The sequence below is a fragment of the Tenrec ecaudatus genome, chromosome 1, assembly GCF_050624435.1.
Source record: "Tenrec ecaudatus isolate mTenEca1 chromosome 1, mTenEca1.hap1, whole genome shotgun sequence".
NCBI lineage: Eukaryota > Metazoa > Chordata > Mammalia > Afrosoricida > Tenrecidae > Tenrec > Tenrec ecaudatus.
In genome coordinates this window covers 266,596,723-266,668,811 of record NC_134530.1, presented here as the reverse complement: position 1 = coordinate 266,668,811, position 72,089 = coordinate 266,596,723, and the positions used below count along the sequence as shown (strand labels likewise).

Genomic DNA, 72,089 nt, shown 5'->3' with positions numbered 1-72,089 from the left:
ATCAGGAAGGCATCCCAGTCCAGTTCAACGCAAATCTGTAAGTCTGATGCTAGTCCATCAAACCCTCTTCAGACTCACAGCACAGCCTGGGTGACATAGAAAGCTGAGCCCGGAAGCAGGAAGATCTCAGGATGCAGAGATATGTAGCTCTAAGGTCAGGGGAAACATGGCAGGGCTCCGACAGTTCTCAGGATCAGAGGCCCACACAGGGTTGTCATTAGAGGCAGGCAGGGTTCCAGCAGGCAGGAAGGTGGAGGGATAAAGAGTGAGATTCCCAGCTTTCCTTCCCTGTAAGAAGGTCACACCCCTAAGAAGACATCAGCAGCCTGAGACATGATTGATTCTACCCCTACACTTTCATAAAAATTCAAGTTCAATTAAAAATAATCTTACTACCCCAATTCTATCTTACAAATCTGGCTAGACCAGAGGACGTACATAGGTACAGATAGCATCTGGAAATACAGGGAATCCAGGACAGATGATCCCTTCACTCCTTCAGGTAAGAGTGGCGATGCCTGGAGGGTGGAGAGAATGTGGGGTAGAAAGGGGGAACTGATTACAAGAATCTATTTATAGCCTACTCCCTGGGGCATGGACAACAGAGAAGAAGGCTGGGGGAGACGTCGGACAGTGTAACATATGACAAAATAATAATTTAGCAATTATGAAGGGTTCATTAGGTAGGGAGGAGTGAGGAGGGAGGGGGGAAATGAGCAGCAGATATTAAGGGCTCAAGTAGAAGGCAAATGTTTTGAGAATGATGATGGCAACAAATGTACATGTTCTTGACACAAGGGATGTATGTATGGATTGTGATAAGAATTGTACGAGCCCCCGATAAAATGATTAAATAAATAAATAAATAATCTAACTACCACATATACCCTGAGCATAAGGAGCCTCGGTGGCACAATGAGTTAAGTATTAGGCTACTAAGCCTAATATTCACAGCCACAAGCCACTCCACTGGAGAAATATAATGCTTTCTGCTCCTATAAATAATTACTGGCTCGGGAACCTTAGAGAGTATTCTCCTAAGCCCTATCCAGTCACTATCTGAGTATAGCTGCATCATGGCACTTGCATCTGCCTAGGGAGCTCTGGTCAGCCCTTCCATGGGCCACAACTAGAGGAGGTAGCTTTGATGGGGGGGCAAAACCAAGGCCGCAGCATCAGCCAAAGATCCACTAGAAAATGTTAGTGACTCAAGGGTTCCAGAGCCCCTTTTCTCATGTTCAGGAAGATGTGACTGACCCAGCTGACAAACATCTGCCCATCTTCACTGGCCCTCAGACTCTTGCTTTCTTCTAATTACATCCAAGAGCAAGAAAGCAGTCAAGATTCTCCCCCACCAAAATGGCCTGGAAGAGAAAGGTGGAGCTGGGTGTTCTTACAGAAGTTCTTTAACATATTGTGCATTAAAATCATTTGCAGATGGATGGCCCCAATTCAGAGTTTTTGATTCAGTAGGTCGGTTAGCCTGAAAGTCCCTGAGTGGTACAAGCAGTAAACATGATGAATCAGCTGTGGACCAAAAGTTTGGTGGTTTAAACATTTGGGGGAAAAGATCCGGTGACCTGCTTCTGAGAAATCGGCCGTTTAAAACCCTATGGAGCAGTGTTGACACACATGGGTTGTCATGACTCATAAACACCTTGACCAACACCCTATCTTGAGGTGGTTCAGAGAAAGTACATTTCTCAGATGCTGATACCGTTGGTCCCAGGGCCTATACTTGGAGAACAAATGTTTTTAAATTACTTTAGGTAAATGATGTAAAAGTGTGTTAGGCAGGGTTCTCTAGAAAAACAAAACAGAACACTTATGATTATAGATAGATGATAGATTTATATAGTGAGAAGGAATACAACATCTAATTAGTCCACACAGCAGTACAGAGGACTCAGTACAACTCATTTACATGGGAATTACACAAGGGGACCTAAAAAAAAAAAACGGAATTGCACTGGGCAGAACAAAGTTTTCGTAGTATATATTTTTCCCACTATGTGAGCACTAAGCAACTTATTCTGAGCTAGTGCACACAGTGGCATCACCTGGAAAGGTTCTTTCTGGTCACAGTACATTTTTTTGTGAAAGCAGTTTTACTTGAACCTGGCTTTTTGTGATGGCTGATTTTAGAGAACAGTGTGGGGCTGTGAAATTTTGTTTCCGGCTCAGGAAAAAAATGCCACAGATTACAAGAACATCACTATGAGTAAAATTCAAGTATATGAGTGGTTTTCTCATTTCAAAAAAAGGTGAAATGTCTATTGATGACAAGCCTCCTTCTGAAAGTCTGTCAACTTGTAATGCATTTGGAGTTTGTTCCACCAGGTCAGACTGTTAATCAAGCTTTCTATTTAAAGGTTCTGAAAAGATATCTTAACAGTGTGTGACAAAAAAGGCCTGATTTGTGGTAGATGGGGAATTGGTTTTGTCACTAGACAATGCACCTACTCACACAGCCATATTAGTGCACCAATTTTGGGAAAATAACATGCTTCTCTTGCCTCTCACACCTTATTCGCCTGATCTTGTTCCATGTGACTTCTTTTTGTTTCCATGAATAAAGAGGGACATGAAAGGACAGTGATTTGATGATGTAGAAGAGGTGAAGAAAAAAACAAGGGAGGTGCTGTGGCCATCCAAACAGATGAGTTTGAAAAATATTTCCAAGAATAGAATTGCAGATTTGACAAATGTATTAAATGTAATGGAGAGTACTTTGAAGGTGATAAGGTTGTTTTGTAAAAAAAAAAAAAACATTAAATGAATAGCTTTGAAAAAATTCCATTGGGGGGGAGGGGGTGTCCCCTCATATACTGAAGGTCATTCCTACTCACACCTGTTACTGGTCCAAGGTCAAGGAAGCAGACAGCGAAGTGGCTGGTGGAAGGTGTCCAGTCTGCTCGCAAACACATTGAGCAGAGTCAGCCAGAAGGCAGCAGACGTGGCAAGGTGGGGGCAGCAACAGCAGGAAGATGAGATGTCAAGACATAGCAGAGGCCAGAAGTACAGCAGCAGTGTAGTGAAGCAGGTTGTGATGGCGCTTCAAGCATGGTGACACAATCCACTACGATCCACGGGTTTGCTCAGCCACAGGTAGCGCAGCACAAGGTTGAGGCAGAGAGGCTAACTCAGGCAGCATCACACTGGTCTGATCACCAAGGAAAGAGATAGAAGATGGCTTCAGAGTACCATTTATCTTGGTCACCTTTCAATCAAGTCTGTCAATCCACCTGATTGTTACTAATTGTTACTGATTGTCAATCCACCCACATGTTCCTATGAAGCCATGTTAGCACCAAAAAAATCACAAAAGTTATAAGAGTATAGCTTTGCATAAAAAGAATGTAATTATCAAATGCCCCCCATCATGTGCCAGATATTTCAAAACCACTGATATTCACAACACTTCCAAGTAGGAATTTGTATTCCCATTTGCAGACTTGAGTACTAGAACTTGAGAATTTGAGTAACTTGCCTAATGCTGCACTAGTTGCTGGCAGAGTTGATATTGTAGCTGAGGATGTGGTCATCTTCTTCCCAGCTCCTGTCCAGTGGATCCTGGTGTGGATACTGTGGTAGGTGTATAGGAGGAGATACAGAGGAGGATGCCGGCACAATAGAGGTACCTTGCAAGATGGCATGCAGGAAAGCATGCCAAGCAAGCTGCTCAAGGCCGGCTGCCCCTCTGGGGACTTGTGAGGGTCATGGGCACTTCAGGTCACTGAGCCCTAACAGATTCTGATCTGGCCTAGAAGCAAGAGAACCAGGTGACAGGTGGACACAAATTACACCTGTCCTCAAGGAGATATACTGCCTTCCATTTGAATTCCACTGCAGTGACGACCCTTACCACCTAGTAGGGGGAGATAGAGACTTGGGCCTGGCATAAACAAGAAATGTACTTGACAGGCAGAGGGTTTGTGTGGTCTTGGGCTAGGAGAGGGAGAGAAAGTGATCACTATTCAGTCTGCTTTTACTGAGAGTCAGACTATGCCATTGACCTAAGGGACAAGTGATTGAGGTTCAGAAAAGTTAAGCCACTTTCTCCAGGCTGCACAACACATAAGGAGCTGGGGTTTGAACTCAGATTTTCTGGAACACAAATTTTACACCCACCCTCTGACTGACCTTATAGAATCTCTGGTTCAAAATAAAAACCTACCAGTACAACTTTCCCATTAGACACTCGACTCATCCTCATTGCCTCTGTCCAGTGATAGCCTGTCTAAACACGATGCCCTGTGTATAATAGAAAAAAAACCATCTGTGGAAATTCAGATCTGAAAGTCCATCTTTGCCTCCTCTCTCAAAGCGTCATCTCTTCACATCCAAGAATACTTAGTAACAACCAAGAACTTTCCCGCCAATGTGAGGTTCATGAGGACAATCCTATTACTTGACCCAAACTATTTTCAGGTGATGTGATGAGTCTGTAGACAAAGGCTCATCCATCCACCCATCTCCCCTGCTTTCCTGACTGTGTGACTGCATTTCAGTCTAGGAAAGGGCCATCCAAAGGCCGGTGGGCCCTGTGTAACCTGAGCTGGCGCCTCTGCTGGGTCTGTGGACCCTGTAAGAGAACAGAGAATGTCTGTAGACAGAGTAACCATGAAAGCAGTTACACGCCTATCCTGACACCCAACACCTCTGTGCCTTGGTGCCTGTTTCTTGCTTTGCCAAGAGCCCTTTGGAAGCAAGAAGTCCCACACTTCTGGGTCTCCCTCCACGTGGGCCTCTTTGATTAACTGTCTTAGCTGCACCCGATCAGAGGTGGGTCTCGGGAGCTGCCCCAGATTTTGACTTAGTAGGCCAATCCACTGCAAGAGTCATAACAAAAGAAGCGTGCAAGAATAATCTCTTCAGGTGGAGCCCTGGTGGCGGAAGTTATGCTTTGTTAATGACAAGGTCTGCAGTTTGGAATCACCAGTGGCTCCGCAGGAGAAAGACCCAGCTTTCTACTTACATAGAGTAACAGTCACGAGAACTCGCAGGGAAAGTTCTGCCCTGATCTATCGGGTGTCTGTCAGTCAGCATCGACTCAATGGCAGTGAGTTTTATTTGAGTGAGTAATCTATCCAGACAGCAGAATTCCAAATAATTTTCTGCTCTTACATTCTGAAACAGCCTGTCACTCTGTGACACATAGCACCATCTGTCCCCCAAGTGACATTATTGTCTCATTTTTGCCAGACTAAATACTGGGGGTGAGGAATTGGGAAGATGCTGGTGCTCCCTGTGGATACCATTTCCTGCCACTAAGTTTTGTTTCTTGTCGTGTTTGATAGCAAGATGCTCTGCACTTCAATGTAAATACCATCCAAGGCAGCATATGGCTTGCAAAGCTTGCTTGCATTGAGGACTGAGGAGCTTGCACCGGCACATAGAGCATTTAGCACGTGTCACAGGAACCAAAGCCTCCCCTCTGTGGAGGGAAGAAAAGCAACTGCCATGTGCAGTGTTGCTGTATTTGTGAGCTCGTCACAGTTAGAGAAGGTCAAGGAGTTCCTGAGTAGAAAGCAGAGAACCCAAGCTATGTGAGGGTTAGGGAAGTTCCCTGTGAGCAAGTGTTCCCCACAGCATACGCTATACAAATGTACAAATTAACCTGGGAGCATTTAGCACCTTCAAAGGTGATTTTCATCACTTAATGAAATAGGTCATAGCACTTTCCTCTTTTCTGCACACAGTAGATTCCTATCTTCCAAGCAATCAGGCATGCTTTGGCCTATGCCTCTGAGGCCTGTGCTGCTTGACCTTTTTCACAAAATGGTACACAGAAAAGATTATATTGACATAAATGGGAGGCTCTGGCTGTACCAGACCCTGTCTGGTCACTGAGGAACTAAGGGGAAGGGCACAATATTTGTGCACAAATATGGAAGCTATCAGACCCTAAGTTGCTAAAAGAGGCTCCGCCACTAGATCCCTAGAGAGTACCTAGAGAGAGGTCCTTTATAATTCTAGGATACAAGAGCAGTCAAGTGAACGCAGGACACTCATCCAGAAGTGGTACTGCTTTCCGGTACCAGTGTATGGCCCAGTCACATGCCTGTTGGCCCTGCCCACTTGGAGTGTAGCAGTATCAACCTTAGGAAAGATGAGAGAGGACTGCAGAGTCTCTGTTCCTGGCCTCCTCCTCTTGCACTGAAATGGAGCCCTCTGCGCTGCCTTGGGTTCCCAAATCTCTCTCCCACAGCAAAGTGAGCCCTTCATGTCGTCCTCACCCCACAATGATACACCTCCGCTCCTTTGACTGGGTTTCTGTCTCCCTGGGCATGTACAGGAATGTTTAACCTTTCCACTCCAGGATGGATGGGTTTCTTGTAGGAGCCACAGTACCGGTGTGCAAGGGTTTTTTGCTGTTACTGTGATCAAGTGATGGGAATTAAGAGATTAGTAAGAACAGTAACGACTCAAAGCCTTCTTCAGTGGTCCCAAAGATAACCAAGTGAGTCTTTGTTGAGCGTCTAAGTGGTAGGAAAAGGGAACGAGCTGAAGTACAGCAGGAAGCATAACCCTGCAAGGGCTCAGCTGAGCCTGGGTGGGTGATCCTAGATAATGGGAGGAGAAGAGCCAGGCTCACCTATTACAGGCTACTCTCCTGACCGGACACAGGACACTGGTCCCCGTCTTTTGTCCAATTATGTCCCATGCCATTCCCCAAACACAAACTTTTCCCTTTCCCTCTAGTCCGACTTCCTTTCTGAGACATAGTTTAAGTTTTCAGGGAGGCAGGGAACCAATGGCTCCAAGCATAGGCTCGCCAGCTACACGGGCCGGACCCGCCTCTGTTCACCACTGACCTACTGTGGCAGTGTGTTGCCCTCTCCAAGCAACTTTCAGGGGGATAACATTAAAATCACGCCAGCGCACACTGTTTACGAGATGCCAGAGGACCTGATCATTCACCACCCTTCCTGCCTCCTGAACAACAAAAACCAGTTGCCATTGAGTCAGATCCATGTGTGCAGAGAAGAACACTCCTTCAGGTACTAAATGCTGAGAGTTTTCTGAAACAGAACCTATATTCCAAGATATTCCAGATTAACTGAACCCCCAACTTTTCAGCTAGTAATCAAGCATTTACCCAACAGCACCACTAAACTGTGTGCATGGCTATGCCTACACATACATACACACAAATCATACTCTAAATCCCAAACTATCAAGAGACTGTTACCCTATCATTTACAGGTAATTGAAAACCCAGGGCTAGAAAGGCCACATAGGAAAGATCCATAAACCAAGAGGCCCAGGGATTCGGATTCATGTCATTTTAATGTAATACACAGGAATTACCATTTATTTCTTTATGCACTCTTCAGCTTTAGAAATAGACAAATGACATATACAAAGAAAAATAAATGTCTATGTTAAAGATATTGTTTGAATTTCTAATATATAACCTTTTTTTCAAATTTACTGAAGTGGAAAAATAGTTCCGGTACAAACTAAAATTTGCACTTCCCAAACAGAAAAGTTTCTCTTCATAATTGACCCTGTGTTTCATTGCATTAAATTTTCAGCGTAAAATTTCCAAGCAGTTACATTGAATGACAGAACTGTAGTCATTTAGGTTTATAGCTTTGACTTGACAGTAACTGTACTATCATTCTTTCTTTTGAATTTATGGTTGAAATTTATATTGGATCATAGGGTCTGGAGGCATGAACTGCACCCTACGGGAACTTAAGGGATTCCAAATCACTAAGAAATTACTTTCAAAATGAACTATGTAGCTGGGTACACATGTATGAGGAGGCCATCCAGATCACGGGGAGTTCTCTCCAAATGAATTTCCTCAAATAATACATTTACTAAAGGGTAAGTAATAAAAATGTACTATGGAACTTGCATATATTTGGTTAAAACAACAGTAATTGCAGCAATTATTTATAACTTTGAACCAACAAGATTTTGGGTAAAGTAGGAAAAGTATTTTAGGACTGATATTGTTACAAATTGCTGCATATCGTGATCATAAAGAGTAGTTTTGGTTGACTTCATTCCTGTTTTCCAATGCTCTAGAGGTGATGCACCCTATTATTGCCCTGGCGGACATCTCTCACTGCTGCTAAATGTCATAACTCTATGATGAAGTCTCTTTATTGTCTAAAATCCTAGCGTTAGCACTGTCCAGCCAATTTCTTACTGTGAAACAAGGGAATCAAAATGAGAGGTAGAAGGTTTTCCTTTCACCAACAAATCCTAGCCTAGACTTCCTCTGGGAGTCCCCAGGTACCATAAATGCATAAGCACTCTACCACCCCCAGAAGGGCGGGCCTCAGAAGACAGGCCAGGGGATCTGCTTTCAGAAGGTCACCGCCTTTGAAAGGCTGTGGAGAAGTTCCATTTGGCTCACCTCAGGGTGAGCCATGAGGAGGAATTGACGCCATGACAACTAACACCCACTTCACTTCCAACCAATTAGCATAAAGGTTGTATACTCCTGAAGGCCAAGGGGAAAAAACATTATCCAGCACTTACGCGCCTGCTGGGTGTCTGCCACGGTTGTATGCTAATTATTTCACTTATTCCTACGACCCCTAGGAGGAGGTATAATAATTGTTGTCATTGTAAATTGCCCTCCTATCAGTTCCAATTCACGGGGAGCCCATTTACAACGTGACAAATGTTGCCTAGCCCCTTACCATCTTCATGATGGCTGGCATATGCGCCAGCCCATTGTTGTAGCCCCTGTGTGTTTTGAATACATTCCAAACCAGGGGGCACATCATCTTTGGGGAACGTATTCTGTTGTGTTCCATATGGTTTTCATTAACTGATCCTGGGAAGGCGATGGCTAACCCTTTCTTCCTACTTTGTCTTAGTCTGGACGTGCCACGGAAACCTGCCCACCAGAGTAGCCCTACTCGCATTTGAGATACCAACTGGTGACATAAAAGCAACACCAAAGATACTATAGTAAGACAAACTGACAGAGAGGTGGCAGATAGCATCCCGGTTTCTAGGTACAATAATTGAGTTACAAAGAATGTAAGTGCATTGCCATTGGCCTCACAACTGACAAGAGATAGAAGCCCAATTGATACCTGGCTGGTTTAGTTCCAGAGACTAGGCTCCAAACTCCAGTCCAGATAACTCCTGGGAGAAAACGAAGCATTAAAACCCCAACACATTAGAGTGGATGTACTAATCAACTGTACTGAAGTCCCCCCTTACTTGAAAGAGCCTATCTTTAACACAGTCCTACGAGCCTGGCAAGAAAGGCACACTTTCAGTTCTGCAATATGAAGATAGAAAGATGAAGTCGAGACTGATGGAAAGTACTCATTCATTCCTTTTACAGTGTCAAGTACCAGGCCAGGTGCCAGAGCTGAGAAGTTTCTCCTCCCATTCAAGATAGGGCCACGCAAGGAAAACTTCACCACGGGGAAATATTTGCTCAAATGTGGCTCGGGCTGGGTATTAAAGATCAGCATTCTGTGTGGGAAAATGTGTGGCTGTTCCTAAAAGTCAGGGAGACAGAATGGAATTTCATTCAGTTACACAGTCTCCCTGAAGAATTGCAGTTTTTCGTGAAGGCTACAGGTTGGCTATGGGGTTGGCCAGCCTCTTGTTCACAAAGCTGGCATGGTGACGGTGCAGCAGGGTGTCGGTTCTGGCCCAGCCTTTTATTTTCTCAGCTGCTCTCTCTCACCCAAAAGCACAGCCACTTCCAGAACGACTGGCAGATTCCCAAATACAAAGTCATGTGTTTCTAAAACTCTCTGGTAGACCAGTCACTCAAATTTTCCAGGCAGATCGGCAATGTAACCACGGGTTCCATTGTCCCTGGACACCCATACAATCTTCCGATTGGAACATCAGAAATCTGGGACATCAGAACTCCAAAAATCAATTCCAAAGTGGCCTGTAGCCTAGCCTCCTTCCACGGTGCTGATATTGGCAGAAACTGTCCAAGTTCTTTACAGACAAAGCCATGGATGGAAAGTTCAGTGGAAAACTGCAGCCACTGCTTGGATAAATATAGGCCAAGAAAACATCTGAAATTCCAGACAACTGAGACCAAAAAGAGTTCTTGAGAACTACTTTTTACTTCCCCCAGAACGGTCCTGTTTCTCCCCTTTGGATCCAGCTGCTGAGGTATTTTATCCTCCATCTACTTAGAATTCTTCACAGTTTCCAGAAAATCATGGAGTGGCTTTCGGGAGGAAGAAGCAAGGCAGTGGCCTATTCAATCATCGCCCTCTTGCTGCTACATGGCAGCCAGCCACTCCTCATTTGACCATTGAGGCCCTTTCTGCAAAACCAAGCCCGTCCTCGGTCCAACCCCTGGGATAGATCCCATTTGTTACTTCAGTGATCCAAGAAAAAGAAAATCCTTGCCTTGGTTAATTATGAGACCCACGCGTTTATCAGTGGCCTGAGAACTCGTAAAAGATCGTCCACTGAGCTTCTCCTTATCATGTCGCTGGGATGTGCTCCTTCAATAGTTTTCTTTTGTTTGTTTGTGATGAACTGGCTTGTCACTGAAGATTCAAGTCCAGAGGGAGCCTTGAAAGATGGCCACCAGATAGCAAGTACTGCCAGTCCCAGAGAGGACTCCACAGGAAGGGATCCCTGCTTTAGGAAATCAGACGTGAGACCTGAAATCTAGGTGTTCTGATTATAAATAAATATATATATTACTTCATTATATGTTTGCTTTTTTTGAGCCCCACCCCACCCCCAGGAGAATCTGAAACTTGGCAGAACAGTTAGCGCCTCCCTGGCTCCCCCTCCCTGTGCTCAGCGACTGCCTGTGTGCACTGGGAGAGCCAAGCTCCCCTCCTCCTGATCAGAATCCCCATCCCAGAGATCTGACCCCCTACTTCTCTGACCCCCAGGACCCAGCTTGTCGGGGAATCCCCTCACAGGAGAACCAGTCTAACTTCCCCCGTGTTTGGATCCCCAGCACCACTTTTGCCCCTTTCCCTTGGAGACATCCTTTTCCCTCCCCCCTCAAGCTCTCACTGCTCCTACACCAGATAGACCTGATCTCAGCTCCTTGGAAGCTGGGGAGGTGACAGACACCAAGCGAGGGACACATTGTTTTAATCACATGTCTTTTTGGTTACTGTGTTCTCTCTCCTTTTAGATCCATCAGGACTCTCATCTTGAGATAGCAGGAGCCCTTGCTGCTTGTTGTGCAGCGTTCCGGGCAGACCTAGCCCACCCAAGGCAGACTCCAGTCTTTGGGTCGGAATCCCTAAGTATTCGCACAGCTACCACTGGGAAACCAGGAGTCCTCAAAGTCATGGGCAAGCTCTTGACTCCTGTTCTCCATAAACCCATATTTCTCAGTAGGGTGATCTGTGTCCCACTCCAGACCATAGACCTCCTACACATAGAACATGGATGAGACCCTCTCTCTTCTCTCAGCTAGGAGGAGGCGGGCCACACACTCTGATCACATTCTTTTCGCCTAGGGCACAAGGCATCAAGCACTGCTCCCGAGGGAAGAAATCCAAGGGCAGACTGAGAGAGTAGCCCTTGAACAAGGAGATAAGGATTTTTAGCTCTCAGACAACTATCACCAGACAATTATCAACTAGACAACTATCTTTGATTCTTCCCTCCCCCCGCCCCCCAAAGCCTGGGCACACTTCTTACATGCTGTCATAGGCCGATCGCTGCCCTCTTTAACCTCGTGCCTCTCACCATAAACCCACAGCTGACCTTATCTCCCAAATGGAAATATGTGGGACAGACCTGAACACCACATTCCTTTCTCCAAGAGCATGACAGGGCACTATGCCCTGCTTTTGAGTGAAGAAAGCCAAAGGGAAGCAGAAAGAATGGCTTTCAGTCAAGGGGCTTAGTATTTTTAGCTCTAAGAACACACTCACTGCCATTGAGTCAATCTGTCTCACGGAAGCCCTGTAGAACAGGGCAGAACTGCATCTGTGGGTTTCCGAGACTGTAACTCTTTCCAGGGGTAGAAAGCCTTTCTTTCTCCCATAGAGAGCCTGGTGGTTTCAATATGCAGACCTTATGGATCTCAGCCCAACATGGAACCACAACGGCACCAGGGCTCCTGCTCTAAGAAATAATAACCAAGACAACACATGTCTCTATCTCTTTTGTCACTCTGTCTGGTCATATGTCATTAACTTTACCCTAGGCTGATCTGTGTATAGCTTACATTTTCTGCCTACCCAGCCCACCCCTACCTCAACACCCCACTCTCCCTTTCCAAGTGAAACATACTTCCATATTAACTAATGAGTACTAGCACACCTCTAAAAATCCCCTTTGCCAATGTATGAAAAATTGTTATATTTACCAAGAAGACCACTTATATTACTACCATCACTTGTACCCTAATCTCATGCTCGAACCCCCACTTATGCTACATACACGTCTTTGACTTCTTCCTCATCTACACACAATATGATTTCCAGCTCCGCCTAGAGCTTTCTATTGTGACCCAAAGGGCCAAACCCCCTATACAACCCATAAGACTACACACCACTTACAGCTGGACAACTGTGTGGCACAAACAACAATCAACAGCAGTAACCACACAAAAAATCAAGAAAAACAAAATCTAACAACTGAAGACCATCCAACCCAATTAAATACACTGAAAAAGAAACCTTGGATGATCAGAAAGAAACTATAGGAGAATGGTGTTTAGGATCACACAAGATATGTGGGGATCAATCCTGAAAACAAGGAAGAAAGTGGGATACTAAAAACCTCATACCCTAAAGAAACCCGAAAGCTAAATAATGGCATAACAGGAATAAAAATCATGGTACAAGCACTGAAGAATAGGATGGATGAAGAGGAAAATCAAATCAGTGAATGTAAAGACAACCATGCAGGCTACAACTGATAAGAGAACCAAACAAAAAGAAAAAAAGAAAATGAATCAGAAGAATATCTAAGGATGATGTGGGGCACCATCAAGAGGAACAACCTATGTCTCACTGGAATTTTGGGACAGGAAGAAACAAACCTACAGATAAAATAGTAAAAGAATCCATGGAGGAAAAGTTCCCCAATATCACAAAAAAGATGATGCCTACACAGGAAGCAGGGAGAACCCCAAATAGGTTAAGCCTCAGAAAGAAAAACATCAAGACATATAGCAGTCAGGGAGGAGGGGGAAGATGGCCGACAGGGACACCCGCATACTCTGAGAGCTCCTCCAAACAAAGCGGGATTGGCGACCAGGTAGCTGAATAGTAAGAGTCTGGTGAGTGAAATATCCCCCTGGGTCAGCACCCCAGTCCTACCCCACGTATTTGTCCGGAGCAGGGGTCTAGGTGAAAGAGGACCGGACTAGTGGGACATCTCTGGCCACTAAGCTGCCATGAGCTCACTGGCGACCGGCTTAGGCTCCATCCCCAAACCCGGCGCCAGCCCAGAGCCGCTTGCCTGCCCTGCCTACTCCAGCGGCCCACTCCCCACTCCCTATCGCGGATCCCCACTGGGAGAGAAGCTTTCCTCTCCCGCAGTTCCCCTCTCCCCACAGGGCAGCGATCTGCCCTCGGGCCCACGTCCCTCCCTCCATTCATCCAAGCTCAGGGGAGCGGACCCGCGGGTTGTCTGGCGACCCCCACGGGGGACCATCCACCCGCACCGCTGCCGCGGACCTCTCCACCTGCCCTCAGTGCGCTGGCCTCCCACCCCCGCCCGCCCCCGCCAGCCCCTGGCAGCCTAGCGCCAGCTCCACTCCTGGCGGGGACCCTGCGCTGAGCACTTCCCGCCAACGGGAGCCATAGCCCAACCCGCGCCTGTCCCGGACCCTGAGCTTCCGCGGAGCACCGCGCTGCTGAGTCTGCCCACCAAGGGCCCCCCCCCCTGCGCAAGGCACAAGAGTAGGTGCCCTCCCCAGGGTGCTGCGGGGACCCCGGCGGCCGCGACTCTGAGCCTGAGCAGAGGAAGGGCGCCATTGCCCCCTGCGGTTTCGCGCCAAGCCTCCTTTGCGGGCGCCATTACCCCCTGCGGTTTCGCGCCAAAAGGGCGGAGAGTGAACACCATTGTTCCCTGCAGTGTCCCGCAGCTGCCTGCACAGCTATCCAAGGGGCCCGCTCACAGCCCGGGCAGATCAAACACTCCACCTGCAGTCTCGGCTTTGCAGTCCCTGAGGAGCCGTCAGTGAGCTCCAGCCAGCTCTCACCACCTGGGGCCCTGTTGGGTCCCCAGTGCCAGCCCTAAGCCTGCCGCAGCCCGCCCCAGCCACCCCAGGAGACGGCACAGTGGCCTGAGCCTCCACACAATAAGGTTACTCCTGTCTCCCAGAAGCATGGGGCCTATTAAAGGATCAAGGAAAAATCAACAGACCACATCACTCCCAACAAAAAAATCAGAAAAACGAGGCACTTTAACAGACCTAACGTCACTCATAGAAGAAACAGATATAGATCAGCCACAAAAGGAAATCTTCAGAACTCTGCTTGCAGTAATACAGGGGCTAAGAGAAGCAAACCAAAATAAGGATGCAACGATAGAAGGGATGAAATGCACAATAGAGGGGATGAAGTCCACAATAGAGGGGATGAATACTATCCACCAAAAGGAACTGCAGAAACTAACAGAGGAGGTAGCAGAGGCCACACAAAAGGTCACAGAAGCTATATCTAGGCTTGAGGAGGCTGAGAACCGTATCAGTGAACTCGAGGACGCTCAAACCAAACGAAGCAAGCGAGAAAAACAATCAGATAGGAAAATTAAAGAAACAGAAGACAGCCTGAGATCAATGACAGATGCTATGAAGAGGAATAATATTCGAATAATCGGTCTACCGGAACACAACATAACACACAAATCGACCGCCAAGATAACAAAGGAATTCCTGGAAGAAAATTTCCCCAACCTAACAAAGGAGAATCCGACTCTCATACAGGAAGCAGAGAGGACGCCGGCTAAGCTAAACACCAAGAAGAACACGCCAAGGCATATAATTGTAAAATTATCCAACTTAGAGGAAAAAGAGAAAATTCTACGAGCATCAAGAGAAAGGAAGACAGTCACATACAAAGGAGCGCAGGTAAGGGTATGCTCAGACTTATCAGCTGAAACCATGAAGAGGAGGAGAGAATGGAGCAGCATCTTCCAAATTCTGAAAGATAAAAATGCCTCCCCCAGAATCCTATACCCTGCCAAGTTATCCATTAAGATAGAGGGTAAGATAAGGGTCTTCCAGGACAAGGAAGAACTCAAAAAATATACTGCAAGTCACCCGACCCTGCAGAACATACTGGCTGACTCACTATGGCCAGAAGATCAAGCTCCAACTAGAACCTCCAGGAGACCACCATATAGCCCATCTCCATCTAGAAGCCAACATGCCAGCAACACGTACCAGGACAACACGGTCTCAGATGGAAAAGAGGACAGGATAGAAACCCTCCACTCAAATGCAGTACACTGATATGAAGGAAGATAGGCAAAGACCCAAAACACAAAACAGAATATGGCAACCATGAAGCCAGAGATTGTAATAATCACTTTGAATACAAATGGGCTCAATTCATATGTTAAAAGAAAGAGGCTGGAGGATTGGATTAGAAAACATAACCCATCAATCTGCTGCCTGCAAGAGACACACCTTAAGCAAGCAGACAAGCATATGCTGAGAATAAAGGGCTGGCAGAAAGTTTACCAAGCAAATGGTAACTCCAAGAAGGCAGGAGTGGCTATCTTAATCTCCGACAAAATGGATCTCAAGATCCAAAACATAAAAAGAGACAAAGAGGGACATTACATAATGCTCAAAGGCTCAGTAAACCAGGAAGCAATAAGCATACTGAATATTTACGCACCTAATAATGGTGCGGCAAATTTCGTCAAACAAACTATTAAAAAAAATGACAGAAGAAATCACAGAAACAACAATAATAGTGGGGGACTTCAACACTCCACTATCAGAGAAAGACAGGTCACAGGGAAAGAAGCTCAGCAAAGAGGCCAGAGAGCTAAACAATGTAATTAGGCAACAGGGCCTGATAGACATCTATAGAGCCTTTCATCCAAAAGCAAAAGGTTTCACATTCTTCTCCAATCCACACGGATCTTTCTCAAGAATAGATCACATGCTGGGGCACAAGGCCAGCCTGAGTAAATTCAAACACATAGATATTATCCAGACATCTTTCTCAGACCACCATGCCATAAAGCTGGAGATTAATAGAAGGGCACCCAGAAAAGCAAGGGCCACCAATTGGAGAATAAACAACGATCTCCTGCGACATGAATGGGTTAAGGTCCAGATCAGAGAGGATATCAGGAAATTTCTAGAAACTAATGAGAACGAGCATACAACATATCAAAACTTATGGGACACTGCAAAGGCAGTTATCAGAGGTAGCTTGATATCACTGAATGCATACATGAAAAAAGAAGAAAGGCGTATGACAGATATGTTAACACAAAACCTCCAACAACTAGAACAGAGTCAACAGAACTACCCCTCCAATAGCAAGAGAAAAGAAATAATAAAAATCAGGGCGGAGTTAAACCAGTGGGAAGACAAAAGAACAATGCAAAGGATTAACGCAACTAGAAGCTGGTTTTATGAACGAATTAATAAAATTGACACTCCCCTGGCAAAGCTTACCAAAGATAGAAAGGAACAATCATCAATAGCCAGGATGAGGGATGAATCGGGGGCAATAACAACAGACCCCAATGAGATAAAAAGGATAATCACAAAGTACTATGAAGGTTTGTATTCTAATGAATTCAGAAACCTGGAAGACATGGATAAATATTTAGAAAAACAATCTATCCCTAGATTATCTGAGACAGAGATCAAGAACCTCAACAAACCCATAGCGAAGGAAGAAATAGAGAGTGTCATCAAAAACCTACCAAGGAAAAAGGCCCCAGGGCCAGATGGCTACACAGCAGAATTTTACCAAACATTCAGGGAAGAGCTGACACCGATCCTCCACAAAGTATTCCATAACATAGAAAAGAACGGCAAGCTCCCAAACTCATTTTACGAAGCCAGCATTACTTTGATACCCAAACAGGGAAAAGACCCCACAAGCGTAGAGAATTATAGACCAATATCTCTAATGAACATAGATGCAAAAATCCTTAACAAAATATTGGCCAATAGAATACAAAGGAACATCAAACATATCATTCACCACGACCAAGTAGGATTCATCCCAGCGATGCAGGGATGGTTTAACATCCGAAAATCCATCAATATCATTCACCACATCGAGAAGAAAAAGGATAAAAACCATATGATAATATCCATAGATGCAGAAAAAGCATTTGACAACATCCAGCATCCATTCCTAATCAAAACACTCATGAAGATAGGATTGGAAGGTAAGTTCCTCAAGCTCATACAAGCTATCTATGAAAGACCAACAGCCAACATCATAGTCAATGGAGAAAAAACAAGAACAATACCACTGAAAAAGGGTACAAGACAAGGATGCGCCCTGTCCCCTCTTCTATTCAATATCGTTTTGGAGGTTCTGGCTAACAACATAAGACAGCGGAAGGACATCAAAGGGATCCAGTTGGGAGAGGAGGAGGTGAAACTATCGTTATTTGCAGATGACATGATCCTATACATTGAAGACCCCCAAAACTCCACAGTTGGAATACTTACAGCAATAGAGGAATACGGAAGAGTAGCAGGATACAAGATCAATAAACAGAAGTCGGTAGGGTTTCTATACACATCGGACAGGGCCATGGAAGAGGCGATTAAGAGGGAAGTACCCTTCACAGTAGCCAAGAACAAACTGAAATACCTAGGAATATACTTAACAAAAAATACTAAAGACCTATATAAGCATAATTATAAAACCCTATTACAGGAAACCAAAAGTGACCTTCACAAATGGATGAAGCTCCCCTGCTCATGGTTAGGTAGGCTGAACATAGTAAAGATGACAGTTCTTCCTAAAGCACTCTACATGTTCAATGCTATACCAATCCAATTACCATCAACCTTCTTCAAAGAATTGGAAAAACTGACCACCAACTTCATATGGAGAGGGAAGAAACCCAGAATTAGCAGAGAACTCCTCAAGAAGAAGGACACAATTGGAGGACTCGCCCTACCTGATTTTAATGCCTACTACACAGCTACAGTGGTCAAAACAGCATGGTACTGGCACAATGATAGACACTCAGACCAGTGGAAAAGAATAGAAAGCCCAGGAGTAAAATCATCAGCATATAGACAACTGATCTTCGACAAGGGTCCCAAAAACGTCAAGTGGGAAGCAAATGCCCTCTTTAATAAGTGGTGCTGGAAACAATGGATATCCACATGTAGAAAGTTGAAACAAGACGTCTACCTCACCCCATGCACAAGAATACACTCAAGGTGGATCACAGATCTAGAAGTCAAACCCCAAACCATCAGGACCATTAAGGAGGGAATCGGGACTAATCTCAGAGCACTGGCCCAGGGAGCACAGAGGCTCACTGCAACAGGGAAGGGGACACACACAGGTGATCTGGAAATCGACAAATGGGATCTAATAAGAATAAAACACCTGTGCACCTCGAAAGACTTTGCCAAGAGGGTGACAAGGCAACCCACAGACTGGGAGAAGATTTTTAGTAATGACACGTCAGACAAAGGGCTCATTACTAAAATCTACAACACCATCATGACCTGCAAAAAGAGGAAAACAGATAACCCCCTAAGGAAGTGGGCAAAAGAAATGAGAAGAACTTTCACTAGAGAGGAGATCAATATGGCCAATAAATATATGAGAAAGTGCTCGAAGTCCCTTGCCATAAGAGAAATGCAAATCAAAACAACCATGAGATACCACCTAACACCCCTCAGGCTAGCTCAGATCAGTAAATCAGAGAGCAACAAGTGTTGGAGGGGCTGTGGTGAAATAGGAACCCTCCTCCACTGCTGGTGGTCGTGCAGATTTGTACAGACACTGTGGAAAGCAATCTGGCGATACCTAAAGAAAATGGAAATTGATCTACCTTACGACCCAGCCATCCCTCTACTGGGCATATACCCGGTTGAAGCAGCAAATAAAACACGACCAGTCGTATGCGCTCCAATGTTTATTGCGGCACAATTCACAATAGCAAAGACTTGGAAACAGCCTAAGTTTCCATCGATAGACGAGTGGATTAGCAAACTTTGGCACATACACACAATGGAGTATTATGCAGCACTAAAAAGCACCGATGAGCACATGAAACACGTTATTTCATGGGAAGAGCTGGAAGGAATTATGTTAAGCGAGGTAAGCCAGACCCAAAGGGACAGGTACAACATGAGTCCCCTGAGGTAAGTACAATCAGCATGACAGAAATGGGGCATTAATCCACCCAAGGGGAGGGTATGGTTTATATCTCCACAGGGAAAGTGGGACCAGACTTCAACCCAGTGTCGCAAGGTGTGAATGCAATATCCCGGCGTGGAGGACGGAACCGGTGGAGAGGTCTGGGAGGCTGGCCCCAGCACCATAAATTAAGTGGATTCCTGCCCCTCCCCCGAAAAGAACTTGTTCCAAAGGACGACATTGACCCTGCAGCTATGGGAGATGGACATATTTGATCAGAGCACACGGGAGCAGATGTAGGGGCAGGAGGAGAGAGTGGAGCACAGCCTGGCCCACCAGGCCGTGATGATGATGTTCCTGAGTAGAGCAGTCAGTCCACAGAGAGAACAACATGGCTGGCCCTACTATGAGTCATGATGCCCCTCAGTGACTAAGGGCGATACAGGGGACAGCACCGGAGACACAGTGTGGGAATTGCACCTGACCTGATACCACCACACCGAGGCAAATCACTGGGGGAGTGCAGCGGAACAGCAAGGGAATGGAGTGGCAAGGTCCCCAGGGAATGCTGAAAGCGGACTTTGGGGTCAGGGCGTGGTGCCCCAACAGACTGGACTGGAAAACGCTCCTAAGGGCCAGCAAAGATCCCTGAACTAACTACAAGCTTTTCTCTTGTGAACTGTTTTGTTCTGTTCTTTTTCAGTGGTTTGTTTTGGTTGTATTGTTGTCTGGTTGTATACTGTTGCTTTGTGTTCCTCTGTCTAGTTTTCGTGCATGTTAGTGACCCCACAGGTCTGTCTGAATAGGACAGGCTGGATGAACTATCTGGATGAAAAACAACGGGACCGACAGTTCCGGGGGGACTTGGGGTGGGGGGTAGGGGGGGTAAGGAAGTGGTGTTAACAAACCCAGGGACAAGGGAAAAACATGGGACCCCAAAGGGTAGAGAAGGGGGAGTGGCAGGCCTGATGGGAAATGATCAAGGGTAAGGTTGCTTAGAGAAGAGGTATACTCTAGCCCAGGGGGCGATGAAGCATGGTAGTAGGGCAGGAGGAAGGTCAAGGGAGATGGAGGAAAGAGCTAGGAGTCAAAGGGCATTCATGGAGGTCTAGACAAAGACATGTACATGCATATATATATAGGAGGTTGGGGAAATAGATCTTTGTGTCGATATTTATAGGTCAAGTATTAAGGTGGCGGAAGGACCTTGGGCCTCTACTCAAACACTCCCTCTATGCATGAATACCTTCTTTTATTAAATTGGAACTCTATGATGCTCACTCTCCCGACACAACGGCTGGAGCCAAAGTGTGTGAACAAGTAAATGTGGTGAAGAAAGCTGATGGTGCCCGGCTATCAAAAGAGATAGCGACTGGGGTCTTAAAGGCTTGAAGATAAACAAGCGGCCATCTAGCTCAGAAGCAACAAAGTCCACATGGAAGAACACACCAGCCTGTGTGATCGAGTGGTCCCAAAGGGATCAGTTACCAGGCATCAAAGAACAAAAAATCATATCATTGACTGCACACCTCCATGATAGGATCGCTGAAGACAAATGGGTGCACAAGCAAATGTGGTGAAGAAAGCTGATGGTGCCCGGCTATCAAAAGAGATAGTGTCTGGGGTCTTAAAGGCTTGAAGGTGAACAAGCGGCCATCTCGCTCAGAAACAAATAAGCCCACATGGAAGAAGCACACCGGCCAGTGCGATCACGAGGCGCCCAAGGGACCAGATATAAGGCATCATGCAAAAAAAAAAAAAAAAGAAAAAGATATGTGTGTGTATGTATGTGTATATATGTGTATATGTATATATGTATGTGTATATATATATTATATTAAATGAAGGGGGAAGTGCAGAGTGGAGACCCAAGGCCCAAGTGTCGGCCAATGGAGATCCCCTCATAGAGGGGCTTAGGAGAGGAGATGGGTTAACTAGGGTGTGAGGTAGTATTGATGAAGAACACAGCTTTCCCCCAGATCCTGGATGCTTCCTCCCCCCAACTACCATGATCCGAATTCTACCTTGCAGGGCTGGATAGGACAGAGGCTGTACACTGGTACATATGAGGGTCGGAGGTACAGGGAATCCAGGGTGGATGATACCTTCAGGACCAAGGGTGTGAGGGACGATGCTGGGAGAGTGGAGGGTGAGTGGGTTGGAAAGGGGGAACTGATTACAAGGATCCACATGTGACCTCTTCCCTGGGAGAGGGACAGCAGAGAAGGGGGGAAGGGAGACCCCGAATAGGGCAATATATGACAAAATAACGAGGTATGAATTACCAAGGGCATATGAGGGAGGGGGGAAAGGGGAGGAAGGGGCGGGGGGGAAAAGAGGACCTGATGCAAGGGGCTTAAGTGGAGAGCAAATGCCTTGAGAATGATTGGGGCAGGGAATGTATGGATGTGCTTTATACAATTGATGTACGTATATGTATGGATTGTGGTAAGAGTTGTTGGAGTCCCTAATAAAATGTAAAAGAAGAAAAAAAAAAAAAGACATATAGCAGTCAAATTATCTAACTTCAAGGTAAAGAATCTTGAGAGCAGTTGGGGGTGGGGGCGCTTCACTTACAAAGTAAAACCAATAAGGTTAAGCTAAGACCTCATCAGAAACTATGCAGGCAAGAAGATAATGGATCAACATATAGAAAAATTTGAAAGGAAAAAAACTGCCAACCAAGAACACTATATCCAGGAAAGTTATCTATCAAATATGAAGGAGAAATAAAGGTATTTCCAAACAAGGAAAAACTGAAAGAATTCATGAAAACACGACCAGCATTACAAAAATATTAACCAGATCTCTATGTTCAGAAAATCAACAGCCATCATTAGCCGTCGGAGAAATGCAAACTAAAACACCCTAAAGATAGCCCAAAGAAAAATCAGAGAGCAACAATGCTGAAGGGGGTGTGGTGAAATAGGAACTCTCTTCCACTGCTCGTGGTCGTGGAGCTACGTACAGCCTCTGTGAAAAGTGATATGGAGATATTTAAAACAAATGGAAACTGAGTTACCTTAAGACCCAGCAATTCCTCTACTGGGAATATACCCAGAAGAGGTAAGAAATAGGCCATGACCAGTCATCTGTGCTCCAATGTTTATTGCAGTGCAATTTACAATCGCAAAGAATTGGAAACAACCTAAATTTCCATTGATAGACAAGTGGATTAGAAAACTCTGACACATACACACAATGGAGTGCTACAAATCCCTAAAAAGTACTGATGATCGCATGTAGCACATCGTTGTATGGGAAGAGTTGGAGGAAATTATGCTAAATGAAGTTAGCCAATCACAAAAGGACAAGTACAACTTGAGTCCATTGAGGTAAGTATAATCAGTACAATAAGTATAGAAGAAAAACCACTTATCTCACACTGTACAGGTTGAGGTACAGGCAATCAGCCGGGGGACAGACAAACCAAAGGACATACAGCTAGCACTCGCTGTCACAGAGGGATTGTTTGAGCTGAACGTGCACAGATGGATAGAATTAGGTGGGAGGAGGGAAATGATGGCCGGCTAAATAAGCAGCATTAACAAAAACATCACACAGTGTTGACAAGTTTGGGTTGTAGGACAGGTAGTGATTGAGTGAGACAAGGAGGAGATAACTATGGTGGATAATCAGAGTTCTCAATAATTCCCTCAGTAAAGTCAGAAGCAGATTTCATTCCCTAAGTTGTTTCTCAAGATGAATGCCCTATGAAAGTTACAGGAAGATCTTTTACCTGAAGGGGGAGATGCTCAGTAGTTGTGTGACCATAGAGTTCAGTCTGAGAAGTTCAAGGACTGAAGTAGGGGGACATTCAATTGTGAGCACGAGCAAAGCCAACCCAATGAGAAATAAGGTAAGTAGGCATAAAGACCATGGATTTTCTTTGCTTCTGGGTCCTCAAGCAAGACCCAAATTCTGAGTCTCCCTAATGAACCCATGACTGATCATCTGTGCAGGTAATTTATACCCACAAAGACTAGCACACTCTATATATTTATCATCTGTCTCTTTTCAACAGAATGTAACGCACAAAAGCAATTATTGACCACTACATCCCTAACACAACTAACAGTGCCTGTCTCATAGGAGACGCTCAGTAATATTTGTTATATAAATAACACCAACACCTATAAAAAAGCAGTTCTTGTTAATCCCAATATTATGTTTGAAAGTATGAGGGTTTTTGGACACATTTGTTATTGTAAATTAGGTGGAGAATTAAATTTCAGATCATCATTTTTGCCTTCTACAGTGTAAACTACTTACCAAAGCCCCCCAATTAGCTTACCCTACTCCTTCCTTCTTTGATTTCTCTTATCCCTCCCATTGTTTACTATCTTCCCTTTCACCCAAGTTAATATTTGCCACTGTTGGCAATCTCCATTTGATAGTGTGTCTATGCTCCGTACAAAGGTCCTTAAATTTATCCCAATTTTTTAACTGATGGTCTTTATTTCTCTGGGATTTACATTTAGTTCGTTGATCTCTCCTTAGTTCATTTTTCTTTACAGGGTAAAGTGTGGGTCTTCTTTTATACTTCTGCAGATGGAAACAATCCAATACTGCTAGCACCATTTGTTTTCAACATTATAAGTTTGCGTGTGTGTGCACGTGTGTTCCTTTGTGTTGTCCATGGGATAATGAATTTATTTGAGGGTTCTCTATTCTGTTCCATTGTTCTATGTACCTATCATTTTAGCAATATGAGGCTGTCTGAAGTATTTTGAGATTTTACAGTCAGGAAGTGAGAGTCCTTCTGTTTTGTCCTTCTTAAGGAATTCTTTGTTTATTCTGTGTCTAATCCCTCTCCATATAAAGTTAGTGATTAATTTTTTTATCTTTTAAAAGAATAAGGTTGGGATCTGGATTGGAATTGCATTGTATTTATAGATTGCTTTGGGTGGTATTACCATTTTCCAAATGTTAAACCTTTCCATGATAATAGAGTGTTCTTCCAATTATATAGGTCTTTTTTGGTTTCTTGTAGTAGTGTTATGCAATTTTCTTCATATAAATCTTTTGTTTCTCTGATTATGTTTACTTCTAAGTATATAATCTTTTTGTGTGGCTATTGTAAGAGTTCTGTTAGTGTAGTGACCACTCATTGGATTAACTTCAAGGTCAGTAGTTCAAAACTACCAGCTGCTCCATAGGAGAAAGACAAGGATTTTTTCTCCAACAAAGAGTCTTGGAAACTTGTAAGGGCAGTTATACCCTATCTAAAAGGGTCACATTGAATCAGAATTGACTCAATGGTAGTGAGTGTGTGTGTGTGTGTGTGTGTGTGTGTGTTGGCTATTATAAATGGTATTGTTTTCTTGCTTTATTTTTCAAAATATGTCTCATTAGTATACAGATTATATATATATATATATACAGAAATACAACAGCCTAAGACTGACATCTCAGTGAATATTATTGTAAGTTTTCCCTGGCAACCAACTGACATTGTTTGTGTAAATAACATCCAGCCATGGGATCAATAAGGACTTTGGCAGCTTCAGTATACCCTTCACTTACCCCAACTATCATAACCTCTGGAACCTCCAGCTCAGTAACACTCACTCTCCTTTAACTTACCAAGTAAAATCGCATCTCCCATCACCCACTTCCATAACTCATTAAATACTATATTTAATAGGAAGGAGTCCTATGATTAATACCACCACTTAAAACCTACTCCTGAGCACCTGTACTCTCATCCTCCTACTCACCCAACTTAATTTCCAACCAAATCTACTCACAATACTTTTTCCAGCACCTATCTGATCCTCCCCTAATCTAGAGTCGGCCCTCTCCCACACACATCAAAAAGAATACTCACTGCCTTCAGCTCAACCAAGATGCAACACAAACAACAGCCAACAACAGCTGCTACCATAAAAAACAGAGAGAAACAAAAGTCAATTACTGAAGATGACCCAAACCCAACAATTTACACAGAAGAAACAGCCTTTAAATTGCCAGAGAAAGAATACACAAGAAATTAGGTAATACTGAAAACTGATGGGGAAAAAACAGATATTAGAATTCTCAAAACAAGGAATATCAGGAGTTAAGGATGACATAGTAGAAATAAAGAAAAGTGTAAATCCTCTTACTAATAGACTAGAAGAAATGGAAAACTGAATGGCAATCTCAAAGAGAACCAAGCAGAATTCAGCAAATAAGAGAATCAAACAAAAAGAAAAGGAATCTGAATAAAACCGGAGGCTAATGTGGGATTTCATGAAGTGAAAAAAATCTTAGAATTATTGGGGTTTCAGAACAGGAAGAAATAAATAAGCCTACAGTTAAAATAGTATGGGAATTCTTGGAAGAAAATCTCCCCAATATCACAAAGGAGGAGACAATAACTATTCAGGAAGCAGAGAGAACAAAAAAAATTAAAGACATATATCAATCAAATTATCCATTATTAGTGAAAAGGAGAGAATCATGAGAGCAACTAGAGAAAGAAAAAAACAGGCACATATAAAGGTAAACAGAAGAGAATATTCTCAGACCACTCCACAGAGCCCATGTAGGAACAAAGAAATTGGAGCAACATATTGTGAAAGTTGAAAGACAACTATTGCAATCCAAGAATTCTTTATCCAGCAAAGCTTTCCATCATATGTAAAGGAGAAATAAAAGTTTTCTCAAATAAGGAAACATTTAGAGAATTCAAAAAAACAAAACCAGCATTACAAAAAATATTTTCTAGTTATTTATGGGCAGAAAACCAACAACTGCATCACAGACACATGCGGGCATATCACCACCCAGGGAGAAACACACAGAAAACAGTACCCAAAACATTACAAATCCAATGAAGAAACAAAGACAAGAATAAACCCCTTACACACATACCACCTTATAAAAGAAAAGAAAAATATGAAACACAAATAGTACTAGATGACAGCAACTAATCTAAATTTAGATTTAATTACACTTAATGTTAATGGTTTAAACACATCTATTAAAAGACAAAGAGTAGCTGGATTAGACAACAAAATCCATCAATCTACTTCCTTCAAGAGACACATCTCAAACTCACAGACAAAAATAGACTGATAGTTATAGGATGACAAAAATTTTACCAAGCTAATGGCAATAATTAAAAAAATAGGGGTGGCAATTCTAATCTCTGACAAAATATATCTCATGGTACATGATCTAATGAGAGAGAAGAATGAGCATTACATAATGCTCAATGGATCAGTAGACCAAGAACCTATAAATATAACAAACATATATGTACCCAACAAAGGACCCTCAAAAGTCATCAACCAAATCCTCAAAAAGATGACATGAGAAATCAGAGCTGAACAACACTGTTCAACAAATCCACCTCCTAGACATTTTAGAGCTTTCCAACAAACAGCAAAAAAAAATATATATATATATACACATTCTTCTCCAGTGCACATGGCTCATATTAAAATATAGACCAAATGCTGGGACACAGGGCAAACAAGAAAATTCAAACACATAGAGATCATTCAAACCATTTTCTCTGACTATAAAGTTGTAAATCAACAATAGAAAGAAAAAAAAGACAAACATTTGGAGACTCAATAAGACACTTCTCATAAAAGAATGGGTATTATCCCAAATTAGAGAGGAAATTAGGAATTTCCCGGAAACTAATGAGAATGACAATACAACACACCAAAACCTATGGAACACCACAAAGGCAGTTATGAGAGGTAACTTTATTGCATTAAATGCACACATGAAAAAAGAGGAGAGAATTAGGGTCAGCACCTTAACACAGAACCTCCAACAGTTTGAACAGAGTCAATGGCATAATCCCTTCAACAGCAAAAGAAAGGAAATCATAAACATTGAGCAGATATAAATGAACTGGCAAACAGAAGAATAATGGAAAATATCAACAGAACAAATGTTAGTTCTTGGAAAGGATCAGCAAAATCAATAAAGTGCTAGCAAACTTAATGGATAAGAAGGAGCAGATGTCAATACCTAGAATTATGGATGAAACAGGGGAAAGCATAATAGATGCTAATTACATAAAAATACTAATAATGGTGTACTAGGAAAGCCTGCATTCCAACAAATTCAATGATTTGGAGGACATTGACAAACACCTGGAAAATCACTCTCTCCCCAAATTAACGCATATGGACATTGAGAAGTTGAACAGACCCATAGAAAGAAGAAATAGATAAGGTCACAAGAAACTCCAAACTGAAAAATTCCCTCGTCCAGATAGCTTCACAGGAGTATTCAACAAGCATTCAGAGAAAAGCAGACACCAATCATGCACAAACTCTTCCAGATCATAGAAAGGGATAGCAAACTCCCAAACTCATTCTATGAAGCCAGCACAACCTTGATACCAAAACTAGGCAAAGGCCTAATAAGGATAGAGAATTACAGACCAATATCTCTCACGAACATACATACAATCTCAACAAAATCTTGGTCTATAGTACCAAACAACATATCAAAAAATAATAATAATACATCATGGCCAAATGGGATTCATACCAGGGATCCAGGGATGGTTCAACATTCAAAAAGCAATTAACATAATCTACCACATCAACAAGAATATTTGATATGATATGATCATATCAATTGATACAGAAAAAGCATTTGATAACATCCAACACCAATTCCTAATAAAGACTCTCAAGAAGATAGAATTAGAAGGGAAAAGCCATATATGAAAACCAATATCAAAAATAACATTCAGTAGAGAAAAGCTGAAAACATTTCCACTGAATAAGGGAACCCAATAAAGATGTCACTTATTCCTACTTCTATTTATCACTTTGCTGGAATTCCTAGTCAATACCATAAGACAGGGGTATCAAACTCAATTAAAACACAGGTCATTTGGTGCAAAAGGCAATATTCTCATAGGCCACATCACATTTGAAGATTTTGTTAAATTTATATTTTGAAGTGAGGATTCAGGAATATGGATAAGATAATTAAAACACTATATAGCTGCTTGTATTTAAACATTTATTTTAGTTAATGTATTTATAAAACTAAAATTATTCTTTTTTACCCCAAACTTGCCAGTGCTTTCCTCCTATAGTTTTCACTTACCTCTTATGTTGTGATCAGAGAACATAACAAAGCAACCAATAAAAGACACAAAATGTTGGACACCTGAAAACATGACATAGACTCTATAGCGGTTCTCAACCTGTGGGTCACGACTTCAATTCATAACAGTAGCAAAATTACACTTATGAAGTAGCAATGAAAATAACTTTATGGGTGGGGGGGGGGGTCACCACAACATGAAGAACTGTATTAAAGGGTCACAACATTAGGAAGGTTGAGAACCACTGACAGAGAGGGATCTGGAAGACATTATGGGGAGTGAAGTTAGTCAAGTACAAAAGGACAAATACTGTACAAGTCCACTGTTGTAGGACCAAGCAGCAGAATGGGCACAAGCTCAAGCTTATGGGCCATCCAGTCTTCTGGCTGGGACCACACAGCCTGGTCAAGAACCAGACCAGTGCCAATGAACCACACATCATCTGCTTCAGGTAAGTATAATGAAGGTCACTTGGCCAGGGAGCACCTCGCGACAGCTGGGATCAAATGATCAAGAGAGAGGGGGCAAATGCTGTCTGCCGAGGAGTTGCCCTGTGGAACTGGGGTAGGGTCTCTGGTACAAGGAGACGTCTCTGTCAGAGGGATAAGGATGGAGGATACTGATGGAGGATACTGATGGAGGGCAGCAAAGCTGAGGGGAGAGCAAACGGTCACATTTTGGGCAACATAGGTGAATGTCTGTTGGGGGAAGGGAGGGGAAGGATGGCTGTCCTACAGGTGGGGCTAGGAGTGACTGAGGATGCTTTGGGGGACATTAGGTGGGGAGTGTCTTTAGTGGCATACAGCAGGTGAGCAACATTGAAGTAGGGTATCTGGGGGTACCCCAGGACACTGAATCCTGGATCTTCAGGCACACAGCTTGCTCCAGAGGCTGCTTCAGTGAGACCCCATGGGGGAACTCCCCTGAGGGAACGGGACTGTACCTCAAACACACTTGCAGCCTGAGCTCTTAAGTCAGAAGATACATGGTGTCTGAGGAAGCAGAAGACAGCTGTACCAAGAGTGTTGTACTACTGGATGGCGGACAAACAAACAAGGTCTTGCTACATCAATGTCCTATATGCTGTGTTAAGATATGTATTATTCTGGTAATCCTGTGAGAGACATTTTACATATGTTTACATTTACATATGTGTTTTATTTTACATATGTTTGTTTTTATTAGGGTGTATCTCAGTGGTGCATTGCCATTGGGGTCACCCTCTTGAAGTTGTGTTATGTGTTTATTTGTGTGTGTGTTTGTTTTATGGTAAATAAAACCCAGGGATGCTGAGCCTAGAGGGAAAGCAACGAGAACAAGGGTTTCTGGGGGGAGGGGTGATAAAGAGGGGTGGGGAAGATAAAAGGGAGAGGATATCAAGGAGTCCAGGAAGGAAATACATATTTGGAGACTGAATATGAAAGTGATTGTATAATTCTCTTTGACATGATTGAACTATGGAATGATATGACATATGTATCAATTCCCAAGTTACAGCACGTTAAAACAATACAAAAAACCCCAGCATAGATCCAGGAATGGGTTGTGGGCTCACACTAAATCCTAGTTCCATCTTAAGAACAATTAATTTTTACATCATGGCCCTGCTCAATACTCACCCTCAGGAAGGGAACACAGAAGATATGGGTGTTATAGAAAAATGTGGCAAAAATTTAGATGGTGCTTAGTTATCAGATAAAATAACCTCTGGGGTCTTAAAGACTTGTCTCCAAACAAGCTGCCATCCAAGTGAAATGTCAACTAAGTCACAGGGAAGAAGCACACCATCATATGTCCCAGAAGGATTGGAATTCAGATAATACAAAATCAAAGGAGAGATCAGTATCAGAACTTATATTGTGAGAATCCGGTGTGCAGAGGACAATGGATGGCAGCGGGAGCCCAAGATTCATTTGTGGAACTACACAGGAAATAAGCCTTTAGAGAACTCCCTCTATCTAAATTTGAGGGGTGGGAGAAAAGTGGTCATTAAACAGCACTTGGGAGAGATAAGTAGAAGATCAAAGACATAAATCTGACTTGAACAATTAAAACTTTGTCTATAGAAGTCTAAATACAGGCATGTACATATGTAAATATATTTATATAAAATGATGGGGAAATAGATCTATGTGCACATATTTATAGGTTTAGTCTTAAGGTAGCAGATGGACATTGGGCCTCCACTCAAGTACTCCCTCAATGCAAGAATACTTTGTTCTATTAAACTGGCATTCCATGATACTCACCTTCCCGACACGATCGCTGAAGACAAATGTGTGCGTAAGCAAATACAGTGAAGAAAGCTGATGGTGGTGGCTACCAAAAGATATAGCATCTAGAATCTTAAAGGCTTAAAGGTAAATAAGTGGCCATCTAGCTGAGAAGGAGCAAAGCCCATATGGAAGAAGCACGCCAGCCTGTGTGATCACAAGATGTCAAAGGGATCAGTTATCAAACAACAAAAAAAATGTTATCATTGTGAATGAGGGGGAGTGAGGATTGGGGACTGAAAGACCATTTGTAGGAAATTGGATATCCCTTTACATAAGGTTCATGGGGAGATGAGCCAGTCAGGGTGCAGCGTAGAAACGATGAAATATACAACTGTCCTCTAGTTCTTAAATGCTCCCTGCCTGCCCACTATCATGATCCCAATTGTACCTTACAAATCCAGCTGGACTGGAGGATGTACACTGATACAGATAGGAACTGGAAACACAGGGAATGCAGGACAGATGATCCCTTCAAGACCAATGGTGAGAGTGATGATAGGGAAGGTGGGGCAGAAAGGGGGACGGGCAAAAGAGAAGTGGGTAAAGGGAGATGCCAGACAGTGTAAGATATGACAAAATAATAATAATTTATAAATTATCAAGGGTTCACAAAGGATGGAGGAGCAGAGTGGGAGGGGTAAAAATGAGGAGCTGATACCAAGGGCTCAAGTAGAAAGCAAATGTTTTGAGAATGATGAGGGCAACAATGTACAAATGCATGTATGTATGGATTGTGATAAGAGTTGTATGAGCCCCCAATAAAATGATGTAAAAACAAAACCAAAAGACTATTGTCAATAGACTCCCCTATGATACAAGCTGGACCTGATCTGGTTTCCAAATGTTCCTGTGCTTTTGGTTAGTATTGTTTTGTTTCTGTTTGTTCATATTTTAGTGTATCTCAGAGGTGTTGTCAGTGGAAGTCACCCTCTTGAAGCAGTGTTACATGTTTTTCCATTTTTCTGGATATGAAACCCAGTATTGATGAATTTATAGGGACAGCAAGTCGAATAAGAGGTTCAGGGGCAGGGGAGTAAAGTGGGGGTGTATGTAAAGGGGACATGATGTCAAGTAGTCCACATAGAAAAAGAATGTTTGGAAACTGACTGTGGTAGCAATTGTATAATTATACTTGACCTGATTGAAATATGGATGATATGCTATATGTATTAAAGCCCAACTAATAATAGATAGATAGATAGATAGATAGATAGATAGATAGATAGATAGATAGATAGAGTGGCAGTTACATAATTTGTCAATTTAAGGATTAAGAGTGAAGGTGAGTTTAGCCTGTCAACCAGGTCCTCCTTGATGACCTCATTTGGAGGCACTAAGAAGATAAATAGGTCATTGGACACAGACCACACGTTCACTCCTTGAGAGACTCTATTGACAAGACACATGGGGCTATGCTGATGGCAACAAGACCTGGACCTGGAGGAGCCACATGGAGAACCACGCCAGCACTGAAATGCTTACACTGTCACTGGATCCATAGGACTATCCACCCGGTAGCCTGTGATCTTCCTGCATTCAGCATCATTGCATGTGTTTTGTGAGTCTGAAGAGGAATTTATAGATTGGTATCGGACATATGGGCTAATATCAGACTAATGGACTTGATCTGGACTGGGCTGGAATGTTTTCTCAATATTCAATTGCTCTTGTATGTAAAGCCCTTTATTATACACATATGCGTGTTTATGAATTGTTTCTCTGATCTACCCAGTCCAACATAGATAAATGATAGTAGATAGATGATTGATAGATAGATAGATAGATAGATAGATAGATAGATAGATAGATAGATAGATAGATAGATAGAGCAATGGGTTTCAGGCTCATACTAAATGCTACCTCCAATTTACGAACAATTAGTTCTCATGACATGCCCCGCTCAATACACGCCCTCATGAAGGGAACACAGAAGATACAGGTGCTATAGCCAAGTGTGGTGAAGAAATTAGATGGTGCCCAGCTATCAGATAAAATAGTATATGGGGCTTAAAGGCTTGTTTCTGAACAAGCAGCCATGTAAGTGAGCTATCAATCAAATCCACACGGAAGAAGCACACCATCAATGACTGAAGGATTGTAAATCATATAATCCAAAGCCGAAGGAGGGAATTGTAACAGAGCTGAACCTGTGAGATTCTGGTTTGCAGAAGACTATGAATGGCTGTAGGATCCCAAGATATGTTTGTGAGATCTACATAGGAAAAAAATCTCCAGTGAATTCCTTCTATCCATAAAAGAAGGATTAGAGGAAACTGATTACCAAACAGAGAGCATTGAAGAAATTACTATAGAAGATCTAAATTATAAATCTGACTGGAATGGTTAAAACCTTGTCAATTGACCCCCACCTCTGATGCACATTGGACCTGATCTGCTTTTCAACATTTTCTGTATTTGCTTGTATTTTGTTTGTTCACATTGGGGTTTGTCTTAGATGTATTTTGTCATTGGTGGTGACCCTCTTGAGTTTTTGTTGTGTGTCTTTCTGTTTTGCAGCATATGAAACCCAGGCTTGATGAACCAATAGAGTCACCAAGGAGAATGAGGAATTCTGGGGGTACAGTGGGGGGTGAAAGGGAGCTGATGTCAAGGAGTTCAAGAAAGAAGAGAATGTTTTGAAACTGGCTGTGATTACAATTGTACAATCCTGCCTGATGGGCCTGAACTATATCTGTATTAGCTCCTAGTGTTTTCTTTTTTTAAAGTATCAAAATCTTATTGATTTGTTTTTCTTTTTGGTTGTTTTTGGTTGATTTATGTCCATTCTAAGCTTCATGATTTCTTTTCTCCAGGTGATTGAAGGTTTCTTTTATTGCTCTTGCCTTAGTTGTTGAAGATGTTGGGTTAAGGTGTTGACTTTGGTTGTCTTGTTTTTCATGTGTGCATTTACTGTTATAAATTGCCCTTTGAGTACTTAAGTTGCTGCATCCCCAAAGATGTGGTATGTTTTACTTTTATCATTTGTTTCATGGAATTTTAATTTTTCTTTTCTTATTTCATCAAGGACCCAGCAGTGTTTAAGTAGTGTATCATCCAGTTTCCATATATTTTATTGTTTTCCTTGATCATTCCATTTTTTTATTTCTAATTTTATAACATTGTGGTCTGAGAAAATGGATTATAAAAATTCAATATTTTAAAAAGCATTAACATTTATTCTAGAGAATGTTTCAAGTGCTCTGGAAAAGAATTCTGATGGAATCCAAATGAGATGTAAGTTGTTCCTCTGGATAGTGTCCAAAAGTTTTAGATTTTCTTCAGAATCCTGTACCCAATAAAATTATCTATTTTGTTCTTTGTTTCTTTTCACTTTCAACAGTTTTATTGACACATAATTCATCAATCAAACAGTTCGATGGTTTGAATATATGAGAGTTCTGTAATCATCACCACAATCAAATTTAGAACATTTTCTGCATTTTTTTATATGAGCTTCATTGGGAACTCATTATTATTAGCTCCCAATTCTCCCAGCCCCAAACTTCTCTGCCATAACCCCATGAAACTATTATTCTAATAATTGTCTCTATAGATTTACCTGCCCTGAATTTCATAAAAAGAAAATTATACAATCCCCCTAAACAATAAAAATCTAATACATAGAAAAAGTCTCAATCTTAAAAAGAGCAGAAATAATAATAAAAAACTAGAACAAATTTAAAATGAGTGAAGTAGGCAGTGGAATGATAATATGTTGAACTTTAGTGTAAATATATCTGCAGTAATCCACTTTCCAGTGCGCTCTGTCTGGGGCATGGCTATTCACAGCCCTGCCCAATGGCCTGAAGGAATCCAATGGAGGCTCAATCCCCAAGGGGACCCTGCAAATGATTTTTAGGCATTCACTGTATGCATAGCTTCTGCAAACCATTGCTCAGAACTTAAGCTCCAATGCAACTCCTTCCTCGGATCTTAAAGTTTAATCTTTACAATCCTTGGATCATACAAATTGGAATGCTTCTTCCAATGTGGACTTAGTTGACATCTCACGTAGATGGCTGCTTGATTTAAGATACACTTTCAAGATCCAAGATGCTATTTTTTCTGAAAGCCAGCCACCATCTGATCTCTTCTTCACACTTGACTAGAGCACCATATCTTTAGTGACCTTTCATGAGGGTAATATCAACCTTTGCTCTTTTTCTTGATGGACCCTCTCATCAGCAATAGTCAAGAAATTTGTCTTCAAGCTCACTGATTTGGCCTTCCAGTTCTTCAATTCTCTTACTATGCTCTTTTAAAGTGTTATCTAATTCTGTTATCTTAGGGACCATCTACTGGATTTCTTTTTGTTTTCTTTTTTGTTTACATTTTATTAGGGGCTCATACAACTCTTATCACAATCCATACATATACATACATCAATTGTATAAAGCACATCCGTACATTCTTTGCCCTAATCCCTAATCATTTTCAAAGTATTTGCTCTCCACTTAAGCCCTTTGCATCAGGTCCTTTTTTTTCCCCCTCCCTCCCTACTCCCCTCTCCCTCATGAGCCCTCGATAATTTATAGATTGTTATTTTGTCATATCTTGCCCTATCCGGTGTCTCCCTTCCCCCACCCCTTCTCTGCCGTCTGTCTCCCAGGGAGGAGGTCACATGTGGATCCTTGTAATCAGTCCCCCCTTTCCAACCCACTCACCCTCCACTCTCCCAGCCTGGTCCCTCACACCCCTGGTCCTGAAGGTATCGTCCACCCTGGATTCCCTGTGCCTCCAGCTCCCATATGCACCAGTGTACAACCTCTGCCCTATCCAGTCCTGCAAGGTAGAATTCAGATCATGGTAGTTGGGGGAAGGAAGCATCCAGGCTGGATTTCTATTTGTTTTGTTGCTTTAAGGTTTCCAGTTTTCTTATTTTTCTATAATTCTCTCATTTTCTTTCTCCATCCATTGGAAGTAGTTGAATTATTTCTGGTAATTCTAGAGCCTTTTCTTCCTCAGGTCATTCTGTTGTGGTTGGATATTTTTTACTTTTTTATCCCTTGTGTGTGTGTGTGTGTGTGTGTGTGTGTGCAATAATAGTAACTGCTGTTTATGCAACATTGTGATGCACTTGTTATGCATGAGAGGGAAGGAGGGTTATATGGGAGTTCTTGACTCCATAAAGTGGTTAAGGAGAGGATTCCTAGGAACAACAAACCAAAAACTAGAAAAAATTAAAGATTATAGAAAAATTTACTCAAAATATATTAAGAGAAAAAAAGGGGTGCAGTAGGAAGGGGGAAAGAGTGCTATCTTTCCTCAGCTCAGGAGCCTAACAGCTGTTGTAGACACGAACAGCATTTGTGAGCCACCTTGAGAAAGGAGGGAAGTCAGGGTGGGTGCAGGGCATAGCCAGCAGAGTACACCTGCAGGCCTGAGGCAAGCAGGGCAGGTGTGACTGGCCCAGATCCTGGCAGGGTGAGCATGCATGCAGCTGTGGTGGCACCACACGCCGTGGGGGAGGGGGTAGTGATGGTGGTGATGGGGAAGCATGTAGCAGTAGTGGTGCCCCACAGTCAGTGGAGGGCTGTACAGGAGCAGCGGTGCCAAGGGAGGTTCATGGAGGGACGAATACAGTGGCAGTGGCCACAGCTCACGGTGGGGCAATGCACAGTGGTCGATGCTATCATCGGGGGACGAGTGCAAGGTGCCTCGCGGGTGCTTTGCTCCTTCCTCCCCTGGTTCTGCCATAGCTACCATCTCTGGGGTGTGGAGACCTTGGTCCACTGAATTTCAAAGCTGTTCTCCAAGTTGTCAGGGAGCCTGGATGTTCCTTCTTAATCTTCTCCTGCTTGTTGTACAGAGGATCCTCTTGTGTATGTGTTTAGGGAGCCAACTGGAATAACCGTTCTGACAGTATAATGTTCTCATGACAATTTACTATAAGAATTGAGGGAGGGAAGATAATAAGAATCGCTGCTTAAGCATTATTGCCTGTAATGTTCTTCTTTGCTCTTTCCAGCAAACTTCTAAGAAAATCGTTTTTTCTACTTACAAAGGAAAGCACTGGGAGCAAAACCGAATGACTTGCCTAAAGTTACTCGGCTTGGACGAGGTTAATTTTGTCTTCAAAACTAGGCTTTCTAGCTCCACAATTGCTCGACTTCCTTGCATCCCCTGTGGGATCTCAGCCAGTTTTTCAACTGCGGAGAGCCCCATGCCAGGGACTTCCATGTTTTTGACCAGCTTATGTGAACTGTCCCCGTGGGGCATTACATGGCTTTCCTAGCTACTTCCAGACACTAGACTAAGTGATTTCTCCACATGGTCTCCTTTCACCGCTACAGCAGCCCATGAATTTGGGACTATTATCTAACTTCAAGAGCTTAGAATTCTGAAATGACCTGTGCTTTTCTCTGAATGCTGAAGCATTGGACAGGAATCTAGTAGTCCTGGTGTTTGGAACTAGTGAGTGGCTTTACCACAGTCTGTCTGAACAGCTGGAAGAAATGCTAAGAGATGCTTGTCCAGCTAAGAAAAAGACGCTTGTGGTTGATAAATAATGCAGGACATCCATGGTGGTTTTCAAACAGAAAAAAGGGTTATTTAATTTCTCTATATGCATTTTTCTTAATTAAAAATGTTTTCAATCAGCACTTAGGGCAGCAGAACCCTGATCTATGTGTCGTGCTGACATCTGGAAATATTTAGAAGTATTACAAATAAATATATAAGGAGCTTACCCAGACCTGATGCAAGGGGCTTAAGTGGAGAGCAAATGCATTGAGAATGATTGGGGCAGGGAATGTATGGATGTGCTTTATACAATTGATGTATGTATATGTATGGATTGTGGTAAGAGTTGTATGAGTCCCTAATAAAATGTAAAAGAAGAAAAGAGAAAAAAATGATTAGGGCAAAGACTGTACAGATGTGCTTTATACAATTGATGTATGTATATGCATGAACTGTGAAAAGAATTGTATGAGCCCCAATAAATTGTTAAAATTTAAAAAAAGGAGCTTACCCAGATAATCAAATACAAATTTATCTCTAACTCAAATTCTTCATAACACTTATCAAGAGAGAATGAGCATTACGTGACCCCTGTGTAAGAATGACCGGCCCGTGCTTGCTTCGGCGGCACATATACTAAAATTGGAATGATACAGAGAAGATTAGCATGGCCCCTGCGCAAGGATGACACGCAAATTCGTGAAGCATTCCATATTTTAAAAAAAAAATGACTGGCCCAGGTTCCTGAGCCTGGAAAAGGTGGGGGTGTTGAGGCCTTCTGCATGTCCCCACTGGCTGGATCAATGAAATCAAGTGTAAATGTGACCACAGAAGCCCAGAAGGATACCTGGTGAAAGAGGAAGGAGGCCAGACAGGCCGTCAGTAGTTCCACACAGGATTCAAGGTTAATTGTGCTTCAACAGGACAGCAAGAGGAACAACGCAGCAAAGTCCTTGAGGAATCCTGAAAGTAGACTTCTGACTCCGAGTGGTGGTGGGGGGAAACAGGAGGGAGGGGAAGAGGTGAGGGGAAGGGGGCAGGGCTTGGCACTGCACCAGGCCCCATCAGAACACATTCATAAGACACCAGACAGTGTAAGCATGAAAAATAATAATTTATAAATTATCAAGGGTTCGGGAGGGAGGAGAAAAATGAGGAGCTGGTACCAAGGACTCAAATAGAAAGAAAATGTTTTGAGAATGATGATGCCAACAAATGAACAAATGTGCTTTACACAATGGATGGATGTATGGATCGTGATAAGAGTTGTACAAGCCCCCAATAAAAATGATTAATTTTAAAAATGGTCAGCAGACGGATCTGGAAATATTCATAGGCTACTTTTGTTTATGCTTTGTTTTTTTTTTTATGTCTACCTATATAAGATAGGCAGGATAAACAATCCAGAGGAGAAAACAACAGGACTGACAATTCCAGCAGGACAGGGGAGAAGAGGAGGTAGGAGAATGGGAGGGGGGAGGCAACAAATCCAGGGGCAAGAGATCTAAAATCAATGGTAATGATGACATAGAACACCTGGTGGAGTTTGATCAAGTGCAGAGAGCCAAATGAAGGTCAAACATGATGGTGCGACAGGAGGAAAGTAAAAGGAAATAGAGGAAAGAACTAGGAGACAAAAGACACTTATAGAGTTATAAACATAGGCATGCACATATGTAAATATATTAATATATAATGATACGGATATAGGTCTATGTACACCTCCCCACCACTATCATGACCCCAGTTCTACCTTACAAATCTGGCTAGACCAAAGCATGTACACCGGTACAGATAAGAGCTCTTAACACACAGAATTCAGGACAGATAAACCCCTCAGGTATTACCATAAAGAGAATAACAATACCATGAGGGTAGGGGGAATGTAGGGGAAGAATGGGGAGAAATGGGGAGCTGATCACAATGAAGGATGTATAAACACACACATACACGGGAACGAACAACAGAAACATGGGTGAAGGGAGACAGCGGATAGTGTCAAATATGTAAATAAATAATATATAAATTATCAAGGGTTCATAAAGGTGGGACAGTGGGGGGGGAGAGGAACTGATACCAAGGGTTCAAGTAGAAAGAAAATGTTTTGGAAATGATGATGGCATCATGTGTATGAATGTGCTTGACACACTTGATTGCTATAAGAGCTGTAAGAACCCCCAATGAAATGATTTATTAAAATTTTCCAAATTGAATTTTAAAAGGTTAATTGTGCTTGGATTTGCACAGATGGGGGACCTAGTGTGGGAGACAGAGGTGGGACCAGATAAACAGCATCAAGCTGACCACACCATCCACAGGGCCAGCAAAGCTCCTTGACTCGGTAGAGAGGCAGGCTGAGCACAGCCAGACAATCCGGACTCAGCCTGGATTTTCTCACTGGATGCTTTAGAAAAGAAACCTGGACTCCGATCCCAAGTCCTAGCCTTGGAAACCTTACCGAGCTCAGTTCTGCCCTGTCACTCAGTGGAACCTCAGTAGGACTGTCTAGTAAATGTAGGGCTGCTCACCTCAGGACCTGAGTTCAAGCCACCAGCCATGTGGGGGGAGAAAGCTGAGGCTATGTTTTCTCATAAACTTCCCGAAGCTTCCAAAGCCCCGAAGAACATCTGAGTCAGAATCAACTCACTGGCAGTGTACTGCGTTGGGTTCGCACAAGGAGGCAAATTCTTCCTTCTGGCTCAAAGCGAACGTGCTGACAGGGCAAGAATCAGGCATGTTACAAGAAACCAGGAGCCAGGTAAACTGGGGACTTTTGTCAACCATGGTGGCTTCTTCTAAAGGAAAAGGAGCAGGGCTTCTATATCTGACTCTGCTCTGCATTCCCTGAGGGAAAGGAGCCCGTCTGTAAAGGCGCACAGGCAGGGTTAATGGGTGGAATGACTGTCCTGTGGCCTGGTGCTCACCCCAGGAGGCAACTTCTATACCCACCACCTCTTCTCTGAAATAAGTTAGACCATTAATGTTGTCTATGACTATCTTCACAGGGAGGAACTCCATCTCATAGATGCAGAACCTAAAATATAGTCAGCACTAAGTGAGTGGCTATTGTTACAGTCTTGAATTTCTTCACTCCATTTAGTGATTAATATTACTGTGTTGGCCTCTCCAGACAGTTGGGTGATGTAAGGTGATAAAGGGAAGTCGATATCGCTAAACAAATGGACTCCAACTCTATAAACGACAGTATTTTTAGTTTGGATGTTGCTAAGATACTAGGACCTGTGCCGCTAATATCGCAAATGCCAGCAGGATCATTCCTACTGACAAGTTCCAGAGGAGCTTTCTGACTACAAAAGACTAGAAAGAAGGACCTGGTGGTCTACTTTTAAAAATAAGCCAGTGGCACTGGGGATCCCCTCACAGAGGGGTCTAGGGGAGGAAATGAGTCAGTCAGGGTGCGGAATAGCACCAATGAAGAATACAGCTCTCCTCAAGTTCCTAAATGCTTCCTCCCCCCACTATGATGATCTGAATTCTACCTTGCAAGTCTGGATAGAGCAGAGGTTGTACACTGGTGCAGATAGGAGCTGGAGGCACAGGGAATCCAGGGTGGATGATAACTTCAGGACCAGGGGTGTGAGGGATGATACTGGGAGGGTAGAGGAAGAGTGGCTTGGAAAGGGGGAACCGATTATAAGGATCTACATGTGACCTCCTCCCTGGGGGATGGACAACAGAAAAGGGGGTGAAGGGAGATGCCAGACAGGGCAAGATATGACTAAATAACAATTTATAAATTATCAAGGGCTCATGAGAGAGGGGGCGCGGGGAGGGAGGGGAAAAAAAGAGGACTTGATGCCAAGGGCTTAAGTGGAGAGCAAATGCTTTGAAAATGATTAGGGCAAAGAATGTACAGATGTGCTTTATACAATTGATGTATGTACATGTATGGATTGTGATCATGAGTCCCTAATAAAAGGTTTTTAAAAAATAAGCCAGTTGAAACCTTACTGGATCACAAAAGAGAATTGTCTATCTCACTTATTTTGGGCACAGCATCAGAAGGGGGAAACTATTGAAGGTGGGTATCATGCTCCGTGAAGCACAGGGACAGTAAGGAAGAATAAAGACGCCTTTGGGTGAGATGATTTAGCACAGTAGCCACAATGATGGATTCAAACGTGGTGGCAATGGGAGGATACTGCTGGACCTCATAGTGTTTCATTTTGTTAGACAGGGAATCACCAAAGCTCACAGCTCTCTCTCTCTCTCTCTCTCTCTCTCTCTCTCTCTCTCTCTCTCTCTCTCTCTCTCTACCTACCTACCTACCTACCTACCTACCTACCTACTATCTATCATCTATCCAATGTTGGGATTCAAATAGTTTAAAAACCAGTTCACTCCCTTAATGACTATTTTAAGTATAAAAAAACGCTCTGCTGAAAGGTAGTTTACTATGTCATACAGTTAGCACTTAAATAAGAACAATAAAAGAAGTATTCAAAATCAGATTCTAAGGCTTTTAAAATATAAATGAAAAATTATTAAATACCTGCCAGAAACAATAAAATTATTTAAGGTATTTCATAATGCTTCTTGATGATGTCTTCACTTGCAATATCCTTCCTAATCTTTGAGCATCGTCTGCTACGATTTGTCCTTACCCATCTTTTCACTGTCGGAGTAGGATCCCATTCCTTTAAAGGTATGCCTATTACAGAGTAGTCATTGTGGTTGATGGATTCCAAACAGGCGACTTCTCTGAATATGCTATGTTCATCTTTGGAAATCCCCTTTCCACTTCTGCTGAGCTTACAGAAGCTGTTCTGACAACACATTTAGCTCTGTGAACACTTCCAGGAATTGCATCATTCACTTAGACTATCTGTGGGAATGTGGGTCGTTGCACAAAGCAGAAACGAATGACCGCTTGTCTGCATTGTTCAGCACTCTGGTTGTTTGGCACACTTTCTCTTCACACTATATACTTGTTTACTGAAATAACTTCAAGTGACTAAAAATGTAGTATTTCATCAAAATTTCATAAATAAATATTACACGCATAAGTTGGTCTAATTTTTTATGCCTGAGGATGGAATGAAGATTATTGCGGGTGCTTAGAATACGCTGTTGCACACATAAACATTTTTAAAAGAGTAAGAAATGTAAATTTATGATTTCACATTGGGTGACTGCCCAGCCACCCCACTTGAGAGAAAATCCTGATTACAAATGCCATTTTAACAACTGGTTAAATGGTTCAACTGATTCACTGAACTCAACAAAAATCAGGTACCATTTCTATCAAATCAATGTGGATCAGTTGAATCCTACCACTGTATTTAGCTAGCTAGCTAGCTACTTATCTGTCTACCTCTCTATCTGTATTAGGGCGGGTTCTCTCGAGAAGTAAAGGCAGTGATGCTTGTATGCATCATATATAGGAAAAGATTTATATCATGAAATAGCTTACACATTTGTAGAAATAGGTAAGTACAGTGTGGTTCAAGTCAGGCTTCTCCTAACGCATGGAAGCTGATGAATAGGAAGCTGGATGACAGACAGAGAAAGGTGAAGCCCAGACTCTCTGGTGCAGAGGTAATATAGTCTGTGGATGACTCCTGCGAGGGGCAGGTGATGCAACAGGAGATCAAGGAATCACATGGGAGACATGGGAGATTCAGCTCCAGCAGAAGGCAGAAGAACAGAGAATTCAACTCTGCTCAGCCTCTTATCCAGTGGGCCACCCCCAAGGCAGTGTCACAATTGCAACCTGATTGATAGGTTTGGCTCCTGCCCTACCCTTACCCAGGAGTGTTTAATTGACATAACCCATAATCATCACACCAAACCTATAATGCCCATCACAATTACACACAGGTAATAGTAATAATGACAACAATAGGAGTGGCCCAGGCTCTCAAGATCGAGGACCCAGGGAAGCTGACTTAAGGAAACACTACACTGCCTTTTCATTTTCCAGGAGCCCCGGTGGGGTAGTAGCTACGTGTTGGGTTACACTTTTCTTGGTCAGCAGCTCGAAACCACTGCAACGCCAAGGGAGAAAACCCACGATTTCCACTCCCATAAACAGTTACAGTCTCAGAAACCCACAACAGGTCACTATGAGTCAGCGCTGACACCATGGCAGTGAGATTGGTTTATTTGAGTTTTCACTTTTCAAGATTAACTCGTCGGAGGCAATAGTTCATTTCACTGTCTGTACCAAATAATATTTGTTTCTCCCCATCTCTCCCCGCCTCTCATCGGCCACTTGAGATTCAGATTGACTCACCCTATTGAGAACATAGAACATGGGTGCGTAGCAACAAGGAGTTCCTTGCTTACATCCTGCTGGCTGTACTGTTCCGAGGCAAGTTTACTTTCTGCATTCTCAAACCCTAGCGCATGAGAACAGGAGGAAATGTTCGCCTGGGCAATCTTTAATAAAACAAAATAAACTCAGCTGAAAGGAGTTATGAAAGTGCTCTCCAGGGAACACTTCCCTGCTTCTAGCATACTCCCCTGAGACCCATGCTTTTAAAAGGAGATGTAAAATTCCCACCCTAGGCAACCATGCTCTTTAAATCACGCTGCAGCTAAAGGAAGCCAGATATCAACACACACACACACACACACACTCATGCTTTCACCTATCCTCTTTAGAGTACATTTAAGTGCAGCATAGTCTCTGCACTTTTATAGTTACATTTTGGGCAAAAACACGTCATTCAACATAAAGCAACTGCTACCAACTTGCCTCATTTCTAGGGAAAGCCACAGCGACACCATTGATGCCCTGGTGCCTCCTAGCCTCTTCCCATCTTGTCTGTGGAAAGGAAGAGAGGAGGAAGCAAAATATAACTCTTGCAAAGACTACTGGCTGTCTGACAAAAACTACTCTGACTTCTACCATAATAGCACCACTTTCACCTAAGCAATTGCTAAGCACTATAAAGATTTTACTTCCAGTCGACTTTGCGGTTGGATTTGGTGATGGGATATAAACAGAAGTGTCCTCTGAATGCATGTGACATCTCTTCTTTTCACCCTCTTCCCTGATGCCTAAAACATGGGTGCTCACCACAAAGTCAACATTTCGAAACCACCGCTGGCTCTGTGGGACAAAGACTAAGCTTTCTACCCCTGTGAAGATTCACAGTCTCAGAAACCCACAGGTGCAGTTCTACCTACAGTCACCATCAGTTGGAATCAACTCGATGGCATTGAGTTTGGTTGAATTCTTTTTTTTCATTTTCAGTTTTACTCTTCCTCCTTTTATTTTATAGTTTTTTAAGTAATCATTTTATTGGGAGCTCTTACAAATTTCATAACCTTCCATAATTCAATTAGATCAAGCATAATTGTACAACTGCTACCACAATATGTTTCAAAACATTTTTTCTTCTTGAACTCTTTGATATCAGCTCCCCATTATCCATTCCTTCCCCTACACTAACCCCCAGGAACTATTGTTATTATTATGATTGCCAGGTCTTGACCCATCCAACATATCCACTCACCTACAATTCTGTTATTCACTCCCCTCGAGTGGGGTTGTACAGTCATCATTGCTACCAATTCCCCATTCTCCCACTCTTCTTGTAGTCTCAGGGAATCATTACTCCCGTTACTGTTTCTGAAGGGTTAACTATCTAGGCTTTTGTACATTGAATGATCTTAATTATACAAAAGAACATACATGGGTCTAATAAGATTAATGAGGTAAAACTAAGACCATAATAGTAAGGGGAGGAAATATTAAAGAACTAGAGGATACTTACGTGTTTCATCAGTGGTATACCGCACCCTGGATTTGCCATCCCTTCCATGTTGCCTTTCTGTGAGGGACTGTCCCTGTAATTATTTTACAAGTGGGTTTTGTGTCTCCACTTTGTCCATGTTCTTTCACATTAATTTGATTGCTTGTTTTTGAACTTCTGATACCTATTCCTATTGACACCTCATGATCACACAGGCTGGTGTGCTTCTTCCATGTGTGCTTTGTTGCTTCCATAATACATGGCCACTAGTTTAACTGCAAGTCTTTAAGACCCCAGACACAATATCCTTTAATAGCTGGGCACCATCAGCTTTCTTCACCACATTTGCTTATGCACCCATTTTGTCTTCAGCAATTGTGTTGGGAAGGTTTGTTTAATTCTTTATGGGAGTAGAAAGCCTCATCTTTCTCCCAGAGAGCTGCTGGTGGTTTCAAAGTCTTGACCTTTTGATTAGCAGCCCGATGCATTAACACTATGCCACCAGGGCCCCTGCACATTAACATCCAAAAATTCACTGTCATCAAGTTGATTCCAACTCATCATGAAAGCCTCCTTTTTATCCCACTGTGGTTAGCAGCTGAACACACCACCACTACCCATGTGGACTTCCTCCACATTAACATGCCTCTAATTCTGCTTCATTAATATCATTGAGGATAAGATTCAAATGCACAGGATAATTACACCAGAAAACAAAATGAAGGCTAAATGAACAAGATGAGAGTCAATGCCTATTTAAGTTGACACATTTTTTTAAAGTTTTCATTGGGAATTGGGTGAAGGTCGACAGACAGGTCAACTTTTCTACAATACATATATGCATTTCTTTTTTCATCTCATTAATTGCAGTCCCTATAATGTAACATGATTTATCTTCCCTCTCCCCTCTGTTTCTTATTTCTTCCCTCTGTTTTGTATTTTGACTTCTCTTTCTTTCTTTACCCTTGGAATTTTGTCCTTGGGTAAATGCCATCTCAAATGGCTGATTATTTTACAGTGTATCTACCACACTTGTGTTGCTGGACCTGTCTACAATTTGACTGAAAATTGAGCCATGCAGCAACTTCATCTCAGGATCTGAAAAGTGACTGGAACTACAGTCTTGAGGGTCCCAAAGTCTCAATGTGATCAGTCAGCCTAGGTTTAGGGGATTATTTTGAGTTTTGTTACACATTTTTCTCCAACTCTATTCAGTACCTTTTAATGTGACCCATTTTATAGCAATTGGTAGTAGTAACTAGACATCATCTAGTTTTTCTTGTCTCAGTGTCATGGAGCCTAGTGATTCATTAGATTGTTTCCATGTATTCATTTCATCTCTCTTCTTTTTTCCAAACAGAAAAAAAATCAATAGTTGGACACTTACAAAAGTTTAAGACCCCAGTCACTACTCACCAAAGCAGGATGTAGGACTCTGTTTTTGTGAACTGTTATGTTGGTGGTCTCCAAACTACGGTTCTGAGCTCCAAGGCTCAACAACCCATTCCCTCAATATGTTTGGTGTGTCTAAGAAAATGTCATACTTTTGCCCCATTCATGCTTCACAACATTCATGGATGTAGTTGCAATAAAAGTAAATAATCATGTACAAATGCCTGGTTGACCATATTTGGGTCAATTTATAATACAATCCAATTTATAATACAATCCAGCAAAGCAGAGACACCATCACATTCCTTCATTGGTCAACTGCTTAGTAATGGCTCAGGTGGAATCCTAGACATACAATCAGAACCATAGATCATATCCTCCCAGAAAAAGCTTACAGTCCAACAGGAAAGATAAGCGAGGAAACAAGTAACTGTCATAAAATGAGGGCGAGCACAGGGTGCTTAAGGGGACCTATATCGTGGGGACTCAGCCCACTAAATGAATACTTCCTAGAGGAAATGTCATACAGGAAGGAGACAGAGACGATCAGAGGAGTCACTGATGGAGCTTATTCAAATATATATTCTGATACAGTCTATGTAGGGTGGAAGGCAAATTCCCAGGGAGGTGGAGAATGGAATGAACTAGTCCGGAGCCTTGTTTCAAGGTAATTTCACTATCCTACATCCATCAGGCCAAAGTCTCCTATTCAAAGCAAAAAATGTGGGGAGGATCAATTTTGAAGGCTGGTGAAGGCTAGTCATGAGGAACACTTGCACACTATCTGGAAAGATCGCAGCCATTGACCTTGGGAGGTGGGTGCAGGAGCCCCCAAGAGTTCCAGCACAGTCCCTGCCTGCTGGTTCCCTTTCACACCATGGGTGGAACCCTGGCTCCCGAAATCTACAGTTCATAGAACTCCTGCAACTTCTCCCAGCCCGCAGTGAAGAGAACTAGCTACATCTTTGCAAACAACGTGAGATAGAAATTGTTGCCACGATAGCCACATAGTGTCCTTTAACTTTCCTCTCCTGTTCTACACCCATTTTCCCCCAGCAGCCCTCTCTGCTGACCACGGTGACCTGAGGCAGACCACACCCAGCAGAAGCCTAGCCCCTCCAGAGACATGTTCACCTGGGTAGGGGGTGGCTGCAAGTTACAGGCTCCCTTCTTATCCTTAAGTACTTAAGGTTACTGGATACAGCTGCCCAAGGGCCTGACGCACCCTCAGGAGATGAAGGGATAAGACCAGAAGCAGACAGGGCTAGACAATCCAAGTCTGTATGTACATCTCAGGGCCAGCCCCAGCCAAGGCCCTGTCACTTCTCTGTAAGGCTGAGCCGAAAGTGGGACAGGACCCGTGGGCTCTGGACTCCACGCTCCGTGTTCTACAGTCCTTGCTCAGCACAGCAGCCTCACATGGAAACACCATTCAGTTTTTTAGACCATTGTTGCCTGTCTAACAATGGGGAATGTTTTCTTTGGACCTGGTATACCATCTCCTCGCGCTGTACTTCCTTTGTACGGAATAAGTGTTATTCAGTGAGGCCGTTATGATTGTTTTGGAGATAGGCACATATTTGGAGAGAGAAGGGGTTTGTGAAGTTAATTATATTGGCCAGCTTCCTTTATTTTTTCTGGAAATTCTTCTTCCCATGTGTATAGATGGTAAGTTTCCCAGAGTTTCACCAATGTAGCTTGCAAGGCCCTTACTCTGGTTGCTTCTGGGAGTCTGTCCAGGCTTGTGTTTCAGAGTTCTGGCACTGAGATACACAGGCAACTGTGGAGCATAACTGTGCCTTGCAAAGGAAAGCACAAGCAAACCCACCAGCATGGCCCCACCTGTCTCCTTTACATAGTAAGACAGGGCTGTACTGAATTCCACATGCAGTTCCAAAGTCCTCTTGCTTTTCTCTGGATTGGCCCAGGCCCTCTGGGCCTCTTCCTTTCAGCCCCCCTTCCTCATCCTCCCTCCTCTATGCCGGGAGAGCCTTTCCTCCCTGCTATGGAGTGTCGGTGTTCATTGGATCAATGCTGTTGGTTCTTCCCCTCTGTCCTTTTCATATTCTGTTCCTGAGGATCTGGTGGGTTCAGATTAGCCTTATCCTCCACTTCCCATCCTCTTATTTGAGGAAACAGTAGGTTTCTGGCCCAACTCCTCTTTCACCTCCCTGGCTACAGGCTAGCCTTGACTGAAGTTCTCAGAATGCCGGGCTCTGCTCACCTGTCCTCTCATGCTCACCTCTGATTCCCCTGAGCACTTGGAGTTTTATTTTTTTCTTAATGTTCCATCAGTGATGGTCAGGCCTAGTGAGAAAGACCACCCTGTGACTCCAGCACCAGCACCCATAGTTCTTCTCAATTCACATCATCTGGGACAACCAGGTCTAGACAGTGTTCTGTGTTACAGACTTCTGCGTCACCTAGTGCCCCCTCCTGCAGCAGCCATTTCTGAGGGCTGATTAGCAATGAGGGAACAGATCTGCCTCCCTTTCCATGTTTGTGCTAGACACAGTGCTGCTCTGCTTAGAGCCATATCCTCAAACACCCTTCACACCTCTACAAAGACAATTTCCATTCATCATCCAGAAACTTGGTGCCTTTGGAACTCAGACCAAAAAATCCAGTATCATCATTTCCCTACAAAGAAAAGAATGCACACTTGGGATTAAAACAAAACACCTAGAACAGAGAAACAAAAGGTAAGTGTCCCAAGAGCACTCCTCTCAGCTCCTTGAATGGTTCCTAAACTTCCAGTGTCCCTCACACTCTATGGCAGTGGTTCTCAACCTTCCTCGTGCCACCACCCTTTAATATAGTTCCTCGTGTTGTGATGACCCCCAACCAAAAAATTCTTTTCATCGCTAATTCATAAGTGTAATTTTGCTACTGTTATGAATCCGATATGCAGGATGTATTAGGCGATCCCAGTGAAAGGGTCATTCGACACCCCCAAAGGGGTCGCAACCCACAGGTTGAGAACCGCTGCTCTACGGCCACACTTTCGATGCACTGAAAGTTCTAAAGGAAGAAGGAACCTTGGAACTTCTCAGTGTTTGGAAGTCCATTTCTGCTTTGACACTTGGACACCTGCACTTCCTTGGGCTTCCCCAGGCTAGGCACCGGTGGTTCCAAGGCCTAGTCACGACAAATCTACGGATATGCTGGACTTATTTCAGGAACAACCTGAGAGCGAGAAGGAACGTGTTTTCAGGAAAGGGAGTCTTTTCCTGAAATTTCAGATGAGCTGACAGGGGTCTTAATAATAAGAGTGCAAGGTTTTGTACCTGACTGCACACTTGTTCTTGGTCAATCTCATCACCATCACTGTGAGAGAAACAACACACACTTTGTGGACTTCCTTGTATAAGTTTCTAGGGATTGTGAAATGTCCTGATAGACCCACATTTTGTCCGTTTCCAAGTAAACCCAACAGTACATCTACATTGAAAGTGAGTGCACCTACTTAGTTCCCCAGTGACCAACGACCACAGTGACCTCTAGTCTGTGCTCATGGGGTAGCTGCTTTGGGTCTGCTCACTACTTGGCTCCCTGTTGGTCTTCCTCCCCTATTTCTCAGCCACCCACAGCTTTTCCTGCCTCAGCCCACACACCCCCTGCTTGCCAGTTGCCATGTTCCTGGTCATCCATCCAGATCCACAACTCTCTCCACCATCTCCATGGGTAACTGTTGAGTATCAGGCTTGCCTATCCAAAAGAACCCAGCCCTAGCCCCAGCCAGTGAGCAAGCCCTCCCACCTTATCCCAGCATTTTCAGCTGGGCAGTTTGAAGAGGGAGTTTCACTCCTGTACTCATTAGGACAGAGAAACCCAGGTAGGGTAGACTGCAGAGGTCATATGAAGGTACTTATTCCACTTCCAGATACTAGGTCAGTTGGGTCAAGGGGATGGTTATTCCCTTGCACAGCCATGGGACAAACATGCAGTTACCCCACAGGATGGTCTTGGTATATTTTAGTGCACAGGTGAGTAGTACCTATGCCTATGTTCATGCTCACTCCTAGGACCTACAGATTCAGAACTCAGACCATCACTTGATTGCAACTGGGTTAATGCATATCAGGTGCTCTATCCAGTGTCTGTAGCCTGGCAAACCTTTGCTAGGCTCATGTGGCACCTATGTCCTCCACCCATATTCACATGGCACCACACTCTCTTGATGTGTTGTCCCACCCCATGCAGTGTCCCATCTCATACTCTCACAACACACCAGTACCCCACTCATGCTCTCATGGCATGGTACACATATCCAAAGCTAGCTATGAATGCTCCATGACTGAGAAGACAGCCAACCCACATACCACTCAAAAGGGATGCCAACCATATATCCCCAGCTGTTATCCAAAGCCCACAGTAACAGTGCATTTCAGCGTTGTTTTGTTTGCCCTTTCTTTCTCTTCTTTCTTGTTTCTTCTTATTTTTTTTGTGTACTTAAGATTATTTCTTTCTTGACCACTTGCTGAGTCAACTATCACCATATGATCACTCTCCCAAACCTAAGAGCTGCATCATGATATCAAAGTCAGCAATCTCAGTCCACACAAAGAAACAGAATATATAGCTACAAACAAATGAGCAATACCCATAGAAGAAAAAGTTCATTAACTATCAGAAAAATAATTCAAAATGATGATATTCAGTTACTTTCAATGGATATAGAATAAGATTGAGAGGGATACAGAAAAATAGGGGGAGGGGAGGAAGCTACAAATTTACAATAATGACCTAAATAAATAAATAAAATTCCAGAAGATTAAAACTAAGATAAGAGAATTAAATAACACTTTAAAAGAGCAAAGTAATAGAAATAAAGCAATGGTAAACCGAATTAGTGAACTTGAAGGCAAAGTTCTCAATTCTAATCTACAAGAACAATCAACAAAAAGAGTAAAAAAAAAAAAAGTAAAAGTCTGAAGAAAGCCCAATAATTATGTGGGGCACTATCAAGAGAACCAATTATGCATCATTGGAATTCTAGGACCAAAAGAAACCAAAAAGTCCACAGGCAAAACAGGCCATGAAATTATGGAAGAAAACTTCATTAACATCACAAAGGAGGGGACAATGATTATTCAAGAAGCTGATCACTCCAAATGGAATAGTCCTCAACAGAAAATCACCATGATATAATATAGTCAAACTTTCCAATATCAAGGACAAGGGGAGAATGCTGAAAGCAGTTCAGCAGATGAAAAAGAACAGTTACTTACAAAGGAAAAACAATAACAAAAGGCTCATATTTTTTAGCAGAAATCATGCAGGCAAGAAAACAATGGAATGATATAAATATATTTGTTAGGGGGGAAAAAAAGCAGGGTGGACAAGAACCTTATATCCTCCAAAATTAGTTCTCAAACATGAGGGAGAAATAAGGTTCTTTCCATACAGGGAGATATTTTTAAAATGTTTAAAAGTTCGACAAGCTTTACCCAAAATAATAATAATAATACTTAGGGGAGTCTTTTGGACAGAGATTCAACAAAAACAAACATAAACTGAGATAAGTATACAAGTCATCACCACACAGAATTCAACCCTTTGAGGACAGTATTCAAAATTACAAGACTGAAAATTGGATACCATAGATATCAATCCACAATAAAGACAAATACAAATATAGAAGAGGGGGAAGTGTAAATTGAAAACATTCAATTGAAGAGGTAAGTAAACTAGTTCACATGAGAGAAAAGCCTGTCGGAAATATGGGAAGAAAATAATAAATAACAAAGTAACCTCAAAGAAAATGGAAAACACTAATAAAAATTTTTAAAAGGAAAATATTTAAAACTAATAAAAAATGAAATAATAGCAAAAGAGTAAAGGACAACAAAATCTACAACCAAAAGGAACTCAGCACAGAAATTTAGGGAGAATAAAGAAATCAAGAACACTACAGAAAACACACACCCAGAGCACAATAACAGCAACAAACCCCCACATATCAATAATGACATGAATGTTAATAGATTGAACACAGCAGTCTGGAGTCAAAGCAGCAAACTGGGTAAGAAAGCATGCTCCACAAATGCATTGCTTACAAGAAACAAACCATGCACACAAAGACAAAATTAGACAAAAATCAAAGGATGGAAAACATATATCAAGCTAATGGAAAACAAAACAATATCAGGAGTGGCAATATTACTCTCCAACAAAATAGACTGCAAGGCAAAATCCATCATGACAGACCAAGAAGGGTATTACATAATAATAATGATTGAAGGGACAAGGAAAAAGAAGAGATAATACTAAAAAAGATGCTTATATACCTAATGAAATAAGCTCAAAATATATTAATCAAACTCTTATAGGGCTGGAGGGGCACGGGGACAATATAACAATAGTAGTAGGAGAATTCAATATATCACTCCTGAGAAAGGACAGATCATTGGGAAAGAAACTCAATAAAGACACAGAACTGAAAACACAATTAATCAACTTGGCCTCCTAGACATATACAGAGCACCCCACCCCAAAACAACACAGCTTACATTCTTTTCCATGGTACATAGAACATTCTCTAGAATAGACCACGTTAGGATACAAAGCAAACCTTGATAAATTAAAAACATTACAATGTTACAATTCATTTTCTTAGATCACAATGCTATAAAATTAGAACACAAGAGGAATATCAAGGGGGGAAATCTAATATATGGAAACTGCACAATACACAGTTAAGAACCACAATAGCATAACATACTGCACTAAAGGAAATTGATGATATAGGGAGTGAAAAATTATCTTTAAATCCTTGAAGTAAATGAGAAAGAAAGCACAACATGCCAAAACATTTGGGATGCAACAAAAGTGTACTCAGCGTATTTTATAACAATAAACCTAACAAGAACAATGAGTAAATAACCAAAATCAATATCTTAGTCCAGCATCTTCAATAAATCAGAACAAGAGCAACAAAATAAACTTTAAATAAACAGGAGAATAGAAATCATAAAGGTTAGAGCAGGAATAAGCAAATTGTAAACCAGAAAAACAATACTAAACATCAATGAGACAGATGGTTCTTTGAAAGGATTTTAAAAACTGGAAAATCACTAGCAAGCTTAACAAAGGAAAAGAAAGATAAAATCATCAAGAATAAGACTGAACGAGTTGACAACACAACAGAACCAAATGAAATGAAAAAACTAATAGCAGAATATTAGGAAAGACTGTATTCTAATAAATTTGAAAACTTTGATGAATTGGACAACTTTCTAGAAACACAGTATCTACCCAGATTAGCACAGAATGGTGTAGAAAACCTTAAAAGAAGAAATAAACCAGGCCATTTAAAAACTTCCAGAAGAAAGGCCCTGGCTATCCCTGGTCCCAGCAAGAAAGGCCATGGGCATCCCCACATCCCAGCAAGGAAGGTACCAGGCATCCCAGAAACCTGAATAGGTGGACCACAGTCAGTCACCACTCTAGCCCGCACCAGCAAGAAAGCCCTGGATATTCCTGCGACCTGAACAAGGAAGGTTCCAGCCATCCCAGGAGCCTTTCAAGGAGGGTCCCAGTAGTCCCAGCAACCCAGCAAGGGAGGCTCTGGATGTCCCCACATCAAAGAACGTCACAATCTTCTCCCAAGCCAGGCACTGAGTGCCCCAGGCATCCATGCATCCCAGCAAGAAAAGGCCCCAGCCATCCCTGAGGCCTGGCAAAGAAAGCCCTATCCAGCCCAGTGACCCAGCAATGAAGGCACTGATCAGCTCCAACCCTCAGCAAGAAAGACACCAGGAATCTCTGCAACCCAGTTAAGAGTCAAACACCACCATACAAACCAACAGCCCGTCCAAGACTAGCAGCTGTATCACAATGCTGTGGAAATAGCAGGCAGTCAAGTATACACACACACACACACACACACACACACACACACACACACTCACACACAAGAAAAACAGGCACAAATAACTGAACAGCATGAAGACCTGAAACATTATGCTGAAGAAGAGCGCCTGAAAGGCCAGAAATAGAATTCAGAAAAATGGTGAGAAAAGAACTGAAAGGCTAAAAACCCTACACCAAATTGTACTCCGTACGATACATAATAGCATTACCCACTAACAGAAATGAAAGCACCTTCTCAGAAACAAAGATACACACACACCCTTTCCATCTTGATTTGAATTTCCAGTACATTTTGCTTATCACTCCTGTAGGCATAGCTGTTGGTTTAGGGTGACCTTTGCATAATGTTGTATGGCAGTAACTGAATGGTCTTTCTCTTCGAAAACAGACCCCAGCTCAGGTGAGGTCTCCTCTGTCAACGAGGTTTTTAGAACGTACATAGAAGAGGGATAATATAATGTTCATGGGCACTAGGCAGGCTCTCTCACTGCTTGGGAAACTGGATTAGATTTCATAATTACATAAAGCGCAGAAGTCTGTTTTCAGATTGGTGTTTAACCTTATATTAATGGACTCATACGGTGTTTGCGATGAGGAACTTCACTTAGCATAATGGTTTCTAGGTCCGTGTCTTGAAGTGGTTCATCACTGTTTTTTAGGGATGCATGGCATTTCCACTGTGCATATGCGCCAGACTTTCTTTATCCATTCTTCTACTAATGGACATCTGGGCTGTTTCCAGCTTCTTCCTATTGTGAACTGTGCTGCAATGAACATAAAAGAACATATGTCTGTTCTTGTTCTGTGTATCACTTCTTGGGGTACATACCCAACAAAGGGATTGCTGGGTCATAAAAGATTTCTAGTCCAAGTTGTTTTAGTGAGCACCACAGCATTTTCCATAATAGTTGTACATATTTAAAAGCCCACCAGTAGTGTACAGAAAGAGTTCTGGTCTCTCCCCACCTGTGCTAGTCTGGGTAGACAAGAGAAACAAATCCATGGACAAACATATATGTATAAGAAAAGGATTTATATACAAGAGCAACTAAACATTGAGAAAACATCCCAGCCCAGTCCATAAGCCCGATATTAGCCCATATTTCTGATATCAATCTATAAAGTCCTCTTCAGACTCACGAAACACATGCAATGATGCCGAATGCAGAAGATCACAGACCAATGGGTAGAAAGTCTTTGGTTCCAGTGTCATTGAAAACATCTCAGCCCTGGCTTCTCTGTGGCTTCTCCGGCTTCCAAGGTCTGGTTGTGTCCATGTGGCTTGTCTTCTGCAATGCCTTCCAGAGAGAGAGAGAGATGTCTTCTGCCTCCAAGGAGGAAGTCCCATATTTCCCAGAATTCTCAGGAGAAGGCCATGCCCACAGAAGTCTCATTGGCTATTCCCAGATTGACATCCCAGACTCCACCCCTACACACTTAATCCTTAAATTGACACCAGATTAGGTGACTACCACACCACCCTATACAGTATTTGTTGTTCTCTATTTTGTTTTTAATTGGGCTACCATTGTGAGTAAAAGGTGATATCTCATTGTTGTTTTATTTTGTGACTCCAGATGGCAGTTCCTCATGTGTTTGCTAGCCATTAGTGTGTTCTTTGGTGAATTCTATGTTCTTGTCCTTTGCCCACTTTTAATTGGATTATTTGTTTTCTTCTTGTTGAGATATTACAGGATTCTATAGATTTTAGTAATTAGTCCCTTGTTCGTTGTGTGATCGCAAATGATATTTTCCCAATCCAATGACTCCTATTTTACTCTTTTAAAGAAATCCGATGTGAATAACTGTTTTGATTTTTAATAGGACCCTGTCATCGCTTTTGCCTTCTCCTGTGTGTTCTCCCTTTACTGAATTTTCCCCCAATTTTCTCATTGATGATCCTTATAGCTCTGGGGTTTACATGTAGGTCTCTAATCTATCCTGAGTTCATTTTTGTGAATGGGCAAGGTAGGCATCCTGTTTCATTCTTCTGGAGATGGAGATCCCTTTTTCTGGCACAATTTGTTGAAAACAATTTTTCCCTTTCTCATTTGAAGTTTTTGGGTCCTTTTTAAAAAAAAATCAGTTGCCTATAGGTGGATGCTTTCATTTATAGGTTTTCTATTGGTTTGTGTATCTATCTTTGTACCAGTATCAGTATTTGAGTACTGTGGCTGTGTAACAGGTTTTCAGGTCAGATATGACAAAGCCTCCGAGTTTGTTCTTCATTTTGAGAAGTTCTTTGATTATCCTGGGCCTTATTGCTCTCCATATGAATGTCCTGTGGAAAACACAGCCAGGAGTGTGTTCCTAATTGGGAAATTTTGAAGTAATTTCTATCCAGCCCTTGGTGATCCCAAGCCATCTGCAATAGAGTGCTGTGACTTTAGGCTCTGTCCCTTGTAGGCGCACAACGGTCTTCATCGGGCACACCAGAATGCAATTAACTGGAACAGGTTAGACGGTTTAAGGAACTGACATGCCCCCTCGGATTTAAGGCTGAAACACTGTAGTGTGATAAGAAGCAAATACATCCTATCCCAAGGCTACGAAATTGGCAGTCTTTGGATTCTTTCTCTTGCTTTGTGGGTGCCGAATGAATGGTGGCCCAGGACTACCATATATTTACCATTTTAATGCCATCCTTGCATTATTATGACTTGTATTAATCTGGTAGGCATGGTTCTGGCTTTGTGAATGAACGTTATTGAACGTTTTGCCCTATCATTATACCTATTGTTTGTGGAAATAGTATCTAGTCATGAAGGAGTTAACCTGTAAAAATTAATTATTCCATTATTGAGGTCTGAAGCTGGTCTATACTTGTATAATTTATTTTGCTCAACAGTGTTTTAAATGTTGTACCATTGGCTGAATTAATGACACTGTCGATAGAATTACCATACGTCCCAGAGAAAGACTGATAATGTTCTCTAGACTAAAATGATAATAATGTTTCTAAAGTGATCTCAGAGACATACATAATCCAAAGATACTGTGGTAGTCACCTAATCTGGTGTCAATTTAAGGATTAAGTGTGTCGGGGTGTAGTCTAGGCTGTCAATCTGGAGATAGCCAATGAGACTTCTGTTGGGCATGGCCTTCTCCTGAGAATTCTGGGAAATCTGGTACTTCCTCCTTGGAGGTGGAAAACACTTCTCGCTCTCTGCTACTTCCTAGGAGACATTGCAGAACACATGCCACATGGATGCAACCAGACCTCAGAAGTCAGAGAAGCCATAGAGAGACCCCCTGCCAGCACTGAGATGCTTGCAACGCCACTGGACCCAAAGACTTTCTACCCACTGGCTTGTGATCGTCCTGCATTTGGCTTCATTGCATGTGTTTCATGGGTCTGAAGAGGACTTTATAGATTAGTGTTGGACATATGAGCTAATATCAGATGTATGGCCTTGGACTGGGCTGGGTTGGGATGCTTTCTCGGTGTTCAATTCCTGTTGTATATAAACTTCTCCCTTTTATACATATGTGTGTTTATGAATTTGTTTCTCTAGTCTACCCAGACTAACACAGATACATGAATAGGTTTGGGGATAGCCCCAATCTAAGAACAATTTGTTCTTATGATATAGCCCTGATTGATGTTCTACCTCATGAGGAGATACAGATGCTAAAGCAAAGGATAGAGAATGGAAATTTAAAAAAAAGATGATGCCCAGCTATTAGAAAGAATAGAATCTCTTGGGTCTTAAAGGCTTATATTCAAACAAGGATCCATCTAAATGAGGCATCAACTAAGTCCACATAGAAGAAGCACACTGGCCTCTGTGATCCAAAGAGTGTAAATAATAAAATCCACCTCTGAAGAAAAGAATGGTATCAGAACTTAAATTAGGAACAGCTGATTTGTAGAATGTTATGAAAGATCATGGAAGCCCAAAACCCAATGGTAGGGTCCACACATGGATTAAGCCTTCGATTAATCCCCTCCCATCATAGTTGAGGGATGTGAATAGCCTTGTTATCGTGAAAGGGTCATTGGAAAGTTCTTCTTCATTGTCTATTCTTAGTCTAGAAGCTCCGCTGAAACCTGTGCACTTTGGAAGACCCTGCGATTATGTGAAATACCAGTGACATCGCTTCCAGCACCATAACCACACAGAAGCCACCACAGTACAGCAAACTGACAGAGAAGTGGTGGGTGGTAATTCAGCTAAAAATGTATCTTTTATCACTTGATCTCCCTTTTGACCCATTTTAACATTGCTTCCATTTTTAAAAATTATTTTATTGGGGGCTCATAAAACTCTTATCACAATCCATACATCCATCCATTGTATGTCAAGAACATTTACACATTTGTTACCCTCATCATTCTCAAAACATTTGCTTTCTACTTGAGCCCTTGATATCAGCTCCTCATGTTCCCTCCCTCCCAGCTCCCCTTTCCCTCATGAACCATTGATAATATTTAAATTATTACTTTGCCATGCCTTACATGTCCAATGTCTCCCTTCACCCACTTTTCTGTTGTGTGTCCCCCAGGGAAAAGGTTATATGTAGATCCTTATAATTGGTTCCCCTTTTATACCCCCACCTTCCCTCTACCCTCATTGCTTCCATTTTTTTAAAAGTTAAGGGGAAATACACATGGATTAAGCCTCAAGGGAATATCCTCTGATCATAGAACTGGGATGTGAATAGTCTTGCTATCATGCAGAATGCATTGGAAAGTGGATTATTCCACATGCAGCTACATTAAAATTTAACACCTGTTCAATTGATTTCCCATTTGACCCACTTTAATTTTGTTTTACTTTTTAATATTTTCTTTCTTTTCAATTGAGGTTTTACACTGCTTTACTTTGCTAATGTTGTTCGTTTTACTTTGATTATTCTTCTATATATGAACCCAGGATAGATAAATCTACAGAGACAGTAACTGGATTAATGGTTTCGTGGGGTCTTGCAGGGATGATTGGGGGAGATGGGGAACTAATTACAATGAGTAAAATAAATAACACAATGCTCTAAAAATTTATTGTAGTGATGATTGTACAACTCTCTTTAATATGATTGAACTATTGAATTGTATGATGTGTGAACTATATGCCAATAAAAATGTTAACTGGTACAGATGGGAAATGGAAAGACAGGGAATGCATGATGGATGATCCCTTCAGGACCAGTGGTGAGAGTGATGATACTGGGAGGGTAGAGGGAAAGTGGGGTAGATAAGGGGAACTGATTACAGGGATCTACATATAACCTCCTCCCTGGGGGATGGACAACAGAAAAATGGGTTAAGGAAGATAAGCTATGACAAAATAATAATTTATAAATTATCAAGGGTTCATGTGGGGAGGGAGGAAAGAAGAGGGGGGAAAATAAGGAACTGATGCCAGGGGCTTACATGGAGAGCAAAAGTTTTGAGAATGATGAGGGTAATGAATGTACAAATGTGCTTCATACAATTGATGTATGGATGGATTATGGTAAGAGTTATATGAGCCTCCAATAAAATGATTTTTTTAAACTCACTTGGATTACAAAAAATAAATCAAAAAATTAAAATAAAATGTTAAATTATAATAATAAAAATAAAGTTATTTAAGTTTTATATATTTTCACCTTACTTTTTGATTGAGCTTTTCCTGCGTTATTCCTATTCATTGTTATTGGAGATTTTTTTTGCTTATTTGCTTCACGTTTGTATTTTTTTTTCACGTTTGTATTTTATATGATTTTTTGTATATGAAATCCAGAATCAGTAGATCTACAGCGACAGTAAATGGATTGATAATTGTCTTGGGACATGGCAAGGAAGGAGAGTGGGAGATAGGGAGCTAACAGTAATGAGTGCAGAAGAACATGTTGTGAAATGCATTGTGGTGATGATTGCACACATGTTCTTAATATGATTGAAAAACAACAAAGCCCACACGGAAGCAGCACGCCAACATAGGTGATCATGAAGGGCAGAGGAGACCAGGTCTCAAACAACAAAGGCGGGGGGGAGGGTGGCTGGGGGGGAAATCACATCACGGTGAATGAGGGGGAGTGCGTGATGGGGACCCAATGCCCATCTGTAGACAGCTGGACATCCCTTCCAGAGGGGGAGTGGGGAGGAGATGCGTCACTCAGTGTAGCAACAATAAAACTCAAAACCTTCCTCTAGTTCCTGAACGCTTCCTCCCCTCCCAATTATCATGACCCCAATACTACCTTGCAGACCTGGTTAGACCAGAGGATGTACAGCGGTGCAGTAGGGATCTGGAAACAGGGAATCTAGGATGGACGAACCCCTCAACACCCGCAGTAGGAGTGGCGACACCAGGAGGGAAGGGGGTGTAGAAAGGGAGAACTGATCTTGGAGATCTATGTGTAACCTCCTCTCTGGGAGATGGGCAATGGGAAGGTGGGTGAGGGGAGACGCTGGGCAGTGTAAGATAAGATATAATAATTATTTATAAACTATCAAGGGACCAGGGAGAAGGGGGGAGCGGGGAGGAAGGGGGAAGGGAAAAATGGGAAACCGAGCTGATTCCAGGAACCCAAGTGGAAGGTGAATTTTGGGAATGACGAGTGCAACAAATGTATAAGGGTGCTTTGCTCAATTGATGTATTTACGGATTGTGATAAGAGTTGTATGAGCCCCAATAAAAAGATTTATTAATTTAAAAAAAAGTTAAGTTGTATGAGATGTGAAGTATATGCCAATAAAGCTATTTTTTAAAAAGAGTTACAGTCTTGGAAACCCAGAGGGCAGTCTATTCTGTCCTATCAGGTCACTATGAGTCAAAATGGACACTGTGGCAATGAATTTGCTTTTAATGTTATTGTTTAAAAGTGTTTTCTCTCTTAGGGAAGTTCTGCATACTAGTCAAAATGGAAGCAGGAACAAACAAACATAAAGGAAAAATGAATTATAAAAGAGCAATACAAAGAAAATAAAGCAATATTTATGGAAAAACCCTAACAATAATGAGGACACCATCAAGACAACAATCTAAGTTTCATTGGGATCCTGGAGCAAGAAGAAGCCACCAAGAGCTACATAAAAATCAACACAGTTATCACTGTTGCCGGGCTGGTGGCCTTCTGTCTTGACTTTTGTGATTTTCTGCATATGAACCCCAGATTAGTTAGACCTATCGAGACAACTGGATTAGTAGATTCAAAGGGACCTAACAGGCCAGGCAAGTAGAAAGTGGAGAACTAACAACAGCCAGCGCAAGAAGAAATGTCCTGGAATTGATAGTTGTGAGGTTTGCACATCTCTTAGGAATGTGATTGAACTATTTAAATGTATCATATGTGAATTGAATGTTGACGTAATTATTTAAAATAAGCAAACTAAAATTTTTTTAACTCAGTACAAGAAGTCACCAATGAGAACTTCTCCAACAACATAATAGAGGAAAAAATAACTGCTCAAAGAAACTGAGAAAACCCCAAACAGAATAGACCCCCAAAGGAAAACAGCATGTCATATCAGTCAAACTTTCCAATATCAAGAACAAGGCCATAGTGGGAAGGAAGGAATATGGCCATCAGGTAACAAGCACATCAAAATCACCTCAAGAACTACCAGAGAGGCCCCACCAGGAGCGATGTCCTGTGCTCCCTGAAAGCCAGGAAAACAACCTAAAAGCTAAGCACAAGAAATGTTCTTGAAGTTGGAGATCAGCAATGCCTGCATATTGTTACTGACTAACCTTCATGGTGGAGCAGTGGCCCAACCCACTGATGTGCACTCACCTTCCTCAGCAAACGCTGATCCTTCCCTGTCCTTATTTCCATCCACCCAGCCAGACCTCTTGCCTTTCTGGCCTGTGGGGGCCCAGAATAGATAGCAGATTGTGTGGGCAGAGTGCAAAAATACACCCCATTTCTGCCTTCTCCTGTGCCCTGCCCCTTGCGGATCCCATGCCCATGTGCAGGTGATGTAGGCACAAACCAACTCTGCAAAAAATTAGGAGTCCCACCCAAATGGCAGTTTTATTTATTTACTTTTTGTATTTTTGTTTAATTTTATTTTATTCTATATTATTTTTTTACTGTTTGCCTTTTTGATAGTCACTTCCTAGTCCCAAATGACCCCATACCTCTGAAAATAAACATGCCTCCCAGACAGATGCAAACCCACCAAACTAGCTTTTGTTTTCTTTAAAAAAAAAAAAAAAAAAAGGATATTTTCCCTCTTCCCTGAGGACAAAGACACACCCATGTTCGCACTTCTATAGCAATAGAACTCCTTATCCACTCCATATCCACACCCAAGCCACACCTCCATCCTTTTATTCTCAAGCACATATAAATGTATCCCTGTTTCCCTTTTTTTTTCATTTGTATCCATCCTCTTCTCTTTTCCTTCCCTTTCTTTTTTAATACTTTTTACTCATGATGAAAGAAAGAAAGAAAAAAGAAAGAAATAGATATATCCTTTTCTGATATGATTATTTGCTTACACTTTTTTCCTGTCTCATCCTATCCTCTCCTATCAATTTTTGTTCTCTATCTCCTTTTCCTAGCGAAGTGTACTTCACAATACCTACTAAGGCTTATTACCCCTCTTAAAATACATTTCCCATTATTTTTACAAATCTCTCAATCTATCCAGAAAGACCCTTATTATTACTATTGTTTGTATTTTACTCCCTCTCTTCTCCTTTTCCCAATCTCTTTCTCCTTTTCTCCATATTCCAAATATATGTTTTATGGCTCCTGTTGAACCTCACCCACATCACTAGACAGAGCCCACTACTCCTATACAACCCAGAACCCCACACTACACCAATAGCCCTACCATAGCGACACATAAACAACAGTCAACCACAATCACCCCCAAAAATTCAAGAATAGCAAACTCAAACAAACAAAAAAATAACCCAAACCCAACAGCATACTCATAAAAGAGGCTCTGGAAATATGAGGCATATAATTCAAAAGAGTGTTGTTTAGGTGCCTTTAAAAGATGAGGCAACTCCTATGAGAACTGTGGAAAGAAATGGAAAACTATTAAAAAAAAAAGTTTTTGGGTTTTTTTTCTATAAAATACTAGTGCCCATTTCGCCATCATTGAAAAATAGGCATTGGGGGGGGGGTCTAATTTCCCATCGTTTAACCTATCAAATGACACTACCCAATCCCTCCCCCCCTTTTTTTTGGTATAATTTTCCTTCCCTTCTCTCTCTGCTAACACTTTTTCTTCTGCTTTCTAATCACTCCCCTAATACTTAATCTAATCCGCTCTTCCAGACACTTAATACAAACTGTCCTTCACCACTCTCATACAACACTGCCTCCCTAACAACACTAATAGTGATTCCAAGGTGTCAAGGGATCAACAGAAGATATCAGTCCACACAAAAGAACAAGAGAAACAGAAACAAATAACAATGTCAACCAGACCTAAATGTAGTGCCGGAAATTGAACTGGATATGAATTTACCTGAAAAATAATTTAAGAGAATGATGATTGCACTCATGAAACAGATTAAGGAAGAGCCTGTGTGAAACAATATAAAAGTAACCTAGTAACCCAGTAACCTCACTACATCTGTAGAAGAAAAACTCAAAACAAAAGCACGAAAATCAAACATTACAATAGCAGAATTAAACAACACTATAAAGGAACAGCACTATGCTATAAAAGAACAGAGAAACTGCATTGAAGGGCTAGAAACGCAAATGAGTGAACTAGAACACAAATCCACAGATTCCAGTCTAAAAGAACAAGTAACAAGAAGTGCAAAAGACATGGAGAAAAGCCTGAGAACAATGGGGGATACAGTTAAGAGGAAAAGGGGGAGCAACCTACGTCTTATAGGGATTTCAGAAGAGGAAGTGGCAAAAATTCCACACAAAAATAGTCCAAGAGCTCCTGCAAGAAAACTTTCCTCAATGTCTAATGGAGGAAAAGATCATCCTTCAGGAAGCCAAAATAACACCAACCATGAGAAGTCACAAAAGGAAAAGCCGCTCGTATATTGTAGTCAAGATGCCCAACATCAATGGCAAGGAAAATTCTAAGAACAGCCATAGGGAAAAGAACATCCACATACAAAGGGCCAGCAATTATAATAACCTCAGATTTCTCAGCAGAGTCCAAGCAGGCAAGAAGACAATGGAGTATGGTATCCAGAGTACTGGGGGGTGGGGGTGGGGGGATGATCAACCTAGAATCCTGTACCCAGAAAAAATATCACTTAAATATGATGGAGAAATAAAAGTATTCCAGGACAGGAAAAATCTAAAAGAATTTACAAAAACAAGACCACCACTACACAAAAATACTCAATCAAGTACTGTGACCAAAAAAGAAACAGCAGCAACATACAAACCTGAAACCAACATAAAAAGCAATTCCCCACCAATGCACATAGAGCAACATCCGAAGCAATGAAATAACATAGGAAGAAAAAGGAACTAAACACAATTCACATAGAAACACACATTCTCACAAATATAAATCAAAATAATACTAACAAATACATACATATCAATGATCTCACTGAATGTTAACAGACTAAATGCACAAATAGAGAGATGGAGAATAGCAGAATGGATAAGAAAAAGAAAACATCAATACGCTGCCTGCAATAAACACACCTCACCAAAAAAGGACATGAACAGACCAAAAATCAGAGGTTGGACAAAAGCACCCCAAACAAACAGCAATCAAAAGAGCAGGGGGAGAAATATTAATCTCTGAGAAAATAGACTTCAAAGCAAACAGAGTAAAACGAGATAAGATCGGACACTATGTAGTGATACAAGGGAACAATAGTTCAAGAAGTCATAACTATAATAAACATATATGATCACAATTGATAGACACATAATCTCAGGAGGATAAGCCACAGAAACATGGGTGAAGGGAGACAGTAATCAGTGTAAGACACAAAAACAATAATAATTTATAATGTATCAAGGGTTTGCAGTGGGGGAAGAGGAGCTAATACCAAGGGCTCAAATAAAAAGTAAATGTTTAGAAAATTATGTGCAAATATTCTTGATACAATTTATGCGTGGTATGTTATAAGAGCTGCAAGAACACCCAATAAAATGAATATATATATATATATATATATATATATATATATATATATATATATATATACCTGTGTTAGTCCAGGTAGCCTAGAGAAACAAATTCATAGACACTCATATGTGTATAAGAGAGAGTTTTATATAAAGGGTAATTGTACATTAAAAAAGCATCCCAACCAAGTCTAGTCCAAGCCCATTAGTCCTATATTAGCCCATATGTCTGAAACCAATCTATAAAGTCCTCTTCAACTCATGAAACACAGGCAGTGACACCAAATGTAGGTCAATCATAGGCCAATGGTAGAATGTCTTTATTTCCAGTGGCGTTGTAATCATCTCAGTACTGGCAGGGGTCTCTATGTGGCTTCTCCTGCTTCAGAGGTCTGGTTGCCTCAGGGAAGGTCCATGTGGCTTCTCCAGCTCCGGGCACTAGTGTGTAGTTCCATGTGTCTTATCAGCTGGTCTGTTCGTACCCCAGGGGGATGATTGACAATGTTTCCCTTTTGTGTTTCTATGGGGTTTTGTTTTCCTGCCTTCTGTTTGTTTGATTGGTTGGTTTTGTTGTTTTCTAGATTGTAGGTTGCTTTGTTTTTGTTGGTGGTGTATTTGGTCTTACGGGGTTTTGATTTTGTCATAATACAACCACCAAAGTACCATATATACTCGTATATAAGCCAAGCTTTTCAATACCTTTTTAATGCAGTTTTGTGGCAAAATTATGTGCTTCGGCTGATGTTTAGGTCAGCTTATACTCAAGTATATATAGTAAACCTGAGTCACGCATATCCCATGGACAAGCAGATGGATTCTGGGATCCCACATAATGGTAACCCCAAGAACAGTTAGTTCTGATAATATGGCCCTGAATGATACTCACCTTCATGAAATGATCACTGAAGATAAAGGTGCTACAGCAAAGTCTGATGAAGAAAGCAATGGTGTCTGGCTAGCAATTTGTACAGTGTCTGGGGTCTCAAAGTCATGTATTCATACAAGCAGCCATCTAAGTAAGGTAGAGTCAACTTAGTCCACATAGAAGAAAGACACCAGCTTGTGTCATCCAAAGATGACAATAACAAAATCCAAATATGACAAAGGGAAAAGTATCAGCGCTTAAATTATGAACTCCCAATTTGTGGAAGGGTATGGAGTGGAGGACAGTGGGAGCCCCAAACCTATCTGTTAAGTATCTAGTCACATTAAGCCTTTGGCAGATCCCCTCCAGCCACAGGCGAGGAGCTTGAACAGCTTTACTATCAAATAGAGATCATTGTAAACTAAGTTATGTTTGGTCATACTTGATTCTTGGTCAGTTGACCTCCCTCTTGACCCAACTGAAATTGTTCTAGGTATGTCTTGCTTGTTCCATGACAAAAAAAATTCTTCCCTGGCTTTTTAAATATTGATGATGGTCTTTCCTTTCTTCCTCGCATTTTTATCTTTATGTTATTATTATTTTATCCTTACTACTTTATTTTGATTTTTTAATTGTTTCTGTTGAGTTTCCCACTTTGTGCAATACAGAAGGAGTAGATGCATAAGGATAATAAGTGATGAAAGGGTTAGGAGATATAGGGGTGGGATTGAGAGATAGGGAGCGTGGTGGGACTGGCATAGAAAACAATGGATGTGGGGGTTGGGAGGAAGCAGTACAACTGATTTTGATTATACAACTCATTTTAAAGTGATTTAACCATGGAAATATATGATATGTGAATACTATATCAAAACTACCACTAAAAAATAAAAGAAAGAAAGAAACAAGCAAGGACGGAAGGAAACCAGACTTGACCAATGGTTACTGTAGGGAAAGGGAAAGCGTTGTTGCAGAGGGGTATTGAGTTTATGTCAATGGTGGTTGGAGAATGTCCTATTGTGTATGTTTTTGCCACAATTAGAAAAAAAATTATATGAATAACAATGACTACAAGGAAGAAAACAACATTCTAGAATCGAACATGATGACAATCGTGCACATATTCTTGATGTGATTGAATTACTTAATTGTATGACATGTTGCTAAAGTGCTAATAAAATGGTTTAGAAATCTACAGAGAACGTAGTGTGGTAGTTACATAATCTGTCATCAATTTGAGACGTAAGAGTGAAGGGGTGGAGGTTAGCCTGTCAATCATGTCACAGCTTGATGACCCCATTTGAAGGCATTAAGGAGATAAATAGCTCATTGGAGGTGGGACACATGTTTACTCCCTGTGAGACAGTCCCATGGAGCTAAACTAGAGCCCTGGAGCTGAAGGAGCCACGTGGAGACCCCCATCAGCACTGAGATGCCTCTACCACCACTGGATCCACAAGACTTTCCATCCACTGGTCTGTGATCTTCCTGCATTCAGTGTCATTGCATGTGTTTTGTGAGTCTGAAGAGGAATTTTTAGATTAATATCATACATAAGGGTTAATATCAGACTTGATCTGGACTGGGTTGGGATGTTTTCTCACTATTCAATTGCTCTTGTATATAAAACTTTTTTGTCTATGGATTTGTTTCTCTAGCCTACCTCCCCCACCTGCCATAAATCAGGCCTTTTTTGTCACACACTGTTACACTATCTTTTCAGAACCTCTAAATACAAAGCTTGATTAAGAGCCTGACCTAGTGGAACAAACTCCAAATGCCCTACAAGTCAACATTTTCATCCATTTGGGAAGTTGACAGATGTCCAGAACAAGACTTGTCATCAATCAACACTTCACCTTTTTTGAAATGAGAAAACCTCTCATGCACTTGAGTTTTTCCCATAGCGCTGTCCTTGTAAGCTGTGTTTAACGTCACAACAGTTTCTGCGGCATTTTTCCTGAGCAGGAAACACAATGTCCCAGCTGCATGCTGTTCTGCTCAATTGGCCATCACACAAAAAAACAAGGTTTGAGCGAAACTACTTTCACGAAAAATTTCACTGTGACCAGAGAACCTTCCCAGGTGACACCACTGGGTACACTAATGCAGAGCGAGTTGGTACTAGGAAAGTTCCGCCCAGGGAGCTTTCTTTTCCATTTGGGGGAGGAGGGGATATCACCTCATATATAAAATTCTGGAAAGAAAAATAAACTGCTCACCAAGAATCCTATAGTCAGTAAAATAATTCCTTAAATACAAGAAAGAAATAATGTATTTCCAGACCCGGAAAAAATAAGGGAGCTAGTAAAACAAGATCAGCATTAAGAAAAAGCTATTAATGGGATTGCTATCTACAGGGAATCAGCAACAACAAAGCTGAGAGCAACATACATGACAACACCACCCAGAAACCAGTACAATGACAGCACTTAAAACAAAACAGAATTGTTAGAGGAGGAACAAAGACCCCAATCAAGTCAGAACAACTAACACAAACACAGAAGTTCCCTGTCAGTATACTGCTTCAACCATTGTTGGATTATCTTCAGTAAAATTTTACTTGCATGTGATATCCATGATATTGTTCTAGAGCTTGAGAATCCTGCTGGGTCACCTTTCTTTGGAATGACTACAAATATGGATCTCTTGCAGTCACTTGGCCAAATAGCAGTCTTCCAAATTTCCTGGCATAGAGGAGTGAGTGCTCCCAGTGCGTCTTCAGTTTGCTGGAACATTTCAATTGGAAAGATGGGGGGAGGGAAGTTTAAAGGTGGAAGGGAAAAAAAATTACAAAGTTGAGAAGCACATATTGTTGCCTATTTCTTTTCAGTAATGCATAAAGCAGGGACTTCCGGGGAGCTCAAGAGCCTGGACAGAGTAGCAACACAATCGTATAAATGGGGTGGGTGAGTCCATGAGAGATAAGGATGCTGAGAACCTCTTTGAGCAGAGTGGCAAGCCCACTTACCCAGAGCAATCAGGCAGGCACTTAATAAATGAAGCAGATAGAGGGTGCCCCCCACGCATTGATAAATATCTTCCAATATTCAGTTGTCCACCTTCAGAAATATATCCTTTGATGCTGCAGAGCCTGTGACAACATGGAGTATCTCTGCCATGCGCATAAGAGGCAGCTGCTTCTCCGTTCCCATCACCACAGTGCAGTAGAGATCCAAGAATAGCTTGGTTCCGGTATACTTTAGGTTCAGGTATACTTTAGCCCAACTTTTCAAGTAGAGCAAAAATCTGAATTTTCATGGCCTCTCCTGTTTCTTAAATGTGATTGTTATTGTTTTTACTGTCATTGAGTTGGCTTTGACTCATAATAAGCTTAGGTACAACAAAACATTGTCCAGTCCTGCATCATCCTCATGACATTGTTAAGTTTAAGTCCTTTGTTGTAGTTATTATGCTGATCCGTATCATTTCAATGAAGTAAAACAAGGTTTTCACTCATTTTGTTGGCCTCTACTTTTATCATCCATAATGTCCATTTCTAGTGACTGGTCTTTCTTAATGTCATATCCACATTCAGAGATCTAGCCAGAGGTTTGTCAGCCTCACCTCTAAGGAGCATTCTGGCTGTACTTCTTTCAAAATAGATTTGCCCGTTCTTCTAGAATTCCACATAGTCAATATTCTTAACCAAAAGTACAATGCACGATTCAAACTCATCTTCTGTCTTTGTTTCATTGGCCAACTCTCAGGTGCCTATGACACCTCATATGACTGACAAGACCATAACGTGGATCAGGCACATTCTAGACATCAAAGTGGCTTCAATTTTTTAAATGTTGATAACTAAATTAATTTCTTAATATACATGAAATAAAATCCACTTTATGTTCCAGGTGAGGTTTATGGACATTGAGTCTGTGGGCTAACCAATCAAACTTTTATTATGGAGCCAATCAACCCGCAGCCATGGCTCTCTCCAGTTGTTTACTGGAACAATACTGCCAAGTGGTATCAAGGTTAGGGTGTATCAAGGCTGCGTGGTAGAACAACAAGAACAATAGGAAGGGAGGCGTTGACTGCTAGACAGGGATCAGAGACTTAAAGCCCAAAAAGGATGAAAAAAAAAACAGGTTAAAATTGGGAGCAGTAAAAGGATAAAATATTTTCAAGTAGTTTCAGAACTGAAGAATTCCAAAAAATAAATATATCCCTTTCATAATTTTTCTCTTTTTATTTATTTGTTCTCAATTGGCTTATCTTTCCTTTTCTTTTTAATTCTAACAATGCTGTGTGCACCAAAAAAAAAAAAAAGATCAGCTTTTGTGGAGCTGCTCTGCTTTCTTCTAATTTTAGCCACTCATTTTAAAGGAAAGTCCATATTCTCCTTCTTCCAAAAGAGCCACTCACTGATTCACACCTAGGAAGTCAAGGCCACCGGCACCAGTGCTACATGTGTCTTGGCCTCTGTGACCGTCTTCCAAGAAACACTGGAACAGAAGGAGCAGTTAGCACAACCCGTAAGAAGTCATCAGTATTTGGAAACAGCTGGAATGAAGGAGAGCCAATGAGCAAGCATCAAAACAGGAAGAAGGAAATAAAAATCACTGCCTTCCAGTCTGCTTAAATTCTGCTGGGAATGGAAAGCTCACTGCCTCAAAACACAGCTGAGAATGAAAGCACAAGCGCAACACATTTTCCCCACAAATTCTGTAAAAGGAAAAGTTGAACTAAATAGCCTTCAATTCTGAGAAAACATTGCCAGAGGAGTTTGGTTCTGTTGTGCATAGTCTCTCCAGGGGTGAGAGCCAATGTCATGAAAATTAACAGCAGGGTCACTGTGAGTCAGAATCAACTTGATGGAAGAAGGTTTGGTTGGGTTGGTTTAACAACAATTCTTAAGATTGGAATTTAACCCAACTGAGGAATCTGTGATACACAGTTCCCTAATTAAAAGTGTGTCACTGTTTGAAAGCCACTTAGACAAACCAGACTATTTTCAAATGAACCAGATCATCTGTAGATTAGCTTATTGAAGCTTTCAAAATAGGACCAAACCAAACACACTGCCATCAAGTCAATGCTGAGTCACAGCAGCCCCGGTGGGTATCCGAGACGGGAACTGTTTACGGGTGTAGAAAGCCCAGTTTCTCTCTCTCTCTCTCAGAGCTGCTGCTGGTGGTTTCGAACAGCCAGCCATGCAGATTGCAGGCCAATTTGAAACCATTGCACTCCATTTCCAAATAAGAAGCAGGGCTTATTTTAAGAAGTTAATTTAGACGATCATTTTATTTGAAAAAAAATGTTTTAAAAAGCAATTAGAAATAAAACAGTGTCCCTATTTAAAACTCTATACATATTTTCAAATGTTTCTAAATGTTTTATAACGCTTCTTTGTGAATTAATTAGATTTTCTTGGGAGTCGTGACTTTTTAACACAATGCAATTTTTCCCCCTTGTAGCATATTGGAACAAAATAGATGCCCAATATTTGTTTGTTGAATGATCAATGATATGGACAGAAATATAACTGGACTATTTCTGCATACTGGCAGTATTCATCATGGCTTGAATACTTACCATGTGCTAGTGGCAGAGTCAAATAAACACATCATACATATTCTCTTTCCTCATCATAATTCCTATAAATCCATTCCAATGTTTGTCCCATTTTACAGATGACTCAGCTGCAGCTACTAAATGGCAGAGCCAAATTCAAGATAAAAAACCAAACCCACTGCCATCAAGTTGATTTAAATCCATAGTCAATAGAGTAGAACAGCTCATTTGGATTTCTGAGGCTGTACATCTTCACAGGAGCAGAAAGCCTCATTCTTCTTCCATGGAGCAACCAGTAGAATCGAACTGCTCACCTTGTAGGCAGCAAACCATGAGAGTAACTCACTCCACCATAGGAGTTCATTAGCAACCAAGACAAAGTCTAACTCCCAAGCTAAAGCCTTTAGCCATTGTATTTAACTGAATCTCAATATTTTGCTTAGTCTCCACACCTCCCCCCCCACACACACACACCCAAATTCAACTGTTTGTGATGTATTTCAGGATGAAAAGGCTGGTTCTTACTCTGTGTAAACACAACCTGCCCCACCCTCACCCCCACCCCCAAGTTTTGAACTCAGAAAAGTCTCCCTCCCCCAGCCCTAAATCACTCCCAGACCCTTTGTTTTTTTCACA

At 41.8% G+C, this 72,089-nt stretch overlaps 1 non-coding gene across 1 annotated transcript; it reads left to right on the top strand.

Moving 5' to 3' along the window:
* Nucleotides 1-37,685: 37,685 nt before the first annotated feature.
* Nucleotides 37,686-37,792, top strand: LOC142438156 (U6 spliceosomal RNA). Its single transcript, XR_012782585.1, has one exon. It is a non-coding gene; the product is annotated as a U6 spliceosomal RNA (small nuclear RNA).
* The last annotated feature ends 34,297 nt before the right edge of the window (nt 37,793-72,089 follow it).